Source organism: Rattus rattus, chromosome 17 (genome assembly GCF_011064425.1).
Source record: "Rattus rattus isolate New Zealand chromosome 17, Rrattus_CSIRO_v1, whole genome shotgun sequence".
Classification (NCBI taxonomy): Eukaryota; Metazoa; Chordata; class Mammalia; order Rodentia; family Muridae; genus Rattus; species Rattus rattus.
Genome location: NC_046170.1, coordinates 11,523,748 through 11,595,836, shown reverse-complemented (window position 1 = coordinate 11,595,836; position 72,089 = coordinate 11,523,748).

The following is a 72,089-nucleotide window of genomic DNA, read 5'->3' as shown; positions in this document are numbered from 1 at the left end:
GAATCAAGCACAGAAAAGGGAGGAGGATGGAAAACAGAGACAGTCAATTATGAACCTTATTTATGTCTTTAGCTCTGTTTCCCAGGCCCTTTCCTGGTCCCCATTGTGATTATCATACCATTATTGAAGGAAACATCACCATTCCTGACAGAACACCGTATTCTTCCTTAAACTAGCTTAAATTAGGTGTAGCCTAAATCATTTTTAAAAGTCCTAACTAATTCACTCCCTTATTTTTTTCTGCTCAACTCCCATTAGCACATATGTCAGGTCATCAATGAAACTCATAGTTAAGTGATGAGACTCTAAATCACCCAACCTAAAGAGGGAATGAGGAATATCCCTACATCAAGGTAGCTCCCCCACAACCCCCACCCCCTCCATGAAATTGAAGACTGCAAAAACAAAAAGTGCCTATGACTGAAGCTCTGAGCTACACTTTTTCTTAAATGCTTAAGTTTAATTCTCTCAATATTATGGAAACGATTTTATGTTTCAAATGTTATGGAAATAGAAACTGGGGCTCAGATTGGCTGACTGTATTCCCCTGGTTATATAGCTAGAAAATGGCCACTTTGGGACTCAAGTAACACTCCCTCTTGAATATTTTTATTGTATGTGTATTGATGTTTTGCCATGCCTGTAAATCTCTATACCCTGTGAATGCCTGGTGCCTTGGAGGTTATAATAGTGCTTAGGATCTTATGGAACTAGAATTACAGGTGGTCCTGAGACAGCATGTGGGTGCTGGGAATCAAACCTGGCTCCTCTGGAAGAACATCCAGTGCTTTTAACTGCTCAGCTGTTTCTGCAGTCTTACATAGATTTCTATTGAAATACAGATGCAGGCAGTAGCAAGGTTAATGGGTAGGAGGTGTAGTAGGCATTGAAGCTGAGGAGGTGAGCAAGGAGGATGGGTGGAAGATCTCAGCATCAGTTACATGCCTGATTGTGGAACACATTAGCCAAAACATCTTTAAAGATGCACTTTCCCAGATCTCTTCGTAGGACATATTGACTTTTGAAGATCTACAGGATAACTTGAGTAGATACAATACTTTTGTTCTGTGGCAGCGGGCCAAGTTGCTGTTCCATTTGCACTTTAGGCCTGAAGTTTGTCTGAGACCATTTGCAGAGTACAGCAGCAATTGTGATGCTTGCTTTTCAAGGCATCCCTTTGGGATATTTATTTCCTAAAAAATATTTAAATTGATATCTACCTTAGAATATACTCTTTCCCTTGAAGTAGCCAGTGACAAACTTCCCCTAGTTCAGATTAATTTCCCATGTTTTTTTACTATTTGAGCAAAAAGCTTTTGAAATCCCAGCATTGTACCTAAATGGGCTTTCCATGTCTCCATTGTTTCATTCAGTTGATGGGTCCCTGCTGTCTTGCTGGGCAGGCAGAGGTAGCTTAAGTAATGTTCACTGACCATGCATCCAGGAACAAAATCTTGGTAGAATACCATGGCCATGAGACTTCTGCTTCCTTGGACCTGGAGTCTGAACAGAGGATGCGGACTACACAGGTAAGGCTAGTATCCATGAAAAGCTAATACAGTATTTATATTCCAATTAGGTAATTATAAAGAGAACAGATCTTGTATTGGTTGTGTCAATTTGGGAATTTGCTATTCATGAACCTAAATCTTTTGCTTCCTCTGGAAGCATTTTCTGAGGCCTGACTCCCTGACTCTGACTTTGTTCAGGTTTTGCTCTACATGTGTTAGTGTACTCCTGAGCATTTCAGCCTGTGCTGCCAGGCATCTGCTCTAGCAGGTTTTACCCTGCAGGACAAGGATCCTTGAGTAACAAATGCTGGCTTTGAACCTTGATCCTCATCTTGTTATTTGCGCTCTCAGTAGTTCATAGTCAATTGCATCATGATTCAGTGCATGCATATTGCTGGCTCCCTTGCTTGCTCACTGTCAGTCTGTACCAGACATTGTCTCTGTGGTAAGAGCCCGAGAACAGTGGAAGGAAGGAAAGCTTGGTTTTTCTCACAGTTTCAGAGGTTCCTGCTCATTGTGGTGGGGAGGGAGGCTGATCTCATGGCATCAGGAAAGAATGCATTTGTGTGCAAGCATTGGACACTGAAAACACTCACACACACACACACACACACACACACACACACAGAGAGAGAGAGAGAGAGAGAGAGAGAGAGAGAGAGAGCTGTCAGGGAGGGAGAATATGAATAAGTTACTGCACTAGCAGGCTTCCTTTCCTTTTGTTCTACCAAGGCCACCTCCTTATAGGACAATGCTCTCCAAAGTCATAATGGGACCTTACTCCCTTACTTAGTTAATGCTCTCCAGTAATGTCATCACAGACTTATCCAGAAGGGTGCTTTGTGAATCTCCTAGGTATGTTTCACTCCAAACAAGTTAGCAAGATCACCATTGCAAAACTCATGGAAAAAAATACCACTTACCTTTAGTCCAGGCAGTTTATTTACACTAACTTACTTTTGGTTTTTCTAGATGTGGTTTCTTTGTGTAGCCCTGGCTGTCTTGGAACTCACTTCATGAATCAGGCTGGCCTCGAACTCACAAAGAAGATCCTCCTACCTCTGCCTCCTGAGTGCTGGTATTAAAGGCATGCACCACAGCTCCCCGCCCCTTCAGGATTTTTGATAAACAGGGCATAAGAACACATGCAGCCTTCTCAACAATGTGTATATATACATTTAAATTTTCTAACTATGAATTGGCTGACGAGTATCTAGGCAGAGAAGGATCTCTCTCCCTCAGCTGCACAGATTACCTATTCCTTGTGAAGGAAACCAACCAGAAGTTCATAGGCCCTCAAGAGAATCAGTGTCTCCATTGGCATGCAAATCTATAACATGATTTTTTGTTAAACACAACTCATAAAGATTGTCTATATGTCTACTTATATTAAAATATATGAAAGGTGAAAGCCATTGTTTTATCTAACTACATGCTGAAAAAAGTATATTCTGAAAAATAATATATATCTTTTTGGTTAATATACAAAATCGTAGCTAATAGATACATTTCCAGACTGGGATACTCACAATAGTAGCAAAATTCTACATTATTAATATTGAGTGTATTTTTAATGTTTTAATTTATTGAATGCTATTAAATTCTAGTAATTAGATCCATTTTACACAAGGAGACAAACAAGGCAAAGAAAGATTACAAGACTAAGTTGTTCAGAAATCCAATTATACATAGGAAAGCCGGAGTTCAGCACTACAGGGAAAGTGAAAAGTGTGGGTGTCAGGGATCATCTTACCAGCCACAGAATCTGTGGGTCACAGGTCTGCAGCGCGTGAGTGAGCAAATGCAACACCTGCTCAGGTTTAAGGACCCGTGCTTTTAGCAACTCCCTCCGCGTACACTGTTCCTAAAGAAACCGCAGGATCCTGCTCAAGGTGCAGAGAAGGAGCTTGGAAAGGGATGTAGAAAATATTCTTGAGTTGTCAGACCCACTTGGACTGTAACACTTTCATTTCGATTGGCTTTAAAGGTTAACAGGAGTCATCAGGTCAAAGAATTATGGGCCATTTTTATGCTTAGATTTTATTTTTCTGTATTTTTTGTTTGTATTCAGACAATAATAAAATAAGGTTAATCAATATATGCTCTTTTAGAAAACCTCATTCCTAAATATAGCTGTTACAAAAGAATACCAGGAAAAACCTCCCCAGCAGAGAGCTGTACATCGTGTCTGCTGTGAACGATCCTAAACAAATGATTCTTTCATCACCCAAGGAACTGCCCCTCCTCTCCTTAAATTGCTAGCATCCATCACCGTCTGCGCAGACATGGTAGCTTTTCAATTCAGAGCCCCGGTGCGATAATTGGTATAATTTCCCTGAGATAATGCAGAGGTTAATGAGGTGCACGGAGCTCTAGGCCATCTACTTTCATTTGCAACTCAGGACAGGAAGCGAGGAAGGCCTGGATTCAGAGGAGAGTCGGGAGATCAACAGAAGGAAACATGTTGCAGGTGCACCGAACTCGGTGCAAGCCTGGAATCAGAGAGAGAGAGAGAGAGAGAGAGAGAGAGAGAGAGAGAGAGAGAGAGAGAGAGAGAGAGAAAGAGAGAGACATCCTAGTTGGTCAGTGATGGCCTATCCACTCCACCGGGGATGCCCCTGCTTCTGTGAACCTAGAAAAGCATTCATGGTTTATCTCAGGACAGTCTGACTCTGTCTCATGTCTGGTGTCTGACATTCTTGAAGATTAAAATCAAATATGCAATTTTTTAAAATACCCTGGTTTCTAGGTCTGATCCCTGCATCTGATCCCTGCATCCAGAAAAATAACAAACTAAATACCTAGCTAGATAGATAGCTATATAGATAGATATCAATAAAGATAAATTAATAATGAGCTTTATTTTAAAAGTTTTGGATGTCTACCTTTTAGATGTTCTAGAAAGCAGTTAGGATACATAAGTCTCTTGCAATCCACTGAGTAGAAACATGCTGACTGTTGCTTAAACCAATCATGTGAACTAATATACCTTTAGGAAGCCTTTTTGTTTTGCTTTTCTTCTTCTTGAAAAATTTGATGCACTTTCCCATCACTTCTAATAGAACCACTGTACTGTATTATATTTATTGTAATGTTATCTGAGAAATTTCAGCATAAACAAAAGTTTCTCTAAACTACACTGTGGAGTTCATGAATGCATTCATTTGTCCAGGTAACAGAAATTGGTTCTGTATGCTGTGCCTTGGGGTGGAGGTTGGAGTTGGGTACAGGAGGAGATCTACAACACATTGTATCCATGAGAGACTTCATAGAATGGGAAAGAGAAGTGTAAGCAACCAGTAAGGGAACAGAAAGAAAGTTACAAGTTAGAGGCAAGCCTCAGTCATTCTGAGAGCACAGACCGGTGTTGCTGTTACAGACACAAACCTGAGGACTTTAGTCTCAGGAAGAGGAGTCTCCTGAGAAGTGGGAGATGACCTTTGGATCATGAGGCAGGGGTCTGAGAGTCCAGGGCTCTGCATTCACTCCTCTGATTGGATTTGTGAGTGGAGGCCAGTAGTGACACCTAGTTTGCAGAGTTTGCAGGATAAGTGTAGTTGTATGCCATGCTATAAGAGGCTGCTGAGGTAGAGGAGAGGACGTGGTTCTCAGAGGCTTAAGGAGGTGCAGGTGACTGAGAGCTTCAATGAGGAATTGGGGCATAGGCAAGCTAAGGAGCCACCCAGGATGAATGACAGCATGTCGTGTACATGTGAGAGGAGGAGCAAGGATGGGTTTGTTCACTGAACATTGCTCATTGTTTCTGAGTGAGGGCAGTGGTAGGTAAGTTCTTATAGTATAATTCTTTATGCTATAAGAATTAGACATTTTCATCTGCATCTTTAAAAACTGTGTGTTATACCTTGAACTTGAATATCTATGACAACCATTGTGCAAGAAAAGGGTTCTTTAGGTGTAATTTAGTTAAGACGGGGGTCATTAGGATAGGCCCTGAATCCAGTGATAGACAGCTTCCTAAAAAAAACTAAACAAAAAAAACAAAAACAAAAACAAAAAAAGCCCAAAAAACAAAACAAAACAAAACAACAACAACAACAACAACAACAACAACAACAACAACAACAACAAAACCAGAAACACATAGAGACCAGGGAAGGCACAGGCAGGGACTGGAGTGAGATGTTGAGTGCCAAGGAGCAAGACAACCGCCAAGAAATATGGAGAGAGAGACATGGCACCAACTCCTCTACAGAGCTTCCAGGAGGGAAAACCTTGCCAACTCCATGGTAATGACATAACCAGTATAGGGTGCCTTTATATGCAGGCCTACAAAGTGTTTCCCAGGGGTTTCAGACTGCTGGGAACAGGTATGATTATCCAATGCACTGAAAGATTGTTTGTTTGGTTTTGTTTTGTATACAGTGGCCTCCGAACCCCTAGATTCCAATAGTGCCACCAGGCATCCTAGTTGTGCCAAACAAAAATGTCCTAAAACATTGACAGATATTCCCTGGGGACAAACTCTTCCTTGTTTATTACCACCAGATAGAGAGATTACTTATTCAGTCAGTTACTCCTGCACTCAGGTATTCACTCATACAAACATTTACTTAGCCCCTAACTGTTTATACTAGTTTTAAGTTCTGTTAATGCCGAATAGAGACAGCTTTTAAACTGTCTTTATACATATATACATATACATATGTATATATCTCCTGTGTGTGTGTTTGTTTGTTTCTCTCTGTTCTTCTCTCTCTCTCTCTCTCTCTCTCTCTCTCTCTCTCTCTCTCTCTCTGTGTGTGTGTGTGTGTGTGTGTGTGTGTGTGTGTGTGTGTGTGTGTTTTTGTCTAGGTGGGTGGGTGGGTAGGTGTGAGAGTAGATGTATTTACTATAGTGTATGTCTGGCAGTCAGAAGACAACTTGTGGGGATCATTTCTGTCTGTCCACCATATGGATTCTAAGAATGGAACTTAGGCCTCAGGCTTGGTGGCAAGCACTCTTTTTTTTTTTTTTTTTTTTTTTTTTTTTTTTTTATTAACTTGAGTATTTCTTATGTACATTTGGCAAACATCCCTTCCTCCCCCCCCTTATGGGTGTTCCCTCCCCACCCTCCCCCCATTGCCGCCCTCCCCCCATCAGTCTAGTTCACTGGGGGTTCAGTCTTAGCAGGACCCAGGGCTTCTCCTTCCACTGGTGCTCTTACTAGGATATTCATTGCTACCTATGAGGTCAGAGTCCAGGGTCAGTCCATGTATAGTCTTTAGGTAGTGGCTTAGTCCCTGGAAGCTCTGGTTGCTTGGCATTGTTGTACATATGGAGTCTCAAGCCCCTTCAAGCTCTTCCAGTTCATTCTCTGATTCCTTCAACGGGGGTCCCGTTCTTAGTTCAGTGGTTGGTGGCAAGCACTCTTATCCAGTGAGCTATTTTGTCTGCCAAATGGAGGCAGTCCTTAGTTCATAATGAAGTAATCGTGTATACCTAAGTGTTTACAGGGAATGAAGAGAGTTCTAGGAATACATATAGCCTACCCAGATATCCAGATAATAGGAAAGAGCTTTGACAGGAACCCTAAGAACATTAGGGGTGACTTGGCACAGATGGCAGGCGGAGAAGTAGAATGTTCAAAGAGCCTGTGATGAAGAGGATCCCAGAGAGCCCAGAGAAGATTAAAAGGAAGATAAAGGAAGTTGTGGGCATGCCCAGCAAGATAGAAAGAGTGAGATCACAACAGAAGGGGAAAGAGGTCCCTGGTGAAGAGTTTATTCACTCCTAAGACTGCACTTAAAAAACATAAGAAAAAAAAATCACAGCGAGGCCTAATCTTCCACAGGCTGTAGGTTCCTGGTTCTTTCTGTGACATGGGTGCATATACAGTTTCTGGAAGAGCCTGTCTGATTTGTTTGTCTTTTTGGTTTTTTGTTTGTTTGTTTTAGTTTATTGAACGAGTATTTAGAGGCCATCATGTTGGCTCATAAAAAAAATGTTTAGACTCTTTATTTATGCCTGGTAGCTTTCTGAAGAAAACAGCACATTGACCTACAAGATAGAAACAGTGACACCTTCCAAGGTACATGATTTTCCCTAGAAGGTCCTTGTGGAGATGGATATCCTGTGTTTCTGCTACTTTCGAGAGGGGGGGGGGAGACAGAGACAGAGACAGAGACAGACAAAGGCAGACAGGGAAAGAGACAGAGAGAAAGGGAAAGAGACACAGAGATGAGTTAGACACACAGAGAGGGAAAGAGACACAAAGAAATAGATACACAGAGATCAGAGAGACAGAGAGACAAGAGAGAGGAGGAGGGGAAGGGATAGACAGTTAAAGAGATAGATATATATGATAGAGAGACAGAGAGACACATAGAAATCAGAGTGACGGAGAGAGACACAGATGAGAGAGAGGAAGGAGCAGGAAGGAGAAAGAAGTAGATAGAGACAGACAGAGACAGATAGAATTAGACATAGAGAGAAACAGAGATGAGAGAGATACAGAGATACAGGGAGACATAAAGATTAGAGAGATGGGGAGACATAGATTAGAGAGAAGGGGAAGGGAGAGGTGGAGAAACAGAGATACAGATACAGACACAGATATATAACAGAGAAGCACACAGAGATGAGAGAAACAGAAAGACATAGAAAGACATGGAGATAAGAAAGGGAAAGGCAGAGGGAGAAACAGAAATAGAGATAAATATACACACCTACACATGCAGAGAGGGGGGGTGGTGGGAAAGGGAGGGAGTGAGAAAGCGCTTTGTTCAGGGGATATCAGGATTGGAGTATTTTGTGTCCCAGTTCCTACTGTCCAACTCTGCAAAGACCACTCAAGCTCTCAAGCAAGGGTTTTCCTCTAAACACTGATGATCTTTATCTTTGCTAGGAAGCACCTACCTGTTCGATGCAGCTCTTTGTGGATTGACCCCATGGTGTCTTAGCTTCTCAACTTTAAAACAGGGTGAAATTCCTCTGGCTTAGAGGCTTCATAGTTCTGTTCTCAGGTCAACTGAGAGTCCCACTTGCAAACTATTCTAGAAAACAACACTCTTTGCAATACACGGGTAATTCAGAGCCTGATGCGAGCAGACTTCCAACAGTAGTAGTTGTGTTATATTTTAAAGGTGCTTTACCATTATGAGCATCAATTTTGTCACCTGCAAAAAGAAAATATTCCTTGTTCCTATAGGGATTTACTGAGAGGCTTTAAAATGTGTACATGTAAGATCCTTAGCAGCACATCTGATTGGATGCATAGCTGTAATTACCAGCTATGAGATTTGGGAAGACAAACAAGAGAAAATGGAAAGCCAGTGGCTTTGGACGCTGAATGGCCTGCTTTTCAGGAATGAGTACATGTTGGTCCTCTGACTCCTGCCTGGGCAGAATTTTCCCTTAAAACCTCTGTATACCTAGAGCATATACTACCATCCCTGGCTCCAGCCCTCTGGGGATTCTTAGCAGTGTTTCTTTGGGCTAATGTTCCCTAGGTATCACAATGGAGAGAGACCATTTTTTTTTATGTCTCTGGTGCCTTGGGATTTTACCCAACCCATCCTCACACTTTTTTAAAACCACTTCTTGCCATTTCACACATGTGTTGTTGTTTGCTTACTTAGACCAGGAGGTGGACCAGGCAAGGACCAAGAGAGGACCAATTACATCCTTCTCATGGCCTTGTAGAGCATTCATCCCAGAGCATTCCTGGTTGTCTTCTTGTTCCAAAGTTCACTGTTGTGCTGTCACTTGTTAAGAATGGTTTAAAGAGCTGAAGTCAGAAGCATTCAGGATGGTGCATGGCCTCATAGGAGCCAATATCCTACAATATAAGATCAAATACACAGGATGATAATAAGTCTTGACAGACTACCATTTACAAAGATAAAGTAGAATAGTCCCCTAGATACTGTTAAGATGAAATATTTTAGACTAAGGAGGATGGGATCCATAAGGTATGGTAGGGAACTGGACATAATGATTATGAATGGGTAGCCTAGGTATGGCCTGAAAGCCCTTTTCCTTTTCTTACATCTTGAAGACTTTTTCTTCCCTAGAAATCCAAGTCAAGGCCACCTGGCCTCTTCTACAAGGAACATCTTCCTTGGGCTGTTCTATGCAGTGACTGAAACCTGGAAACATCAGATAGAGAACCATAGGAATTTGTTCCCTTACAGTTGTAAAAAACAGCATTTTGAATTCAAAATGTCACCCGTGCAGAGCTCCCCATGAAGACTCACATGAAAAGTCCTCCCGTTCTCCTGTCTTCCAGTAGTATCAGAAATTCTTTGGTGTGACAGCTCCCCCTAAATCTCTGCCTGTGCTGTCATACAATTTTCTATGTCTATCAGTTCTCTCTTGCTTTCTAACATGTTTGATAGTAACACTTGTCTTTGGGTGTAAGCATTATTTAGATATCCAGGGTGACCTCACATGGAAATTCTTAACTACATCCACTAAGACATATTCTATTCTTGCAGACAGGAACCTAGCATAAGTGTCTTCTGAGAGACTTCACCTAGCAGCTGATGGAAAGAGATGGAGAGACCTGCAGCCAAACATTAGGCCGAGTTTTAGGAATTCTGTGGAAGACAGACATGAAGGACTGAGGAAACTAGAGGGGTGAAGAACACCACAAGAAATCCTACAGTATCAACTAACTTGAACCCATAGGGAGTCACAGAAACTGAATCACCAACCAAAGAGCATGCTTGGGACAGATCTAGGTCCCCTACAAATATGGAATAGATATGCAGCTTGGCCTTCAAGTGGGACCCTTAACAACTGGAGTAGGGGAGGTCTCTGACTCTGCTGCCTGCCCTTTGACTTATTTCCCCTAACTGGACAGCCTGGTCTAAGCTCAATAGGAGAAGATGTGCCTACTCCTGCTGCAATTTGATGTATCAAAGCTGTTTGATATACATGGGAGGCCTCCCTTTCTCTGAAAAGAAAGGGAGTGGGGATAGAGGGAGTGTATGTGAAAGGGAGGGACTGAGAGGAGAGGAGGGAGGAAAGGCAGAGTCCAGGACTCATCTAGATAGATAGATAGACAGACAGACAGACAGACAGACAGACAGACAGATGATAGATAGATGATAGATAGATAGATAGATAGATAGATAGATAGATAGATAGATAGATAGATAGGGACTCTTTCCAAATGAGATCAGAGTCTCTGATTCTGGAGGGGGTTGTGATATTCAATCTTGATTGTCAATTTGGCTAGGTTTAGAATTATGTAAAGAATTTCTTAAATTCACTTGTAAGACCATTCCCAGGGAGATCTAACTAAGTGAGGAGATCTATCCTGGATGTGGGTGGAAACATTCCAAGGTCTTGGAGATCTCAAGTTGACTATAAAAGAGAGAGTGGGTGGAACCCTATCATTCATCTCACTCCAATTTTGACTCTAGATGCAACATGAGCAGACACAATGTGTTCTTGCTACCATGCCTTCCTTGCCAGGACAGACAGGAAACAAAAATTCCTTAAGTTGTAAGTTGCTTTTGTAACCTTTTCTTTTTACGACAAAAAGAAAAATAACAGAAAATCGATGCCAAAAAGTAAGGCCATGGTTATTATACATCTATACACCATGGTTAGAATACACCATGTGATTCTTAAGCTTTTGTAGCTATTGTTTTTGGGGAAAAGGCTGGGGGTGCTATTGGACCTTGAGCTAGAGAAATCCAAATGTTTTTAACTAGAGCTCAATGGGCCATTCTAATGAACTTTGGAAAACTGTAATATTGAGAACAATGCTGATAGTAGGAACACAGTTCATGAGGTTTCAAAAGGGGAATACAAATTTTATTAAGAACTAGGCTAAAACTATTCACATTGCATTTTAGCAAAAACATCTGGCTGTGTTCTTCACATTCTCTAAAATTCTGAGTGAAGCAGAATTAAAAGATAATAGACCAAGTGGTTGACTAAGAAAATTTCAAGGTATCATTTAGATCCAGACTGTGGAATAGACACTGTACACTGCTCTTAGTCAGATCCACAGTGGACAGGAGCAGAAATATGTGAACATCATGTAGTTTCCAGGAGGAAGAAAAGAGTGTGAGCAAGTTGCATAGGAAGCAGCTCTAATTATTTAAGAGTATCTTTAAAACAATACCTCATGCTGGGCACTGGGGTCATAAGAAACATACAGAGAGAGTTTGATAAAAGGAGCCTTCAACTGATAACTCTGGCACATGGAAGTGGCAACTCATTAAAGGATCTGGACTGCACTGAGAGTACCACTATAAGACTTACCTGCTCCCAAAGCTGCCATGGAGGGAAATGGTTCCCTACACTTAACTTTGAAGCCTTGTTGGTACTGCTGCAACTGTGGTCCAAAAGAGGGCCAGGCCGCATCTTAAGCTGGCAACAGAACTTGACAGAGGCATTCATATGGCACTGGTTTGGGGGGAATGTAAAATGCATGAGTGAGTTAATCTTGGTTCCAGAAAGCCCCTGAAATCTGAGATCAGGCAATACATGGTAGAGTCAGATTTCCTGAAAGGAGGCCACGAGAGGCCCTGAAGCTGTCGAGTAACAAAGTTGAGAAAGATACTCGAGGATGTCGGAGATGCCAAAATACGAGATATCTCAAAAAGAAATCTTCAGGCACAGACTGGACCTGACTCAAGGAAGAGATCGTGTGTGCTGTGGGCAGCAAAGCAAAGGGTGGGACTACCCAAGGCTATTAGAGCCAAGATGATTCTATTATGAATCCCAGATGTCAAACACTGAAATGCAGAACTTCGAGTTTTCCCTGCTGGGTGTTAATCTTTTTTTGGCATATTTGTTTTCTTTTTGCCATGCATCCATTCTTTTCTTTTGGAATGGAAATGCTTATTATGTGCCATTGAATACTGCAAATACATAATATATTTTTAAACATTTTAAAATATATCCTTATTACTTGATAATTTTAAAATGTGCAATGTATTTCGTTCATATTCATCACCCACTTTCCCCTTTATTCAGATACACTCTCAACCATCCCCCAACTTCACATTCTCTTTTTCCTTTACCACCTACCCACAAAATCCATTCTGTATTGCCCACGTTCAAATGGGTGTGGGCCATTCATTGAGACATAACTGGTCTATCAGAGGCTGTCACCAGGAAGAAAACTAACTCCTCTTCGCCAGTGGTCGTCAGTTACCAATTGGTCACCGCCTAGAGGTGGAGGCTTACGAGTCCCTCTCCTTTCCATGCTGGATATCAATTGGCTTGATCTTATGAAGACAGCTACAGCGGCTCTCAGGAAAGCAGCAATCTTGTGTCTAGAGACTGTGTTTTGCTCTGTTTTGTAGTAACCTCTGGCTTTTACGGTCTTTCCGCCTCCTATTTCATGATGTTTCCTAAGTCTTGGAGGGAAGGGCTATAATTTAGTTGTTCATTTATGGCTGAGAGCTCCACAGATATTCTTCTGTGTGCATTGATGTTCTAGGTTAAATATTGTTCACTGATAAGGTCTGAAAGTTGCACCAATCTAAAGATATAAAAAAAAATGAATTTAGAGGGTAGTTTCATACTGTGTAAATTTAGCAAAATAATAGCTGTTGGTGCATCCATAAGCCCTATAGAATGCTCAATATTTGGGTCTTGTCCAGATTTACAGTACTATTTCTTCTTTTGGAACAGACCTCAATTAGAAAAAAAAAAAAACCAAACAGTTATTTACTCCCATGACATTTGTGCCACTATTATACCTACGGGTATTTCTCACCATGATTATTATTCTTGTAGTTCACAAGGTTCACAGTTGAGTAAGATTGTTGATGACTTTTCTCCCCTAGGAGTCTGTATAATATTTTCCTGTACCATGAAAGCTAGTCAGCAAGTAGGGAATTTCCTGGTCAGCATCAACTTGATTTCTTTCATGCCCTGTTATCCAGTGTGCGGTGTATTCAGGAATAGTGACTTACCATCAAGTGCTAGTAGGTGACCAAGAGAAATATCAATAGCCTGTATGGTGGTTAGGGTTTGTATGATATCTCTGACCAACAGCTCTGGAGGAGGTACCTCATTCCTGGCCCTGGGCTTTTATTTGGCATCTGGGAGAAGTATTGTTCTTGTAGAGCGTCTCCAACGAAAACTTATTTCTATGAAAATAATATGAAACGTATAAAATACTTTTCTCTATGGCTTTAACAAACATCCTTTGTGTTAGTTACTCTTCTCCCTACTTCTGTGCTTTGCTCTATACTCTCATTCCTCTTCTTGTTGACTTCCTTCCTCACTCTTCCAACCCCTTCTTGCAAATGGAGGTTGATAGTAGAGAGTTTGTTGAGCCTCAGAAGAAAGACAATTTGGACTTTTGAATACCATTGAAACTGTTAAGAATTATGGGGGTATTTTAAATGAACTTAATGCATTTTGCATTAAGTGATGAACATGAACCTTTGGGAGAATCGGGATTTGAATATTATAATTCAAGAGTGACTTGTTTGGGTGTAAAGTTGACAAGAGGTAGATATTTATGATGGATGACCTTGTTTGTCCACTTGACCGGATTTAGAGTTACATAGGAAACAAACCTCTGCCTGTGTTGTGAGTGTTTCTAGAGAGGTTTAACCAAAGTTGGAAGACATACCCTGAATACGGGTGTCAATATTGCATATACTGGGCATTCTACAAAGAATTAAAATGAGGAATCAAATGGAGTACCATTGCCGATTTCTCTTTGCTTCCTGACTTAGATGCAATGTGACCAGCTGCCTCATACTGCTTCTCCTGACTAGAACAGACTACACTGCAGTAGCCAAAATAAAACTTTCTTTCCCTAAGGGGTTTCCCTGCCAACTGTCTTGTCATAACAACAAGAAAATTAAGTAATATACCTATAAATCTATCTTTGGGACTGTAATTACTCTCCAATACATTACAGCCAATCAGGGCAGCATGTTTCTCCTTCCCCCAAGTCAATATCTGTATACCCAGAGGAGTCCCCCTCATATGACTTACCAACATTTTGTTTGTATTTTATATATTTCTGTTTCTATTTGAAAGTATGCAACATTGGCATTATAACACATCTGTTTCCTTATCAGGCACTGACGGTTTCTCTCAACTGTCTTAAGACTTCCTTACCTCCCAGAAAAGACGCTGGCCCCATGTTCATTTTGAATCAGCATCCCTTCTTTAAGGAACATCCAGCTTCTGGCTGGTATGAGCTCTGACCAGAGTTTGGGGCAAGAAAATAAAATGATTCCCAGCTGGAACAGCAGCTCTACTGCCAAGCTGCCTCAGAACTGCAAGAGGGGCTCAAGTATCAGAGTCTGATCTGCCTTTGCTTTCGTTCCTGGTTTAACTAAAGTTCTTTTTATGTCTGCAACACACACACACACACACACACACACACACACACACACTTATCAGTGTGGGAAACTATCAGAGCTCATACTTTATCAGAGCATTCACATTTCATTTCTTCAGTGATGGGCAAAATGAAAAGATTCTTTATTCGAATGTGCACCTATGCCTCATTTTAAACAGTTACAAGGAACTTCATCCAGGGGACATTTTGGAGTCTGTGCAATGCTCTCTAACAGCTTTTGATGGTGTCAGTACATACAAGGCATAAGCTTCTGATTCCCTCCTCTGTAATCTTTCACATAGCAAATAACGTAATTGGAATGCTATAAGCATGTATGGTATTATTTATACAGGTGACAATGATATAAATTATTTAATAACATATGTTATATATAATAATTTACATATATCATCATGTACTTACTGTATTTCAAGGTTACTGTAATCTTTACTTTATTCACAAGTAACAAAATTCTTAGTGTTTGATTTTAATAAAAGAGAACAAAATTCCTGGCTCTGAGAAACCTTATTAAAAATTAAGGTCAGACCCATTCCCTTACATGTAATATTGTGCCCAACTTCATTGGTTAATCTTTTTCTTGGACAATTTGGTGCAGAAGTATATACTCTTTTTGTCTCCCCCTGTAGCTTCTTCTCTGGCCACATTTTTCTTTTCCAAATCAGTTCTCAATCCTTAAGGACCAGCAGGAATGTAAACATCCTATGGCTGAGTGAGTGCAGAGGGATGACGTGTCAAGCTTGGCTAGCTTCTCTGTGGACTGTGACCCCCACACGCTTGGGGCCTGTGTGTGTCTGCAGCACTTCCGCTTCACAGTCTTCTCCTCCCACCCTCATACTCAGAGGGAAAAGGAAAATAAACTTGGTCCAAATTTAGCCCGTGTTGACTCCTGGGTGGGCCTGATAGTTGTGTGGCTGAAACCAGTCCACTCCTGGCACCAGTTTACAATCTCTTGCTCTTTAGAATGGGCATTTGAGAGGAGCCACCCACAAGGTTCCCACTGTGACATAAAGTACGATTTTGTAGCATTTTGAGAGCTGATGTGGTATAAAACTCTGAATCCTGTGTTCTGCATGTCCCTATCTTTGTAACTTTGTAAAGACTCTTGGTCAATGCGAGCCTCTGTATCCTAGGGGTCAACTGAGTGGCCAGTAACACAGGTGGGATTATCCTAGACTTTTAAGAAGTTTGCTGAATACGGTTCATTTGGAAGCAGAAAATAAAGACTAGGAAAAGAAACTCTGTTTCTGTGGGACTGTGCTTCAGGTCCCTTCTATATGTTTAAGTCTTTGTGTGTCCCTTAAAGCCTGGAGTGACCCCTGCTCCTAAGCCAAAGGCACAAAAGAGACCTTCATGGACACATGAGAGCAACACAGGTTTGTCCTAGAACGGTTAAGAGAAAGGATTTCAGAGCTGGTTGGTGTGGTACCTGCTTATAATCTTGGCATTAAGAAGTCAGAAGCAGATTGGAGAGGATCATAAGTTTCAGGCCACCTTGGAATACACAGGTAGAAACCATTTCATATGGAGAAATCAATGCCTATTTATGATGATCTTGAATTCTTCCATTCTGTTTAAGATCTTTGCAAACAAAGGCCCAATGTCCAGGTTTACCTTTTTTACTTTCTGTCTACCTATGTACATATGTACCTGTCTGTCTGTCTGTCTGTCTGCCTGCCTGCCTGTAACTTTCTATCTATCTATCATCTATCTATCTATCTATCTATCTATCTATCTATCTATCTATCTATCATCTATCTACTTTTTTTGTCCCTGTGAATGTTCTTTCCTCAAAGTATAGATATTAGTGTATTGTTTTGGTGTAGAGGGAATGAATGCATCATGATTCAGAATATTATGCTAATTATAAGGTACCGTGTTTATCTTTGTGTATTATAAGGCATATTGGCCTTTCAAAGATACTGAGAAATTCTGCAATGGAAACTGCTTTTTATTTAATCAAAGGACTTTCTAAAATTATTTGACAGAGGAATATTATCTTCTTTTTAGCAGCCTCCTTTCCCACTGTAAGTTGTAAGAATTCCCAAGAAACCTCGAATAAACAGTTCTTTGTTCAATGAATAAATTAAATGTTGAGCTCACAGTATTCCCCTCTCCAACACACAGGCATACGGAGGCAGCTGCATAGACATGCCCACCCATACATGCCTTTCTATGTACTTTTGGAAACTTTAACCTCCTTGGGTGCTTAAGATGAGCAGAAAGAAGAGCTTCCCATGACCGGCATCAGTATTTTCCAGTAAATGATTTTATATAAGCCTAGAGAATCCAACTGATTATTTTCTTCATGCATGGTGAACTCAGTGCTAATGGGCTTAGCACTGAGATGGAATAACTGTGTTGTAAGGGGGTACTATGTGCATGGTGTTTTAAAGTCCTGGGAAACTGAGACTCTTAGATTGAGAGCACCAGTAAAGAGATGACAGATACTTGTTTAAGTTAGTAGTAAAGAACTCATTAGTAGTCAAACACAAAGACTACATCCAGGAGGTTGTCAGTCAGAGCAGGGATACATCTGAGGTGCCAAGGATGCAGAGGACTATCCTCTACTGTCCTCTGGAGATCTTCCTCCCTAGCAGACCTTGAGTGAAGGACCATGCAAATCTCCTACCCACACACCCATTTCCATTGCTAGGAAAACCTGGCTGTGGGGGTCACATGTTCCACAAACGTGAGGAAAACAGCAATCTGAACACATAGGTATGTGAGAGTGAATGAATGCATGCACCTGAACCTGTAGGCATCAACAAATATTTGCAGATACTGAATACACATGTGGCAGGAATTGCAGACATAGAGGGGGCAGGAAAATATTCCTTGTACAGAAGGAGTAACATCATAATATCATGATAAAAATTATACTACACGCGAAGGTGCTTGTCCTTCATCAGCATCCCAGCCTCTCTGTCTTCGATGAAAGACATTAATCATTTACTCTCAGTGTACTCGTTTTTAAAGAGAATGAGCATACAATTGAGGGTCAAGGTAAAGATTGCAAGAGATAAAAGAAAGTTCTTAGTGTCATAAGTACTAATTTAATGTCATTTTTAAAAGTCGTTATTACACCAACTATTAAGTACTATTCATAGACTGATAACCTCATAAGAGCCTTCTTTCTAGCAAGCAGCAAGATTTCCTTTCAAAAGTGTTGATAGATGAATGGGACTGGGATGTATTCCATATATGTAGGAAATTATTGACAAATAAATCACTAAAGACCTAGCAAGAGTTGGATTAGAAAAAAAAACTGGATTTTTGACAGTGCCATCCAGGGAGGGAAGAATTTGAAAGCAAGTACAAATAGTCATGCTGTGTTTTATTAAGAGAAGAAAAAAAGTTGCCAGTAGTGCTCCCATGTGACTTTACCCAAAAATGGACAGAAGGATGTGTGGAACCAAACAAGAAACCACCTGGTTGCTATTAACACAGTCTTCCATGTGACATTAACTGCCTTAACTGAAAAAACTCTAGTGGGAGAGAAGAGAAGAAAACAAAACAAAAGGTTCTTTTGGGAAAAAGATTGAAAGAAATTTACAACTTCTTTAAATACCATGAACAGATCATGAAACTGTAGTAGCTATCCAGTAGTGTAAGCACACTGGCATAAACATCAGTGTAGCATTCATGTATGCACTTGGCCACTCACTAGTCACTCAGGGTCAGTCAACAGTTGGACACCAGGCAGTTCTCAAAGCTTAGGTATCCCAAGGAACCCTCATATTCCCATGATATCCTATCCAGACCTCTAGTGCACAGATGAAGAAAACTAGGATTTATTGAGGTCACGTAACTTAGTCAAGGTACTGATAGTTAATCTGAATTTATAGCCCCTGAGTCCATTGCTTCAGAGCACACTGACAAAATTTCAAAGTCATGAATCAAGCAGAGTGGACATTGGCAAAAAGGTGTCATAGGTCCCAACATGTGTGAGTTCCATGTTAGGAGACTCCCATAAAGTCCAGTGTCTCTCTCATCAAGGGGCTAGCATGAATTGCAGAGCTAATTTGAAGCAGGGGACTGGGGCTTCACAAAATGCACACAGAGGAACAGTTTCCTTTCCTTCCTCCTTTTTCTTCTCTCTGACTCAAGCTCCCCACCCTTTGCATGGTAGCTTAGTTTTACTTTCTTTGGCGTGAGAGCAACTTCTGGAAGACCTCAACAGTCCGGAGACATGGAAGACAGTCAGCCAGAGGAAGACAAACAAAACTGACACCGAGCAAAAACTGCAAAGGCATTGAAAATGTGAGCTCTAATTTTCACTCCCCTGCATGAAGCCTGCCAGACACAGGGCTCTGAGAGAGAAAAGAGAAAATAAATCTGATTTGCTCTAAAAAGGGGCCAAAAATAACCTTGCTTTATCTTGCAGAAAAAAAAAAAAACAGAAAATCTTTCCTTTCTTTCCATGAGGTTGTCCTTTCTCCTTGGCTGGGACAGACAGTGGGAGCCACAGGCTCAGGCCTGGAAGAAGACAATGGACCCAAACAGACTATGGGACAAGAAGATGCTGGGTTGTGAGCAAAGCTGATGACTAAAACGCTGAGTTTGGCTAGGGACTGCATGCTTGAGGAGCAGACAGCTGCTGGGCTAAGAGGATCTCATTTGCATATGCTAATTACAAATAATTTCTGATCAGTAATAGGCCCTCCCCCTGCCCCCCAAAGTATTCTTGTTCCCCGTTCTCACCAACTCTCAGAGTTTCTGACTATTTTACCAAGTTCTCTTTTCTGGACTCTGATTCCAGGCTATTTCCATCTTCCTCACGTTTTCTAAACTACAACTCCGATGTCCCTGTCTTCTGGTGATGTGTCATCATGTACAGAAAACAGTCTTTATTAAATCCAGGACAGAATTCTGTTTGTCTCCCTCTGACCTCAGCCATCTTTCTCAATTTACCACCTTGGGTTTTGTTCGTTTGTTTTGGGTTGGTCCACAAACCTACTCTGCACTCTGCATCCCAGCCCCTCGTTTTATCTCTCCAATCTCCAGGACGTCTTTTCTGCTCCAGCGGTAGTTTTGCTCTGAGGGATGGATTCTTTCTGCAAATGATATCTCAGTGACTTATCATTTCATTCCTGAGAAAAGTACAGTTTTCAGAAACCTACCGATAAGGAACCCAAGGTCAGAGAGGAGACAGACCATATTCAAAGTCACAGGCTCATCAGAGACAGAATAGTTGCATGAACCCCATGAAACTGGGATGCCACCTCCTGTGATTGGCAGCTGCCAAAACCACATGTCTGAGATCCCCTCCGTTCCTGAACACTCTAAGTGGCATTTTGCTGCCTCTGGAATAACAATGCCATCAGAGCGTCCAGGTGTGGCTGCTTCTGGGGAGAGAGCTGATGATGTTGCCCCGTACTGTTTTGGGCCTCTTAAATTTCTCCCCAATACAGATTCTATTTTTAGCTCAGAAATCAAACTCAGTATTATGGTTCTTGCCAAACTCCTTTTTTTGCCAAAAACAAACATAATATCCCACTATTGTGCAGAGGGAAAAAAAGTTCTGACCGAGCCAAAGAGCGTCCTTATGACGACCCGGGAGTACAGGAAAGAGGAGGAAACTCCACAGTGTGTTCATTTGTGTAGAAAACAGGGCTGGGATGTGCGGTGAGAACGCGTTGAGGAAGACCCTGTCAAGTGACTGTGAGTTCCTGACCTGAAAGAATCATGGCAAAATGAGTGAGTCTCACTTACTCAGTGCCAAGACCTGCCTGGGGCCATGGTTTGTGTCACTTGCAAACCTGAATACACAGCTTAGCAGCCAAGCCTTCTGACTTTTTCAGCCATGTGGACATATAGCCATATATATTGTGTAATATCTGTGGCATTGAAAATGAAAATTCTGAAGCCCTACATTGGACGTGCCTAGTCAAAATGCCTAATGCTGAAAGGAATGCTCTCTATGTTCTCAATAAGATTTTTCATGGACCCGGATACTGTTGTGTTTCATTGTTTATTTAGGGTTTTGTTTTATTTTTGAGAATGGCTGCTAGAAATGGTGGGAAAGGCACAGAGAAAGTGGGCATCCTACTGTGTCTGCCTGCTCCCTCACACAATCCTCTCCCTCCCATCTGATCTTCACAGAACCCCATTTTCACGGAGTTTGTACAACCGTGGGGGAGGTTTTTTATGTTTCAACTTTGACAGCAGTTTGCCTGTCCTCAGGGAACTTCAGAAAGACAACTCAGTCTGTCTTTGCAAATTGGACATGAAGTGCCTTGCATGCACTGTATTTGCTCAGGAGAAGTTGCATCCAGCAAGAAAAGCAATGATGTCTCCTTTCGAGGAAAGGAGTGTCTTGCAGAAGGGGCAAATGACAAAGAAACTGTGTCATAAGATATGCACAAGGTTACAGAAGCAAATGGGGGCACTGCACTGTTATAGCAAAAGGACTTTACCCAGCTGACAGACTGAGTAGGGGAGGGAGAGAGCAGATAAAGGAGAGAGAGGGTGAAAGCAGGGAAGGTGAGGGGAGACAACAGTGAGATGAATGGAGTGAAGGAAGGAAGCATGGGCATAACATAAATAAGGACAGAGAAAAGAGGGGAAGGAGGGAAGATTACAGCGGAATAGAGGAAAGAGGAGAGAAGGAAGAATTGGCTTTAACTTTATTTCCCAGAAGTCCAACATTCTTTTATACAAGTAAATAAGGAACCTTCAAATAAGTACCTTAGAAAGGATTTTGAGACAGAGACTATAGCCAAAAGAAAATCCTCAGTGTTCCCTGAATGCAATGTCCTCCAGATTAATACACTCTATGGTTCCTCCCCATTCCCCACTGTGTTAGGCTGAGGTGAAGAGAGCAGCCCATCCCCTTATTCCTTCTCAACACTGTTTCCCATTTCTGACCAATGGTTGTCTAGCCAGACTGCATGTGAAAATCATCCACAGAACTCATGAAATATGTTCTCACAGGAATAATTTGTTTGGGATCAATTTCTGTTCAGCGAGACAGAAAAGCAGATATTCTATGGTTTTCTCATTCTTGATGAGAGAAAGAATATCTTTTTTGTTTCAAGACATAGTTATCTTCTTGGGCTTTTAGCAAATACTATTGGGCAAGTTGTCTCACTGTGATGGTGGAGTGAGATGATGGGAGAGTTTAGGCCAGTGAAGACGTCAGCAGACTCCTGTCACCTCTGAACTCCATCTTCTGGATTTACCAGTCATGTGTCCTTTGAACATGTTGATTCTACCTCATTTTCTTTATTTACAAACTCACAATAAAAGTACTCATCCTCGGGGGGTGGAGAGAGGACTTGTTGTTCTTACATAGGACCTGGGTTTGTTTCCCAGCATCCTCATAGTGACCCACAGTCATCTCTAACTCCAGGTCCAGGGACTTAAACACCCACTTCTGACCTCCATGAACATCGGGAACTCACATCTTACCAGAGACCTTATGCATACACTCAGGAAAACATTATTACACAGAAAATAAATGAATCAGTCTGGAAAAGACACCCATCTTATGGTGCGGTAAAGACTGAGTGGGTGAACTGCCAATCAGTGCATCTGAAATCTTTTTTTTTTTTTTTTTTTTTTTTTTTTTTTTATTTTTTTTATTAACTTGAGTATTTCTTATGTACATTTGGCAAACATCCCCTTCCCTCACCCCCCTTCCTTATGGGTGTTCCCCTCTCCACCCTCCCCCCATTGCCGCACTCCCACCGACAGTCTAGTTCAATGGGGGGTTCAGTCTTAGCAGGACCCAGGGCTTCTCCTTCCACTGGTGCTCTTACTAGGATATTCATTGCTACCTATGAGGTCAGAGTCCAGGGTCAGTCCATGTATAGTCTTTAGGTAGTGGCTTAGTCCCTGGAAGCTCTGGTTGCTTGGCATTGTTGTACATATGGAGTCTCAAGCCCCTTCAAGCTCTTCCAGTTCATTCTCTGATTCCTTCAACGGGGGTCCCGTTCTCAGTTCAGTGGTTTGCTGCTGGCATTCGCCTCTGTATTTGCTGTATTCTGGCTGTGTCTCTCAGGTTCGATCTACATCCGGCTCCTGTCGGTCTGCACTTCTTTGCTTCATCCATCTTGTCTAATTGGGTGGCTCTATATGTATGGGCCACATGTGGGGCAGGCTCTGAATGGGTGTTCCTTCAGTCTCTGTTTTAATCTTTGCCTCTCTCTTCCCTGCCAAGGGTATTCTTGTTCCCCTTTTAAAGAAGGAGTGAAGCCTTCATATTTTGATCATCCGTCTTGAGTTTCATTTGTTCTAGGCCACTAGGGTAATTCAAGCATTTGGGCTAATAGCCACTTATCAGTGAGTGCATACCATGTATGTCTTTCTGTGATTGGGTTAGCTCACTCAGAATGATATTTTCCAGTTCCAACCATTTGCCTACTTAATTTCATAAAGTCGTTGTTTTTGATAGCTGAGTAATATTCCATTGTGTAGATGTACCACATTTTCTGTATCCATTCCTCTGTTGAAGGGCATCTGGGTTCTTTCCAGCTTCTGGCTATTATAAATAAGGCTGCGATGAACATAGTGGAGCACGTGTCTTTTTTATATGTTGGGGCATCTTTTGGGTATATGCCCAAGAGAGGTATAGCTGGATCCTCAGGCAGTTCAATGTCCAATTTTCTGAGAAACCTCCAGACTGATTTCCAGAATGGTTGTACCAGTCTGCAACCCCACCAACAATGGAGGAGTGTTCCTCTTTCTCCGCATCCTTGCCAGCATTTGCTGTCACCTGAGTTTTTGATCTTAGCCATTCTCACTGGTGTGAGGTGAAATCTCAGGGTTGTTTTGATTTGCATTTCCCTTATGACTAAAGATGTTGAACATTTCTTTAGGTGTTTCTCAGCCATTCGGAATTCCTCAGCTGTGAATTCTTTGTTTAGCTCTGAACCCCATTTTTTTTTTAATAGGGTTATTTGTCTCCCTGCGGTCTAACTTTTTGAGTTCTTTGTATATTTTGGATATAAGGCCTCTATCTGTTGTAGGATTGGTAAAGATCTTTTCCCAATCTGTTGGTTGCCGTTTTGTCCTGACCACAGTGTCCTTTGCCTTACAGAAGCTTTGTAGTTTTATGAGATCCCATTTGTCGATTCTTGATCTTAGAGCATAAGCCATTGGTGTTTTGTTCAGGAAATTTTTCCAGTGCCCATGTGTTCCAGATGCTTCCCTAGTTTTTTTCTTCTATTAGTTTGAGTGTGTCTGGTTTGATGTGGAGGTCCTTGATCCACTTGGACTTAAGCTTTGTACAGGGTGATAAGCATGGATCGATCTGCATTCTTCTACATGTTGACCTCCAGTTGAACCAGCACCATTTGCTGAAAATGCTATCTTTTTCCATTGGATGGATTTGGCTCCTTTGTCAAAAAATCAAGTGACCATAGGTGTGTGGGTTCATTTCTGGGTCTTCAATTCTATTCCATTGGTCTATCTGTCTGTCTCTGTACCAATACCATGCAGTTTTTATCACAATTGCTCTGTAATACTGCTTGAGTTCAGGGATAGCGATTCCCCCAGAAGTCCTTTTATTGTTGAGCATAGTTTTAGCTATCCTGGGTTTTTTGTTATTCCAGATGAATTTGCAAATTGTTCTGTCTAACTCTTTGAAGAATTGGATTGGTATTTTGATGGGGATTGCATTGAATCTGTAGATCGCTTTTGGCAGAATGGCCATTTTTACTATATTAATCCTGCCAATCCATGAGCATGGGAGATCTTTCCATCTTCTGAGGTCTTCTTCAATTTCTTTCTTCAGAGTCTTGAAGTTCTTGTTGTACAAATCTTTTACTTGCTTGGTTAAAGTCACACCGAGGTACTTTATATTATTTGGGTCTATTATGAAGGGTGTCGTTTCCCTAATTTCTTTCTCGGCTTGTTTCTCTTTTTGTGTAGAGGAAGGCTACTGATTTATTTGAGTTAATTTTATACCCAGCCACTTTGCTGAAGTTGTTTATCAGCTTTAGTAGTTCTCTGGTGGAACTTTTGGGATCACTTAAATATACTATCATATCATCTGCAAATAGTGATATTTTGACTTCTTCTTTTCCGATCTGTATCCCTTGACCTCCTTTTGTTGTCTGATTGCTCTGGCTAGAACTTCAAGAACTATATTGAATAAGTAGGGAGAGAGTGGGCAGCCTTGTCTAGTCCCTGATTTTAGTGGGATTGCTTCAAGTTTCTCTCCATTTAGTTTAATGTTAGCCACTGGTTTGCTGTATATGGCTTTTACTATGTTTAGGTATGGGCCTTGGATTCCTATTCTTTCCAGGACTTTTATCATGAAGGGGTGTTGAATTTTGTCAAATGCTTTCTCAGCATCTAATGAAATGATCATGTGGTTTTGTTCTTTCAGTTTGTTTATATAATGGATCACGTTGATGGTTTTCCGATATTAAACCATCCCTGCATGCCTGGGATGAAGCCTACTTGATCATGGTGGATGATTGTTTTGATGTGCTCTTGGATTCGGTTTGCCAGAATTTTGTTGAGTATTTTTAAATGCGATGTTCATAAGGGAAATTGGTCTGAAGTTCTCTTTCTTTGTTGGGTCTTTGTGTGGTTTAGGTATAAGAGTAATTGTGGCTTCATAGAAGGAGTTCGGTAGTGCTCCATCTGTTTCAATTTTGTGGAATAGTTTGGATAATATTGGTATGAGGTCTTCTATGAAGGTCTGATAGAATTCTGCACTAAACCCGTCTGGACCTGGGCTCTTTTTTGGTTGGGAGACCTTTAATGACTGCTTCTATTTCCTTAGGAGTTATGGGGTTGTTTAACTGGTTTATCTGTTCCTGATTTAACTTCGGTACCTGGTATCTGTCTAGGAAATTGTCCACTTCCTGCAGATTTTCAAGTTTTGTTGAGTATAGGCTTTTATAGTAAGATCTGATGATATTTTTGAATTTCCTCTGAATCTGTAGTTATGTCTCCCTTTTCATTTCTGATTTTGTTAATTTGGACACACTCTCTGTGTCCTCTCGTTAGTCTGGCTAAGGGTTTATCTATCTTGTTGATTTTCTCAAAGAACCAACTTTTGGTTCTGTTGATTCTTTCTATGGTCCTTTTTGTTTCTACTTGGTTGATTTCAGCTCTGAGTTTGATTATTTCCTGCCTTCTACTCCTCCTGGGTGTATTTGCTTCTTTTTGTTCTAGAGCTTTTAGGTGTGCTGTCAAGCTGCTGACATATGCTCTTTCCTGTTTCTTTCTGCAGGCACTCAGCGCTATGAGTTTTCCTCTTAGCACAGCTTTCATCGTGTCCCATAAGTTTGGGTATGTTGTACCTTCATTTTCATTAAATTCTAAAAAGTTTTTAATTTCTTTCTTTATTTCTTCCTTGACCAGGTTATCATTGAGTAGAGCATTGTTCAATTTCCACGTATATGTGGGCATTCTTCCCTTATTGTTATTGAAGACCAGCTTTAGGCCGTGGTGGTCCGATAGCACGCATGGGATTATTTCTATCTTTCTGTACCTGTTGAGGCCCGTTTTTTGACCAATTATATGGTCAATTTTGGAGAAAGTACCATGAGGAACTGAGAAGAAGGTATATCCTTTTGCATTAGGGTAGAACGTTCTATAAATATCCGTTAAGTCCATTTGGCTCATGACTTCTCTTAGTCTGTCTACGTCTCTGTTTAATTTCTGTTTCCATGATCTGTCCATTGATGAGGTGGGGTGTTGAAGTCTCCTACTATTATTGTGTGAGGTGCAATGTGTGTTTTGAGCTTTAGTAAGGTTTCTTTTACGTATGTAGGTGCCCTTGTATTTGGGGCATAGATATTTAGGATTGAGAGTTCATCTTGGTGGATTTTTCCTTTGATAAATATAAAGTGTCCTTCCTTATCTTTTTTGATGACTTTTAGTTGAAAATTGACTTTATTTGATATTAGAATGGCTACTCCAGCTTGCTTCTTCCGACCATTTGCCTGGAAAGTTGTTTTCCAGCCTTTCACTCTGAGGTAGTGTCTGTCTTTGTCTCTGAGGTGTGTTTCCTGTAGGCAGCAGAATGCAGGGTCCTCGTTATGTATCCAGTTTGTTAATCTATGTCTTTTTATTGGGGAGTTGAGGCCATTGATGTTGAGAGATATTAAGGAATAGTGATTATTGCTTCCTGTTATATTCATCGTGGATGTGTTATGTTTGTGTGCTTTTCTTCTCTTTGTTTTGTTGCCAAAACGATTAGTTTCTTGCCTCTTCTTGGGTATAGCTTGCCTCCTTATGTTGGGCTTTATCATTTATTATCCTTTGTAGTGCTGGATTTGTAGAAAGATATTGTGTAAATTTGGTTTTGTCATGGAATATCTTGGTTTCTCCATCTATGTTAATTGAGAGTTTTGCAGGATACAGTAGCCTGGGCTGGCATTTGTGTTCTCTTAGGGTCTGTATGACATCAGTCCAGGATCTTCTGGCCTTCATAGTTTCTGGCGAAAAGTCTGGTGTGATTCTGATAGGTCTGCCTTTTATATGTTACTTGACCTTTTTCTCTTTGTGCTTTTAATATTCTTTCTTTTTTTTGGGCGTTTAGTGTTTTGACTATTATGTGACGGGAGGTGTTTCTTTTCTGGTCCAATCTATTTGGAGTTCTGTAGGCTTCTTGTATGCCTATGGGTATCTCTTTTTTTAGGTTAGGGAAGTTTTCTTCTATGATTTTGTTGAAGATATGTACTGGTCCTTTGAGCTGGGAGTCTTCACTCTCTTCTATACCTATTATCCTTAGGTTTGATCTTCTCATTGAGTCCTGGATTTCCTGTATGTTTTGGACCAGTAGCTTTTTCCGCTTTACATTATCTTTGACAGTTGAGTCAATGATTTCTATGGAATCTTCTGCTCCTGAGATTCTCTCTTCCATCTCTTGTATTCTGTTGGTAAAGCTTGTATCTACAGCTCCTTGTCTCTTCTTTTGGTTTTCTATATCCAGGGTTGTTTCCATGTGTTCTTTCTTGATTGCTTCTATTTCCATTTTTAATTCCTTCCACTGTTTGATTGTGTTTTCCTTTAATTCTTTCACGGATTTTTGTGTCTCCTCTCTATGGGCTTCTACTTGTTTATTTATGTTTTCCTGGAATTCTTTCATGCATTTTTGCGATTCCTCTCTGTAGGCTTCTACTTGTTCTCTAAGGGAGTTCATCATGTCTTTCTTGAAGTTCTCCAGCATCATGATCAAATACGATTTTGAATCTAGATCTTGCTTTTCTGGTGTGTTTGGATATTCCATGTTTGTTTTGATGGGAGAATTGGGCTCCGATGGTGCCATGTAGTCTTGGTTTCTGTTGCTTGGGTTCCTGCGCTTGCCTCTCGCCATCAAATTATCTCTAGTGTTACTTTGTTCTGCTAATTCTGACAGTGGCTAAACTGTCCTATAAGCCTGTGTGTCAGGAGTGCTGTAGACCTGTTTTCCTCTCTTTCAGTCAGTTATGGGGACAGAGTGTTCTGCTTTCGGGCGTGTAGTTTTTCCTTTCTACAGGTCTTCAGCTGTTCCTGTGGACCTGTGCCTTGAGTTCACCAGGCAGGTCACTTGCAGCAGAAAAGTTGGTCTTACCTGTGGCCCCGAGGCTCAAGTTCGCTCGCGGGGTTCTGCCCACGGGCTCTCCGCGGTGGCAGCGACCAGGAAGATCTGCGCAGCCTCTTCCGGGAGCCTCCGTGCACCAGGGTTCCAGATGGCCTCCGGTGTTTTCCTCTGGAATCAGTAATGTGTGCAGAGAGCAGTCTCTTCTGGTTTCGCAGGCGTGTCTGCCTCTCTGAAGATTTAGCTCTCCCTCCCACGGGATTTGGGTGTAGAGAACTGTTTACCCGGTCTGTTTCCTTCAGGTTCCGGTGGTGTCTCAGGCAGGGCTCCTGCTGCTCCTGGGCCCTCCCCCACAGGAACCCAGAGGCCTTGTACAGTTTCCTCTTGGGTCAGGGATGTGGGCAGGGGTGGGCAGTGTTGGTGGTCTCTTCTGCTCTGCAGCCTCAGGAGTGCCCACCCGACCAGGCAGTGGAGTATCTCTCCCACGGGTTCTGGGAGCAGAGAGCTGCTGGGGCCGGGATCCGGGTGTGGGACTTCCGGTAAACACAGGGCGTGCCTGGTCCTAGAGGGATTCTGCCTCTGTTGTCCCGATTCCACCAGGCAAGTCACTTGCAGCAGATAAGTTAGTCTTACCTGTGGCCCCGAGGCTCGAGTTCGGCTCATGGGGTTCTGCCCCACCCAGGCTCTCCAGCAGTGGCAGCGACCGGGAAGATCTCGCCGCCTCTTCCGGGAGCCTCCGTGCACCAGGGTTCCAGATGGCCTCAGGTGTTTTCCTCTGGAATCAGCAATGTGTGTAGAGAGCAGTCTCTTCTGGTTTCGCAGGCGTGTCTGCCTCTCTGAAGGTTTAGCTCTCCCTCCCACGGGATTTGGGTGCAGAGAACTGTTTACCCGGTCTGTTTCCTTCAGGATCCGGCGGTGTCTCAGGCAGGGCTCCTGCTGCTCCTGGGCCCTCCCCCACAGGAACCCCGCATCTGAAATCTTAACAACATGGCCAGAACTGAAAGGCCTGAAATGATATGAATAGCAATGATGGCTGCTTAATCTATGCAGAGTGGGGTACAGTCACCATCCCCCAAATCCACAACCTAACTATGTGACTTCTTATCATCTAACATTGAGATTGTATGAGATTTGGCTTGTTTTGGGGCTTTGGATTCATTCTTTGGGGTTTGTAGATTTTTACCCCTTTCCTACTTCATCAGTTTTTTTATCTTGGTTAGAATCAGAATAAGATTTTAGCACATGAACTTTTCTGAAGGCAGCCCTCATCTCTCCTGCACTCCCATGTATGTATAACTAGTCCCAAGTCTGATAGTGTGCTGGTGGTCCAGGCTGAGATGGATTCTGTCCTCTCATCCACTTCCCATGTCCTGTTAATGAGACTCTTATTCGTAAGAATGGTGATTGTATATGAATCCTAAGAGATATTAGGCAGACAAGCTTCCACTAGAATTATCTTCAAATCCCCATTCTTTTCTCTACAGCCCATGAAGCTGCAATTCTTGTGGCCCTTCTTTTTTGCAGATATCTGGGGTATCTCATAGATATCTCCTCATGAACTGGAAGGAGCAGGAATCCTAGTGGAATTGCCAGATTCAAGTTCCATGGCTGCTGAGTTTATCCCTTTGTGTTTGTTCACTTCTATTCTGGGGGAGTTCATCAATTTTTGGATGTTTATAAAGAGGTCATAGGACTTTTAATCTGCAAGTTTCTTAGATTCAAAATTTACAGAAAAATTTGTTTCTCAAGATGGCAAATCCTAATTTATTTATTTTTACTTAAAGAGGTTTCTCCCAGGGTGAAGGTTCTTAATGTTTGAATAAAATAAGTTCTCTTCAACTGTGCCACATTTTTTGTAACATTCAATTGTCTTCTGGGCTGGATGAAAAGACTTCAAATTTTACATAGCAAAGTTTGCATCAATCTTTTATTTCCACAAGATAGCTCAAGGTTATGATGTTCTCTTGTCTTTGAAAGAAAACAAGGCCAGGCTGAGCAGAATATATGAATCAGGCTCAGCTTTTCCCTGGGAGGAGCAGCCTTTTTTTGTTGTTGTTCATAATTCATTATTAGAAAGATTTATAAAGCCCTTTTGTAAGTGCTTCAGGAAGCAGGTTGGGACAGAAACATAATCTAGTTAAACCCACTAAACTGCTGACATAGGAGAAAAGCCGGGTTGGGTTTAAGGAACCAAATGTGATCAATAACGTCTTCAGAAGCTGTGTCTAGAACCCTGCTCTTTGGGACCCTAATCTCTTCTGCTCCGAGTACCAGAGCACTGACTGGGTGTGACAAAAGTCTATATGGCTCTCAGATCCTGTTCAGTGACTGCCTCTTTCAAGGTTCTTCGAATCAAAACGGTCTCAACTCTCACCTCTATTCCCTTGTAAAATCTTTTAAAGATTTGTTTTTCTGTGTATGTATGTACATGCCTGTGTGTATATGCAATGCACATACATGTGTCAACGGAGAGCACCAGATGCCCTGGAGCTGGATTTACAGGCAGGTGTGATGGGTGAAGGGGGCAAAACTTGGGACTTTGGGAGAGCAGCAATTATTCTTAACCAGTGAGCTATCTCTCCAACCCCTTTGATTAACGTTCGAGAGCATTCTCCTTAACTCTCAGTTTAGATTCTTTCAATTCTTTTCTTGTTACATGGATCTGAGAAAGCTTTCTTTGCCTAGATCCATGCCTATGTTTAGAAGAACCCTGTATATGGCTTAGCAGTGTGCTCAATGTATCTGTTGACTCATCTGTGGATGAGTCTGTCCTTCCATAGAACAGCATGTGGGGAGAATATTAGGATGGCTTAGTCTCTCCTGTTCACTTCTTGATGGTGAACTTGGCCTGATATGCAGTGCCAGATGTTAAAATAAACATGTCTCTGATGAGCAGAGAAGTTTCTACATTCATACTTTCAATCTCAAAGTGACAATGATGGCTTTTCTTCTCCACTGTAGGGATCAACTCTAGTCTAACCTTTGTTTGAAGCATCATCTCTGTCCACCCACCTCTTTCAACTCACCTCCTACTCCTCATTCCCTCTTTGGACATCATACTTTCACATACTATAGTTACAGGCTCAGAAAGCATAATTTGGGCCAGGCTTAATGGCCAAATAATAATGAATGCTAACACCGATTGGGTTGACATCAAATTGTACCTACCATGTCTCCGCAGAGACACATTTTAAAGTTCCCCGGATTTGGAATTAGAGAATATTAGCTTCCTTGTTCTTCTTCCCTGTATCTGGCAGGCAACATTCATCCCACAATGGACCCTGAAGGTCTTTCACCACATTGTAGAAAATAAATCCAAATAGCATGTCAATGTTTCCCAAATTCTCTGCATACAAACCCTGACTATATACTACACTAAAATATTCTTTAAAGTAAACTTTCTAGATTGAGATAGCCTTCATTTCCCATGATCACCTAAAATAGCATCCTCGTCATTCAAACAGCACAATGTGATAACTGTAGCCTCCCGCTCATCCAGGAAAAGAATATGCTCCAACTGGTTATAAATTTTGCACTCATTTCCTTTATATTTACGAACATTCATGAAAAATTGAGAAATCTCATGAGCTATATGGATGGGTCACTGTATAATTGCCTACAAAGAGTGAAAAGCATTGAGGATATAGAAGTGTAAGAATGATATATAATTCATAGTACGGAGATGAAAGGTGGGTGAATATGAAGCAGCTCTTCCCTGGAAATGTTTAATCATTTTTTAATATCAACACACCTTATTATAAAGACAACATGGCTTATCCAAATACAATCAGTAAAAGTACTCCTGTCTTTAATTCAATGATTAGAGAATTCTCAAATAGTCCCTGGGATAAAGTGTTTTATGAATATTGTGTGAATATCAGTTAAACACAGATTTCTTAATAGTCGAGCCATTATGTAATTAAATAATATTTGTATAATGACAATTGTGTATTCCATAAGTGAAAGTCGGATTTAATGAGACATTTATTGGCACAAATGATTAATAATGAACCTCTCTGTGCTGAAGGTAATTTATACACGTACGATGTGGCCAAGAAGAAAAGCTCATTTTAATGCTTACCTTGTGTCCCATGCTGCCTGCCTTATATCCAATTCAAATCAGTTCATGGTTAAAAAACCTTACTCTTAAGACTTAATTCATTAGGAGGGAGACAATGGACAAAGGTACCTTTGAAAACACACTGCTGAGGTTATGGAAGATTTGTGGCAAGGTTTACAACTGGCATTACATTTTGCTAGTAAATTGGACCTTAACCCCAATAATTTAAGTAAAAGTGTCCCATTCTGTCTATTTCTCATTTTCTTTTCTTTCTGCTTCTCCTCCTCTTCTTGCCACCCCAACATCTCTCTCTGTCTGTCACATGCACACATTGTCCTTTGAAAATTAGATAATTTGATCAGGAATCATGATGTCATACATGATGAATATATGAAGATATGATATGCACTGAGCCTTTGTAAAACCCAAAACATATTGCTGGGTACTGTAATGTGCCTTTTCAGAGGCAGAGAAAATCTAGGATTATTTTAATTTTATAAATGAAAGTGTGTCCTTACTAGACAACTGTCAATTAAGTGATGGCAGCCTTATACTAGGTAAGCCATATTGAGTACAATGAATCTTGGGATATTCTAATGCGTATGTAAATAATTTATGTGTAACTTTTCAGTGTCCTGGTTTACATTACAAATCACCAAGATGGGCTTAAGTCTTGGATTGTTCTTTATTGTTGCTTCATTCAGTAGTAACAAAATACCTGAAACAAGGTTATTTTTAAATAATTTAAATTGAATTCTCAATTTCCAGAGTTTGAGAAGTCCAAAGTCAATGTGCTGGTGTGGTTTTGTTTGTCTGCTAGGCTGACATCTCATTGGTGGCAAAGGTTCCATAGAAGAGAAACATTTGTGCTTTTGTGTGGTAGAAAGTGGGAGAGAAAGAGAGTCAAACAGTATATGTACTCCTTTCAAAAAAGACATTAATCCAATTCACAAGTAAAGAGCTCTCCTTACCTAGTCAAATTTACCAAGACTAGCCTTTACTACTGTTGCCTTAACCACTAAATTTCAACACCTGAAGTTTAAATAGATCCCATTCAAACTAGCACAGCTGTAATTTATCTTTAGCAAGTCTCTACATGCCTAACAGGATTGGTTACTCTTTAGCAAAGTGAGAGTTGCTGGTATTCCATTCCTCTCTCTCTCTCTCTCTCTCTCTCTCTCTCTCTCTCTCTCTCTCTCTCTCTCTAACATTAAGAAGAAATAAATATATCAATGACCCCATTCCCATTGCCCATTTCTTGGCTCTAAATGGAAAGCAGTCAGCAGGACATACTTTATCCATATCTTATCCCTCATGTAGTACAGTATTTCCACAAAGAAGACACAAGTTAATATAGGCGGAATTATTAAATATATTAGTTGAACTCTATCAAAAGTATTATGTAATCTCTGCAATTCTATGGCAAGATAGAAAGGAGAGTCAGTGTTCTCAGACACTGTTCTCTCTGTGACTCTGTCCCTTTTCATAGAAAACATACCTAGGACATGTGTCTTGACCATATCCCCTTTCCTGAAGTGATACTAATAGGAATAACATCAGCTCTGAGTTCAGAATTGCCAAAATAGCTATTTTGACATAGCAAGCAGAATCATCAGTGAAAGCAAAGGTTAAACATATCCTAAGATTGATTTAGTTTCTCCAAAGTTCAAGACTAAGGAGCTCTTGTATAGCATTCTGAAAGGGAAAGAAGGATTGTCCATTTAATAATATAGCAAAGGAAATTTATGAGAAGGGAGCACTTGGATGGGTGAGTTAATAATTATTCATTTGCAGTTTTCTAAAATTCTAATTGTAGTATTAGTTGAACAGAGGGACTAAAGATTTGTATATACTCTATCTCATTCCAGAATTTTCAGGCAGGCATATGCAGTATTTTCAAATAAATTATGTACATTTTAGAAATCAGCATGTTTTCTGTAATGCCAAATGCTGTGTAGAGTTTGGGGACAGTTTATTTTGGAGCAAGGCTTCTACACTGGGTTTCATTGAATCTCAGGTTTTTTTTTTCGTCCACAGAGGAAATATGTGACCTTAGAAAGAGTCCTTACTGCTTCCCAGGCTTAGTTTGCTCACCTAAAACATAACAACCAAATGTTGCTGAACTTAGAGCTTCAAGTCTGTTCTAAATAAAGTGAATATGGATTCAGTATTTCTAACTCAAATAACTATTGTAAAACAAGTGTTAGGAATGAGTTTTATTTTGTTATATCCTAATCTTTATCAACACACACACAACACAAACACACACACACACACACACACACACACACACACACACACTCACACTCATACTCACATTTATAAACTAAACTAACCGGCCTCCTTCTGGGAGTCGAAAGCCATCTTATAGTAGAGTCAAAGGAGATTAATTTCTATTTATGATTAAATCTCTGTTTCTCAAGGACGGACTGTGTTCCTGAAACCCTAACTACAATTAGTTCTGTACTGCCTATTTCTTGTGTCCAGCTGATATAACCCCCTGTACAACTAAGAAACCCTCTAGTTTTCTATCAGGGTACCCACCAACATGCCCTGAGACCTAAGGGTAGGAGAGCCACCAGCTTTTCCTGGTTTAAATCTCTGACGCAGAGGACCAGTACTAAACACCTGTTTTCACTTTATACCTATGCAAGAAATAGCCCACTTTAATACACTCATCCACTGGAGTTCTGAGCTTGTCAAAAGACAAACCCAAATCTTGCCCAGTGATAATAAGAGAAAGACATTTTGGCAAATTCCTTCCAGAGTTAAGTACATTTAAACATGAAAACAGAGTTCATTGTCAATTGCAGGTCTGGGTCTTGAAACAAAGAGATGGAGTTCGGAACAAGAGCAAGACTTCCAGGGTCTCCTGGGGGCTGTCAAAGCTTTGGCAAACAGGAAACATTCCAATCCAAACCCACACCTCTGACACCACCCACCCCTCCACTGCTGTCCTAATCATTACTTCCAATACTCCACTGAATATTTTTTAGATCAGCTTAATTTCTAGAGCAAGCTACATCTACGTTCCCACACTCCGATATGCTCACTGCTATTGCTGCCTCTGCTTCTTAATTTCCATTATTAATATTTACCACAATATGATTAGCATAGTTCTGGGCTCTGAATTAGAGCTTATTATTAACTTTTCCACATATGATGCTCATGAAGAAAATGTTTTTCATTTGCCTCTTTTAAAAAAACTATGGGATTTGGCTATGGAAGACTTCTGCCTCAGAGGATACATACTAGACAGGGTGCTGTGGAATCTCTTCCCATGGAAGCCTTCATTCACCACCCTAGGGCTGAGATTTACCATTTCACAGTATCTGATGCTAATAAATAACATTTATTTCAGTGAGAGTGAATTATAATTGTTTCATTCTCCCACTCTAAGGCTATGTGCCTCTTAAGGGCAAGGACTTGATATGTTTTGTTGTTGTTTGGTTGGTTGGTTTTGGTTTTCTGTTTGTTTACCCAGTGCCAGAGATCCAGCTTGATGTGTCTTTTTAAACATGTTCAAGACATATTGAACTCTGTGTGCCCAGTATTGTGCTTCGTACCAGGAAGTGAATAGGTAGTCAAGAATCTTGCTTTCATGGAGCTAACAGGGTGAAAGTTATCAAAGATCTGTTCAGGCAGCCAAAAAATTACAGTAGAGTTCAGTGATCTGGGAGAAAAGAGTGTTTCAGTGAAGGTATCTTACTGAAGTGGTTTTTGCTTAAGGCTTCTTATGTTATATTGCCAATTTTGGTCCCCAAAACTACTTACACAAGTGTCTTCGGGTAAGACACTGAGGAACCCTGACAAGTTGTCTCCAATTGGTAAACAAAGTTACCAGCAGCCAATGGCTGAGCAGGATAGACAGAGACTGGACTTTCAGGATTCCTGGGCTTGGGAGAGAAAAGGGAGAGGATTATAAGACAGACCACTTCCCCTAAGTGGGCACTTCCCTTATTGGATCTCAGGTAGTAGAGATAAAATATAGATTTTAAAGATGCTAACTCCAGAATTCTGGAGGGGAGTGTTTGCTAGACACAGGAAGGACTAGAAGTGCACAATCATTAAGCTAGCCAAGGTATATTAAAACAAAACTCTCCCTGTATGTGTGTGTGTGTGTGTGTGTGTGTATCTTTCCAGGTAGATCTTGGACAAGTGTGCATGTACGACTGGAGCAGAGTCAGGTAACTAATTACTTCTACCTATTGCATTATCATCTCCAGAATACAGTTTCAGAAAAGGCTTTGAGTGCAACAATACTTGGCCAGTGATTTCAGGAAGTCCAATGAGAAACCAGAGAATTGCGGCAGGAAATTGAAGAAAGCCAATAAAGGTGATAGTAAAGAACAGATAGATGCCATGGGTGACTGAAGTTCAGCCCTACTGGGGCGGAAGAGAATATCTGCAGTATGCCAGAGAACTGCTCTATTGTTGGGCTTGACCCAAATGTGGTGTCTTATTCATTGAAGAATAATTCCTTTGTTGACTTCCTCACATCCCAGCTTCTCCTGTGTTGGCCAAGCATGTTCTTCCAACCACAGAGACATCAGCGAGAAAATAGTGATGCAGAGGGTTTCCGAGGGAGAATTCTGAGATAATCCATGGGCAAGGAAGATCATCTTCTGTGGTGGATATGACCACATCTCCTTCTGGGCCTGTCACATGCCTAGAGGAAGCACATAATATTCATGATGATGAATGCAGCCAATGGCTGAAGATGGTCTGAGTGTGGTGGGAATAGTATAGTTGAGAAGAGATTTGAAGGCGCTTGTGGAGAGCCCAATCTTGTAGCCCTCACTAAAAGCAAGGGAGGGAAAGGAAAACACTGAAGGTCCTAAAGCACAAATTGGGTCACAAGGCATGGTTTGTATTTGAAAACAGTACTGTTGAGACCATTTGGGAGACAAGTTAGTGTTGTACAGTTTGAGTGAGAGATTAGGGAAAGTAGAACTAGGGTAACATGTCAGAGATGAATGCAGAGGAAGAACAGTTCTAAAGACAAACTATATCTGCACGAGATAGTAAAAGATAGTACAGGTCCATAGTATTTGGAAAATCAAAAAACCCTGGAAGAAACTAAACTGGACTGGCAATCCGGGCTTTGATCTTAGTCATCCTGAAAATACAAGTTTTCAATTAGCCAATAGGAACTATTTCAGGTAGACATTTTAAAAGGCTTGCATGGTATATGACAAACAGAATTAATGGTGAGAAATGCATGTGTGACACCTTGGGCCCAGGTGACAGTAATGTGGTAAGGAGCCCTCACCAAGCCATGGGGGGATCCTGAGATTTAATAAGTGAGAAGAGGTCCTTTTTCTCATTCTCCTTGAATAGCTATTTTATCTCTAATTTGTTCTGATTCCTTGGTGACAGGTTATAAGGGTTCTCAGTGTCCATTCCTACAGTTCTCATAGTAACTAGTGTGGGTCTTAGGGGAAAAAGTCAGATCTGAGAAATGCAAATGGATGGAGAGGAGGGGACATGGTTGAATTGCTAGATCCTGAATGCTAGGGCCTAAAGGTTGGTAAACTCAGTGCAAGAAAGCAAGGAGTGGAGATGAAGGCAAGATAAGTGGAGACACTAAAGAATGTTACCATTGCATTAAAAGAATGGATACATTAAACTATGTAAGGATTTTTACTCTTGCCCCAGCTATGTTCCTACATTAAAAGCTTCATCAGATACAAATTTCCTAATTGTCATGGAGTAAGATATAAAACTTTGATGGAATGTTCCTCTGCTACAGGTGGACTGTTGAAGAAATCTCAAATTATCCAAAAGTACCTTATTGCCTGCTCTGTAAACAAAGTCAGTGTTTCAAGCTCACCCATCCTGAAAGTTCTTTATCCTTCCCAGAGTTGCTAGCATGGCCCAGCTAAGCCACTGGGAAATGAACAAAGGAGTATCCTGAATCTGCCCTGGTTGTCTGGAGAAGAGGGTGAACTATAGACTCAGATGTAAATATTTAAATATGCACAGCTTCTATATTCTAGAATTATTTACCTCCAAATATTAAATAACCATACATTAACTTTAATCATTTAATATGTTTTTATTGAGCACACACTAGGAACTTAGTATGAAGAATTTCATAGAGATCATTCCATAATAGACAATGCAGATGTCCTGAATCTACATAAAATCATGATACCACAGGGGACAATAGTTGAAAGACCTTTGACATGATTCATCTGAATACTTACTGTACATGAGGGAGAGAGGAGAGAAGAGAGAGAGAGAGAGAAGAGGTTGAGAGAGAGAGAGAGAGAGAGAGAGAGAGAGAGAGAGAAAGAGAGAGACAGATATATATAATACTTTCTGTACAGTGTTTTATTACACATTTAAAATCTTACTCATTGGCTGAAGATAAACAGATTTTATGAATTAAAATCTGGAGGGTAGGAGAATTCTTCTACAGAAAACTTGAAGGCACTGAAGGAATTTCCTGATTGTGCATTCAACTGTTTTGGCGATGCATACAACTGACTGAGTGTGCTGTGCATTGTAGTTCATGGACAGGCGCTGAGGAAAGCAGATGGATTGGAAAACAGGGCACACATGGAAGCAATCCAGTCAACACTGGATTCTGGAGGCAATACATGGAATCCAGTCTAGATTTTTCTGGTGATGTAACTGGCCAAAGATGCCCCATGTGTTTTCTCCTGTCTCCTTCATCTGTTTATGGTGGGCATGAGTAGAATTTAGATCTGATGATTCTCTCCTGATCAATGTGGCCTCTTGTTTTCATCCATTGGGCATCACTTCCACAAAGGGAATCCTGGTAATCGTCATACTATGCCATTTCAGGAAACCACTTACTAAATGTAAATGGATTTTTAGTAAATGCTAATTAATATTAACATAGATGATGGAAGTTTTTCATGGGAATATGAAGCACATAGACAGGGCTAGAGGCTGACAGGTACAGAAAGGCATCTTTTGTGATAGAAAGATTATTTGCAAGAGTCACAGCAGCTAGACAAGGTAGCACATGGCTATAATCCCAATGCTTGTGAGGATGAGGCAGGAGGATTACAAGTTTGATGCCAAGTTGGGCCACATAGCAAGAATTTGTATACGAATTTATAATTATAAATATATGTATATATTATGTGAGTCATAAATTTATAAATAAGAAAACACAATATCATGATATAAAAAAGCAAAAAGCACAGCTCTACTGTATATCTTGGAGGAGGGGATGATATTTAACCATTTAATCTATTCTGTATCTACCTCTTTCCCTAATGGCACTTCTCTGCCTCGTCACTACAGCCATTAGGGGAAAGGCAGAAAAACCTTCGGCCCCATGATCAGTTGCTTTTCCTGTGCAAGCTTTAGATCTAAGTGTCAAGTAGAAGAGGACTGGAAAGTCATGCTGGGGCTGGGCTGGAAATGGTTTCTCTTAGTGGTCTACTTACACTTCTGGCCAGTAGCTTCATTCAAACAAGTTCTTCTTGCTCTGTGTTGACCTTGAAAGTTCGGTTCCTTTTTCCTCTGTTGTGGTTTGCCCTGAAGTTACTGTATTTTGATGCTAATTCCACTGCCCCAAGGACGGCTGCCTAGTCAAGGACTCAGAACTCAGGTGACTTCACCAGAACCACCTCTCCATTGAATTTGTAAAGTACTGGTGAGGGGCAGGTACAGGATAGAAGGAGGCCTGTCATTGGAGGAGAAGGAAGGATGGGCGGGAGAGAAGTTGGTAGGAAGAGGAGGAGACTAAGGGAGAGAGGAAGAGACAGGAGAGATGGAGAGAGGGGAGAAGCCATGGCAGGTGATGTTAAGATTCTGCTCTGTGTATTTACAGGTTGTTATCAAGGTTCTTAAGGGATGGACGGTACTGGGCTTTGTATGTTTAAGTGGGCAATTATATCTAACCAATTGGGTCAAAGATTACTGTGTTGTGTGTTCTTTTATGTGAGTGTTTGAGTGTAGGAAAGTGTGCGGCTGGGATGTGTTTCCACCAAGATATCTAGCAGATACCTTGGGCACCGTGGTGCGGACCTAACAGATAAAAGACAATACTTTTTTATTTTTATATTTTTACAACAACATTCATCCTTCATCTTGGCCCTGCTCCCAAAGCTATGAACGTTGGGTATAGACACCTTCCTCCACCCAAGGTAGCTCAGCTGAGCAGACCTAAAAACTGCTCTGCATATTAGCCTGGCATTCTAAAGAGTAGCCATAGATCTCGGGATATTTACATTTTTCTTGCTGAGAAATTCTGTCTTTGGGATTCTTTTCAGATTTGTCTCTAAGGATCGAGGTGATGGAATGATATCCCGACTTTCTCTCCTCTCTCCCAATAGGAGATCACCCACCCTCATAGTTTAGAAGCCTAATGCTCTCTGAGAGTGCTGTATCTGTCCCAGCAGGATGCACCTAAGCAGCATTGTCTCATTAGGATAAAGCACTGCTAGGCAATGTTCTGCAGGCAGGACAGAAATAAGGAGCACAAGTACTAGTTTTGGGACATGGACTTTGGAAGGACTGAGTGCGAGGGTCCAACCTAGAAGCTGCTACTGTATACCTCCCTTTCCATAATCTATTCTATATCCAATACTATTCTGGTAAGGGATTATGGCAGCATGACTATATTTGTGTTGGTTGTGTTTAGATTAAAATATTAGCTCAGATATTGACTCAGATAACAAAAATTTGTGGTTCTCCCTCCTTTCTTCCTTTCCTGTAAAAATAATGTTTAAATTTCAAGTTCTTTTCCTCAGAACATTGACTCCAAGACTAATTAATTATAATTAAATACCTAGGCCATAAACTGTGGCTCATTCTCCAACCAGCTCTTGACATATTTAAACATTTAATCTGTTCTATGTCTACCACTTAGTTACCACTCCTTCAGTCCTAACCACGTTTCTTCCTTCTGCTCTTCTCACCAGATCCCTCAGGTCTCCCTCAGAGTCTCTCTGAGTTCCTTTACCTGCTGGTTTAGTCCATCTGCGCAGTCCATTTTCCATCTAGTCTCTCATCTCATCCCCCATAACTCCCTTTTCTTTTATCTCTCACTATTTCCCAGAATCCTCTCTCTTCTTGCCAATGTTCCACCTCCTATTTCTTGTCTCAGCTTATGGGCCATCAGTTTCTTTATTGACAGGTGATGCTTATAAGGCATTCTCTCTACACTTACTTCCCCTTCCTTCCTTCCTTCCTTCCTTCCTTCCTTCCTTCCTTCCTTCCTTCCTTCCTTCCTTCCTTCCTTCCTTCCTGTGACAGAGTCTAGCAATATAAACCAAGCCTGACTTAGTTACTGCTGCTTCAAGTCTCCTACATGCTGGGATGATATGCACAAACCACCCTGGCCAGCTTTGTTATTCCGTTTCTTTACCTGTAAAACAGGACTAATATTTTGGCTACTAGCATAAAAGGCTATTAGAAGAAACAAATAACACTTCAATCAAAACATTCAAAACATTTAGGTAGGCGCTGCATAAATGTGTAATTTCCTTTCTATTCTTCAGTGTTTTGCATGAATTTAAAAAGTGTGCAGATCTCTTTTGATTGTTCATTTGTCATTCGTTCAGCAGCCATTGTCTTGCGTCGCCAGTATCTGAAGCCTCAAGCTGAGGAAAAGAGATGAAGCCAGCCTCCCTGACCCTGCAGATGATTTCAGCCTTGGGCTTGTGGTTATGAAGAAATGAGTCAGGTGTCAGAGATCTCGTTTGCTCATGTAGTTTTATGACTTTCAGACTGTTCCCTCAAAATTGCACTTAATTTTAACTTCATTAACTTCCTGTTCTGTCACAACAGTTGAACAAGGATTTCTCCATGAGCAGTATTCAAATCAGCTTTTAATGAGCTATTTAATTAAAGGCTAATTGAGGTGAATTCATTAAAGATTTCTAAATTATGCTTATCAGGGTAGCTATGTTTTAAGATAAGTTTTAAATATTTGTTTTATATTGCATTGTTTGATCATAAAAGTATGTATAAAATTACTTTTAAAAATTGCTAATTAGAATGTGGGTACATTTTTTTCTCCCTTCACACTTAAGTGGGACACTTAACTAATCAATTTAATATATGTTCATTGCTGGGATCAGATGAGAAAAGATTACTTATGACTGTGGCTGGGATTATTTATGACTAAGTTTGGCTCATGAAACATTCCCAGGTCCCCTAAAATGAAGCATTGCTGGGCTGTTTTTGGTGTAATGTTCCAGCTGCTGTACAGATTGGGGCTGCTTAGAAACAGTTTTCACCAAGCTCTGGTGGATTCTGAGTTTTAGTTCCGTTTGTGGGGAAAAGACTTGCATCATTCTAATGAGCAATGTCACTCAGGAAATCAATAGGTAAGATAGAATATGACCTATAGATAGATAAGTAGGCACATAGATAGATAGATAGATAGATAGATAGATAGATAGATAGACAGATAGAAAGAAAGATATATATGCCAGCATAGTACTAATCTATAGGGTTCTTTGGTTGTTTGCTTAACAAACATTCATTGGAACTTGCCAGCTTTCTAGGTGCTTGGTACTGAGAATCCCATAGAGACCCCTTACTAGTACAAGCTACAGATGTCCTGAATCTACATAGATTTATGATACTACAGAGGAAAATAGTTGAGAGTCCCTTGAGATGACACATCTGAATTCTTACTGTACCCTGGAAACACACACATAGACACACACGAATGTGCATAAACACACAGACACACATACACAGACACGAATGTACATAAACACACACATACGCACATACACACACATACACACACATACACACACACAGACACATGAATGTGCATACACACATAGACACATTAGCAGGCACACAGGCACACACACACACAGATACAGACAGAGACAGAGTTGGAGACAGAGACAGAGACAGAGGTAAAAGTATAGATCTGGATCCTCAGGACACAGAGTAAGTAAGGCCCATGATTTAATTGGAGTTATATTGGCCATTACCTAGTAGCCTCTTCTCTAGGCATATTGGTCCATGTTTAACCAGAGTTAAATGTTTAGTGGAAAATTATACAAATTATTGGTTTTAAGCTGTGGACCATTCTGAGTGCTATGATAGACACTTGTGCTGTCCCATACTGTCTGTTCACTACTGTCCTGGAAGGAGAAAGGGCATCTCTTTTTCCAAGTAGCCACACTATATAACACCTTGTCTATTAGCTAGTGTGTTCTCTGGCTAACTAGATCTGTACCTGGATTATTCACTGTCTGTGTTCAGGGAACCTTTGATTGTAACACTAGGTCACTGCAGCTCATCATGTGGACATTATATTATTTCACACTGGTATAAGAAAAGTGAGGGGAATGTCAAAAGTCATTCTAAGGAAAGAAGAGAATGGATACATATTTACATAACTTTTAGTATAGGAAACTACTATAATGCTAATTATAATACTTTATTACCTTTTATAGTTAATATTTTACTATACCTAAGTCATAAAGATTGATAATGGGCATATAGGAAAAATATAATATATGTATATCATATACAGGTTTCAGTGCCACTTGTGGTTTTTGACAGCCACAAGAAGTCTTGGAATGTTATCCTGTGGATAGTGGAAGACCACAAACAACATCCTGCACTCTAATGAGTTTGTCCTTTAAGACGAGTTCTAGATCTTATGGGGGATTCTGGTAGAGACTCCGTGCAGTCTGAACGTCAAAACCAGTCCTTTGAGAAATATGACTGTCGACATTGCTGGGATAAGTACATACCATCCAGCAGAAAGGTGGGGAGGATATACTTCATAGGAAAATTAAGTCCTGTTAGAAGGGAAACTGATCACGTATAGGTTTGCTTAAAATTCACAAAGTGAAGAACAAAGGGAGAGAAAGTAGATGGATCTAAGGAGGAAATTTAAAAAAGAAAAAAACGAGGAGAAACCCTCAGAGACAGGAAAGGGAATAAATAGAATCAAGGGGAGGAGATGGGTAAAATAACAATAAGGATGTCTGGAAAAGCACAAGGAATCAGGTTACTATGACAAAGAACGTACCATAGATCCAGCTTCATACATAAATATACGTATATAGTTTTAATGAACATTCTCATCTTAACTGATGGTGATCTCTCCAAGAGCCATAGGCTATCTAAAAAAACAAATCCCAATAAAAGTCAGGAGAAGCTATCTTTTGGGTTATCAACCAGAGTTGGTCAGTACACTCACACAGCATAAAGATTATTGCGGTTGTCCTTGGTTTCCACCTCCCAAGGTAGAATCTCAGTCCTTATTGCTTAAGACACCATGGACTTCAGAAACAGTGTTCAGCGATACCTGAGACTTGGCTCAGGTACCGGAGGACTAGTTTCATGGTAACAGAAGGTGCCATCAAGCTTCCAAATGAGGGAGACTACCAACAGTTCTATCCAGCTGTGAAGCCTATGAACCATATCAATGATCAGTATGGCACTATACCCCTAGGGTACCATGGTGACACAAATACATTGGTAGTAAACAACTGCTTTCTAATTGGTTTTGCAATCTGCTTAATGATAATAAACACATTTTGCCTAGAACACCAAACCTTGAACTCATGGTTACTGGAGAATGTCTTGGTCACTGTTAAGAGACACCATTACCAAAACAATTCTAATTAAAGAAAGCATTTAATTGTGGACTTGTCTACAATTTGAGAAGTTAGACTATTATCATCATGGTGGAGAGCATGGGAGCAGGCAGGTAGATATGGTGCTAGAGAAGTAGTTGAGAGTTCTACATCTGATCTTCAAGCAGAGACAGACTCTGGAGTTGTTAGCCTGGCCATTGTAATCTCAAAGCTCAACCTCAGTGACACACTTCCTCTCTCAAGGCCTTACCAACCAACCCTTTTAGTCCTTTCAAATAATGCTAATCCTGATGACCAAGCATTCAAATACAGGAGCCTATTGGGGTTGTTATTATTATTCAAATCACCATGAGGATAATCTATAGCCACTAATTTACTAAACCAATATAATCCTTGTGGTGATTAGAATAAGAATGGCCCCCATAGACATATATTTGACTGCTTAGTCACCAGAAAGTGAAACTCTTCCCAAGAATTAGAAGGATTAGGAGGTATAGCTCTGTTGTATAGTATTGAGGGTGGTCTTGGAAGTCTCAAAAGCCCATGCCAAGTTCAGGTGTTTTCTCTGTTTGTAGATAGGATGTAGCTCCCAGCTACTCCTTTAACACCACTACTGCTCCCTTCTATGACAATTGACTAGGCCTCTGAAAATGAAAGTCGGATCCTAATTAAATGCTTTCTCTCATGAGTTGCCTTGGTCAGTGTCTCTTCACAGCAATGAGCAATGTCAAAGCCAATCCTTAACAACAATCTACAGACATTTGTTATTATACAGAATAGTGTGTGTAGTCTTTACTTCTCATCAAGAAAACGTTTGTTTGCAACAGACAGTAACCATTACAGAAGAATCACAACTAATCAAAATGAGGAGTTGTGGAGCCCAGTCCCAGTGAATACGTCTACAAATCACTCCTAAGGCTCAGGGAACACTGAAGAAGCTGGGACAGGGGAGGAGAGCAGAAACATGGAAAGATCCAGGGGATGGAGTTTGCTGTGTGATTATGTCTCCTATATTAGAAATTTCATCCATAAAGTCTCAACAACATTACTGCTTAAAGGTAAGCCAAATGAGGATGACATTAGTGGAAAAAAAAAAAAAGGCCTCAGCCTAATAGAAAGTACCATATGCAACTGAGGAAAGCTAGGAATGAGAAAGGGGGCTTTCCTGAGATGGGTCAGTAGTGGGATAGAGGAGAATGTTGTGGTATGGTGAGCAACTCCTCTGAGTAAGGATACAAGAGAGGTTGGGGAATGACTTTTTAAAAGGAGACTGTTGATATAAATGATAGAGAGCAATTGGTGGACTTGCATGTCACAAGACACATCCAGTGCTGTAATTGAACAGTTCCATGGATCCCTAATTATACCACTTAATCTGTAATTTGTGCCTCTCTCATAGGAAGTGGATCTATTGTCTTATGCAGCCATAAATGAAATGAATGAAAAACATGTATAATATAATTACTATAGTTAATGTCACAAGCCCAATTAAGTAAAATTATTTTGTTAAAAAAAATCAATGTTGAATTTACATACTGAGATACTCAAAGACAGGAATGTTTGTATAGGGAGTAGAAAAATTGACTATTAGATGATCTAGGCCATTGGTTGTTCTTAGTAAGACATACTACATAGTTATCTCAGGTCTCTGGCCTTGTCACTTTCTTATGTGATGTATGTATAGTAACCAGGGTCTGATGAGTGAACCACAAAATCTGCATGCTTGTTCCCTTACATAAGAGGCTCTTCAAGGTTACTATGCCCACATTTTATGCTGGGAATGCTCTTCTTTAGGGAACACACAATTAAAAAAATGGATGGTCTGCATCATGTCAGCACCTTGAGAGCAAAGCCATGGTTCTTACAGTGAACCAGGCCAACCCATTTAATTCTGTGCATTTTACTTATACACTTACACATTTATTGAGTCAGCCCTACCTAATTTTAATGCATTAATGGGCTTTTTGTCCCCAATCCCATCCTAGCCCTATGCCTATAACACTGTTCATTTCTTTTGTCACCTTTCCCTCCCTCCCTCCCTCTCTCTCTCTCTCTCTCTCCTCCCCCTCTCTCTTTCTCTCTCCCTACTCCTATCCCTCTCTTTTCCTCTCCCTCTCTCTTCCTCTATCCCTATCCCTATTCCTTTTCCTTTCTGTATATATGTGATCCTGACTTGTCTCTAAGTTGGAATTTTCCTGTATCTATCTCTCATCTTCATGTGAAAGAACACACAGAGGTCATTGTACTCAGGTAATTCTATGCCAGCCCGTAGCCTGGTGTGAGGAAAAGGAAGGTGGGTAAGTTAGACTTGACCTGCTGTGATTTTGTAGGTAGACAGGCATAAATAAGTAAATATGATAAAATACAGTGGGGATTGGCTTGGAGGAAATATTCTGGATTTCACCAAGGAGGACACCTTGGCCTGTTTTGCCTTTATGTACCAGGTAGCTTTTGCAGTGGATTGGGGACCCACTGAGTTATTCCTGATGAGTACGGATTGATGAAATAGTGTGGTTCTTGATAAGCTGCCTTCTCATAAAGAAACATTTTGATTCAAAATTGGTGGGAATGCGTTTGTATAACACACACTCCTTTTGTGGTCCATGTGTGAGAATCTAATTCCCAGAGGAATTGGCAAATGGAAGTGACACAAACCAGAGAATTTGGCTTGTTGTAGCCAGAAGTGTGTGAGGGAAAAAAGGAGGCCAGGGGGCAATTTAGCTCCCCTAGAAGCAGATTTACTTGAAAGAAGTGACAGGTGATTTCATTTGCATTTTTGTGGGCGTGGATAGAGGAGAAGAGCTGGCTCTAAATGAGATTGGCCTTATCATTTTCTCCTACACCTTGTACCAATTTGTCTCCTCACTTTCAGAAGTAACTACCTTGCATAATCCAGGAGGAGAAATAATAAGCTCCTTTGTTACATTGGTTTTGCTTGTTCCCTGGGTAAAAATGGTAAAACCCACGTATGAAATCCTACAGTTCATTACAGTGTCATTTCCTTTTTCCTTAAATCAAAGCCACTTTATCTCCTTCAATCTAACCAGGTTTTAAGAAATGCTGTCCTTTTCTTCCTCTTGCTTTCATCTACTCCCAGCCCTTTGCTGAGAAACTCCCAGGCACTATGTTCTTTCAGAGTTTTACCCACCCTCTGCCAACTGCTCACCAGAGATGGACTTGAATTAGCATCAGTCACCATCAGATGGAAAACTGCCACCCAAGGGAGAGCCATGGCACCGTGAAAATGAAAGTTTCGTGGGGATGCATATGGACACAAACATTCCTGCACATGTAGGCCTTAATTGAATAGTAACACAATTAGCTTTTAATACTTTTGAAGTAACAGAGGGAAGCACTTTTATTGGATGACTGGGAAGAAACAGCCATATGCAGCTTCATTTTTAATAACACTGAGTTGTGTTCATGCTTAAGTTTATTAAAACATGAAAGTAGAACATAGCAGACACTAAAATGCCATTCCACTGATTATTTGTGAGCCACTTTTGCTCCTTATTTCTACATTCAGAAGCAAAACACAAACTAGAAATGTGTAGGGAGGGAGGGAGGGAGGGAGGTACACTGGTGCATTTTAAGCTATTCCAGTTGTTGGCCTCACAAGACTGTACACCCAGGGGCTTGAAATTGCCAATGTAATCATGTTTTTAACACAGTCTGTGAATTGACCAATCTGTCTGTTAAGTAGTTTACAGATATGGGTGATGTTTTGATTCTCTCTTAGGAGAATATGTATCCAAAATGATTGCAAACAGATACTTGAACCTCCAGTTAGCCAACTTCTTTACAATTTACATTTAATTTTCCTCCACATGCACGAGAAAGGTCTTTGCATTCATCATCTCAGAATCTATCCAGGAATTCTTAAACTTCTCAACACTGCTGATTGATAAATCTCTCCAAGAAATGGGTTCAGTTCTTATCTCTCTCTTCATTCTTAGCCCACTTACTCCCAAGTCATAGCCAACTTTGCTCATTGGCTTGTGCTGATTTTATGACCTCATGTTTTCCACTATTTCCTTCCTCTTCTGCATAGTCCTTGATTATTCTCACAGGTTCTGTTAAAGATATAACCTCTTTTTAGAAGTCCCACTGAAGACCATTTGCTCCCTTCTTGAACCTCATTTGATTTTATTCTACATTTCTGATTACTTTTGTGTGAGGTCTATTTTGGACTCCCTTGGACTATCTTGGAAGCACAGAAGGCCTGAGCTTAGTTATCTAGCATGCCATAGCTATTCACCAGGATCGATGAGTAAAAATGCAAGTCAGTGATCTTCTAGTTCACACAACTCTGTGGAAGTACCAAACACTGTACAAGCAAGGAGATGCTGGGCAGAGGCCGGGTCCCTGTGGGGAGTTTCATAATTATCCATAGCATCATGATATGGTCAAAGGACAACATGAAGAAGCCCATTTTATTAGTATTTATTTTATGTGACATGGATGAAAAAAGAGTAATGAAATGAATTGTGGAGATGCTCAGAAGACATTGAGATAACATTTCTAATGCTTCTCATGGAAATATTTTCACATACATGTGGTTAGTGGCCACACAAATTAGAGCACTTAGGTCTTAATTTTAAAATATTTTTGTTGTTTTTCTTTCAAATTTTATTTAAAGTAAACCTTAAATTATATTTATCCCAATCATAAAACTAGAGGTCAGTGTACATACGGAATCAGAATAAAAGTTACCTCAGATTTTGACCAGTTGGCAATGTTGCCTAAGGATTTGTCGGATGATGAAGGCTGTAAAGTTGTGACATTAGGCTGAAGATTGTTCTTGGGTCAGTAAAATAGAGACTTACACATATAGACTTGTAGTCAATGATGGACAAATCCTGGCCCATCTGGACCTTGTTTTTCTTTTTGTTGTTTTTGGTATGGTGATAGTGGCATAGGCTATGGTGGTGGAGGTAGTGTATGTGTGCATGTATGTATATGAATGTTCATGCTTATGTGTGCATCAATAGAGGCCAATGGCCAATTTAAGTGTCTTCCCCAATTGATCTTAATCTTATTTTTTTGAGAAGAGGCTTTTCATTGAATCTGGAGCATACTCATTCTGCTAGACTCTATGGTCATCAAGCTTGATGTTTTTTTGTTTGTTTGTATGTTTGTTTGTTTTTTGTCTTTGCCTCTACAGATCTTGGATTACAGGAATGCTCTGTCATACATTTGTTGTTGTTTCTAATGTGAGTGTGGCTATCTAAACTCATATATTCTTATTTACCTGGCAAGCATATTACCAACTGAGTCATCTCTACAACCCAGGATCTGGGTTTGCCTATCTGAACACCTTCATGGTGAATGTGATGGTGTGCAGACTCAATTTCAAATCTCAGGTCGATTTATTTCTCCTCAAATCTATTCTTAGTGCGTATATAGATTTTTAGCAAAGATATATTTTCCCTTTGACTGCCCCTCCTACCTTATGTAGGTTGTTAATAGAAAACATTTGTTGAAGTGGTGATCATAAAATCATTTGATGCTTTACTCTGTTTCCACAGTGAAGAAATGAGTAGTTGTATTTAAAAGTATGAACCAGTTTAAGAAATATATGTTTACATCCTCCAAATTTTCTGCTGGCACTATGGTGACTTGAATTATTCTAAAGATATGTAAAGTGTTTCATAAAGGACTAGACTGGATAATTCAGGAAGACATTTTTGCAACTATATAGTTTAGGAAAACAAGGCTCCTTCCTCACCATGGACAGATGTGCCACGTGAGGAATTGCAACAATTATATTTTAATTACACTTGGACTACTCCACTTTTACCTCCCACAAAGCTAAAGCAGAGACTTGAGAGCACAGACACTATTGACTTGTTTCTTTGCAAAAAAAAAAAAAAAAAAATACAGGGCATGCAATGTCATAGATCGAGTGCATATATTGGCCTTTCAGTCTGCCACTCTTTGGGATTTATGCACCAGCCACCTGCCATGTAGACAACAGTGGCCCATTATGGTGCTAAAGTTCAGCCGCTGTCAGAGCCAAAGTAAAGAAAAGCAACTGTGTTTATTTTAAATACATGATCAATCATAACCCTGTGAATAGCTACTTTTCTATTAATGCCTTCATATATCATCTAAAGCCCTCTGGCTTCTATATAACTCTTTTTCTGTCAGGTTTCTTGTCTTTTAGTTTTCAGTTTCATTCAGGGATAATGTAGGAGTGCTTCTCCAAACAAGCCTTTGCTCTGTATTCTGTCTTTAAGACTGGCATTAGCAAGAGAACCCTTTTCTATAAATAATGCAGAAGGAGAGCTAGCTTGTAAGCACTCAAGTTGCAAAGGATTTGTGAGCAGGGGAAATAGTAGATGGTTTTTGAGGAAGGAGCCCAGGATCTGCGTGATAGTCAAGTTGCCATTTAGTATCTCTGTGAGCACAGGTCATTCATTTCCTTTCTGGATATCAGCTTCCTCACCTGTAAACTGGAAATATGGAAGACTGCAGGTGATCCAAGGAATTGAACATAGAGTGGTTTGTTAGTCCAGTGCCTATAGAAAACTCCGTTGACATTCTGAGTGGACTCTATGCAAATGTTTTCTAAGTTTTTATAAGTGCATCATTGACTGATGTCCTCAGGTAAGTGCACAGCTAGAAGAGGTGAAAACATGCGTCAAGACCCTATGACAGCAGTTTAAGTGGTTTGGTTTGAGGCGGTTGCTTAGAAGAGGAATGGTGTAGTTGGCTTAGCTGTGATGTCACTGTGTGGTATGAGAGCTCATTTTCCAGGCAGATTTCCAGGCTCCATGCCCACACCACAAGCAAAATAAAACCAACAGCTGCCTTAAGGTACAAATAATTTCAACAGCTTGCTTTTCCTATTTTTGGGATTAGTCCAAGAAAGGGCAGTCCATTGTCTTAAGGGTTATTAATAGGATCCAACTATGTATCCATTTACAGTCTGGTTGCCTTGAAGTTTCTAAGATTTGGCTGAAGGTCTATAAGCATGAAACTGTGGTTGGACATTCCAGAGACATCCACAGAACTAAAAGTAGTTTCTATCATGCAAAATCCACATCTCTTCTCGTAAGGCATGATAACTTCTTCGTTATCATCCTAACCGAGATAAAAGTATCTCATTATCCATTCTACCTAGATTCAGGAGGAAAAAAGGAAAGGGCTCCACCACTGACTAACATTGCAACAGACATAGAATATTGTTATTTTACCTTCCTGACTTCTAAAGTAGGATCAAGCACAGAGGAGGCAGTCAGCAAATATCTGTCAGAAGTATTCATGAGTGGCTACCCCTGACCCAATTGCACCTCATCATTCATTTTTCAAACAAAGCAGAGTGTGTTATAGTGACAGCCAGCCATTTTGTTTTCTCCTTTAAAAGCCCATGGCTTTAGAATATCTTTAAAGAATTTTTGGTCAATAACATTCAGCTGTCAAACATCTTTTCTTCTGACAGAAGTATTTTAAGCTGCAAAATCAGTAGACTGGGGAAGATCCTATTGTTTGTCCTAAGTTAGAATGTCAGCCATCAGCAAATAGGACAACATTCCTAAAAGGAGTGCATGTTTTTATCGTGAGGAAGCTGGTTTGCCCAGTGCATTTGAAGCTAAGTTGCAACAACTACACATCTGAGCCAAGTTTCCGGAGTTTAGTGGTTATCACGTTCACCTGACAACTCCACATCTGTTTAAAACACTGGGATGATTTTAATGCTGTCATTGATAATGAATTTTCAACATTTTGTGTTTATAAATAGATTGAAGAAAAAGGAAGCTTTCCAGAAGGTATAATGTTAATATCCTTGTATCAGTAAGTTTTTGTAAGGCAGCAAGGCAGATGCTAAATTGACTGAAATCTGTGAGTTGATTTTCCATTTCCCACAACTGGGAGGCAGTTTATTGGACCCATGCTGATCTTCTCCATCATGTGGAAAAGCAGGGCTCCCAGACTGATCCAGATGCTGCTTTTAGAATCTCTATCCTGTGGTGTCTACTTCAGTGAGGAATCTAGAAATAACCATCAAATAACTTCAGATTAGACCTCCCTAGACCCATAGCCAACTTAGAAACAGATGCAGAACCTGTGGAATACGTCATGCTTTCTTTGCCACAAGCTTAGCAGAAAGAGAAGTGGGCATATCCTCGGCCATGATGGGCTTGCAACAGGAGCCTTCTCACACATCCTGAAGCCATTTAGAGGAGAAGCAGACGGTTGCTCATGATGGAAAAGGGAGTTGTGTTGTTTTTCTAGTGACAGGGTACCCACTGATCCAGCCAGACACTAGCTTGTAGAGAAGCAACAGTGAACTGGAGTAAAGGAATTTTGGAGGACCATATGTTACTTACTGAATTTCATAAATGTGTAATTTTTAATTGGTATGTTGTGTGCCTTTCAGAGTTCACTGGTAAATCCAAGAGTAATTTTCTGTCTTATTAGGTCCCATCGGCCTGAAAAATTCTCCAAAAAAAGCTTGAATGTTTTTTCTTGGCTACCTCCAAAAGAAAATTTGGACACTCCATTGCTGGCCTCACTGACCCAGGAATTCTTAGCAGGAAATTAGGCAGGATTAAGGAAGGCTAGTTTTCTTGGGAGAGAAGGGGAAGGTGGAGGAAAGCCCCATTTGTTTGCACTTAATAGAAAATTAAAAGGTATTAAGGGATTTTGTGTCCTCTTTTTCTCCCTACCTCCGAGTGTGTGTGAGTGTGTGTGTGTGTGTGTGTGTGTGTGTACAGATATATGTATGCCTATGGGTTGAGATGGAAGTATCATAGGCCAGGAGACAAAGCACTAGCAAATATTTGTGAATGCACTTTATAGGCCCCATATGCTGGAATCAAACACTGAAAATGCAGACCCAACCAAGAAAAGTATCTTTTTTTGGTGGGGGGGGGGAAATAACTTAGATTCTATTTAGGAATGCATGCCGTCCAATCAGCATGAATCTAGAACAATTATGATGTCTTGAACTATAGAGTATTTGGAATTTCCAGACAAGTTATTTTTTTTTCTATTAACAAGTACTTGGTATTTACCAAAGTACATGTGAGATGACCCTGAGTGGTAAAACTGAGAGAATGAGACACATGTAGCATTCAAGGACAAAGTGTATTAAAAAAGTAAAAAAGCCAGGAATATTATAGAATTATTGGGGAAGGCATGTTGGTTTTGCTGAGGGCACTCCCTAGAGGAGCTAGCATTCAATTGAGTCCTGAAAGATGGCAGACTTGTATTAAAAGAATGAGAATGTCTAGAGACAATTTTGGGAAGAACGTTGGCACAGGCAGATGCATACTATCAGAAAAGGAACATGGGATATTAGGACATCAGGGGAAACTTGGTATAATGATGTAAGTGTCAGATTGTATAAAAGTGAAGGCAATAGATTAGTTGAACTTGTGTTGCTGGGTTTGAGCAACTTAATGAAAGACACAGGAATGTGAAATTTCAATGATGGGCAAATGGGCGGCATGTCAAAACATCCATACCTAACTAACACCTCACTTTGCAGAAGTAAGCAGAGATGGCTCATTTAGAGATGTAGAGCTGGAATTCACAAAGAATATGAATACAATCTGACACCAGAAACCTTAGTGGTTATTCCCTGCTCATCTTGATAGCTTGAAACCCAATGTTATGCTGTTTCAACTTCAAATCGACACTAATTCCCTTCACTGCATCATCAGGGACTGTTACATGTCTGACGTGTGTGGGTGAAGCACTGTTTCCTCTCTACATCTGATTTTCGTTCATGTTTTTGGCTTGGATCCTGATGTTCCTGCACTGTGTTGTTTTATTCAGCACGTGCAACTTAGGATCCCTCACCTGGGCTCTTTCAGTCCTTCGTCCTTCTCTGCTGAGGTCATGTGTCACACTATAAGACACTGCTTGGATACTTGTCTGTAGTCTCCCTGCTCCCTTCCTCTCGTCATCTAATTATATAAACTGGCTGTGAGCCCAGAAGGATAAAGACCTGGTGATTAAATAAGGAGGTCATTTCAGTTGACCTATGTTCTAAGATTCATGGAGTTTGGTTAAAAAATGGACTATGTTTTTTAAAAAGTTAACTCTGGAATTGGAGATGTAAGTCAAGGGTAGAGAGCTTGCCTACCATGTGGTAGGACTTGGGTTGCTTTTCCAGTAGTGTGCACATCCCCACCCCCCAATGCACACACAGAAGGGGGGAGGGAGGGAGAGTCAGCAGTCAGGTAAGTATTTATTAGGATGAATGCATGAATGGCTTGTTAAGACAGACTGTTAAAATGTACATAAGATATATATGTTAGACAGATGGCAGTGTGGCTTTCTTTTTTAAAATGTCGCCAGCTTCTGATCCTAAATGGTAACAGCTGTAGGACCATGTGCTGTCCAATCCCTGTCTACCCTAACAGTTTCTTACATTCTTGCCATTATGATAGGATTTATAAGGATCCTTTTCAAAAGAGGGGAATCAGGGAGAGATTTGGGGGAGATATAAAAATAGTCTCAGAGTTAAGTGAACAGAAACTTCCAAACTGAACTGCTGTTGAAATACAATGTGCGGAAGGGAACTAAGCTGGTAAGAGCAGTGAGGCAATTCTCAAAGGCCTTTGCACCTCAGCAGAGTAACTCCCAGCTTGATTGCAGCTACTGGGGGTCTCAAGGCAGAGAGAGATTTAGCTGGAGCCCTTGAACACTTCGGGGGAATTCAGTAGAATTGTTAAAATGCCCATCCAAATTTCAGAAGCCACATCAAGGTAATGTAGAAAGGTCTGAACTCCACAGGCCAAGGTGGCAACTGAAACAGAAATGCAAGGTAGATTGGGGCTTCAGGTTGCAGGGCTCTGAAGCAACTAGAGTGGAGGTGCTATTTCATCAAAAATGCTGTAGGGAAACTTTTGTTGTTGTCTGCCTGACTTTGGTTTTGTTTTTCCTTAGTAACACTGACCAGCCAGAGGCCTGAATTGTTTCACTTTCATGCCCTATTTATATTCACACCAGTGCCACTGCCCTCAGCACCTTCCCCCTCTCCCTCTCTGTGTCTAACTAAATTTGTGTGTGTGTGCTTGTGTGTGTGTGTGTGTGTGTATGTATGTGTGTGTATGTATGTGTGTGTGCACTCTCATGCTTGATACATGCACACATACAAACAGACTCACACACACATAGGCATGAAGGCATGCATGCACCTACAGACTCAAACATACACAGACACAGGCAGACAGATAGACAGAGACAGACAGACAAAAACAGAAACAGACACACACAGAGAAAGACAGACAAATGCAGAGACAGACACACAGACAGATACAAACACATACACACCTATGCATGCACACATGAAGGCACACACATATTCAGTACATACACAGATGCAGACAGACAGACAGACACATGTATACACACACACACACACACACACACACACACACACACACACACACTGTTAACTCTTATACCTCTTCTTTAACTGAAGTCCTGGGTCACTAAGAGTTCAAGGTTGGTCACCATCAAGCCTGATTATTATGGAACGGGAAACATTCCCAACTCACATTTTGCTGCAATCATTACTGAGGTCCCCAGGAAAAGCAATCTATGGTGACAGTAATCAGAAGAAGTCTGCAGGAGGTCGAGTGGCTAGGAAAACTGAGTGAGAAGTCCTGCCTATGTGAATCAGAGGTTTTCTCAGATTGCTTGATGTGATTTCCACACCAGATATAAGGATGTGGGATGGTTGAGTAGTATACAGCCCTAAAGCCAAGAGAATAAAGCGCCTTCTTGGCAGATGAAACATTGTATTAGATAATGTCCCCTCAGAACTAAAAGGATCTCTGGACAATTAACGAGCTTAGAAATAGTAGGATTGGAAGGGTCTACCTACCATACTTATTTTCTTTCTGAATCTTTTATCACATTTTGTGCTAAAACTTCTTTCTGTAGACATGTAGTTATATAGAAAGCTCTTGGGTCATAACTAAATGATAAGTGACATGTTTGTGTCTTACCCTCCTTCAAGTGTAGTTGTGTGTTCTTTCAGTCATTTCTTGATCTTTTCCTCCTAATCCTATGAAAGAAGGAATGTAGACAGCAGAATATACCCCCTCAACTAAAGAGTAAATGGTGTAGTGTTTTAACTTTATGAAAATCAAACAGTTTAAGAGTTGAAATGCCTTATTAACTTATCCTTTGCTGTTAGCACATAAATGAGAAGAATTTTGCCAAGCAGAAACTTACACCAAATGTCTTTCTGATGGTTCTGAGAATCCTTCATGTAGTCTAAATATCTCGCTTTTACAGGATGGGGCTTAGAGATCTTGATTGAAGAATTACAGAAGATCACGTTTCCTGGCATGGAGTTGTGGTGGCTGGAAGAGGTTGAACAAGGAGTGATGCTGGGAATGAAGGTGAGAATTGAGGTGAATGATGGTGGGAATTCCCTTTTGAGAAACGGGAGACCTCCATGATGGAGGAAGAAGAGCCCAGAATCATAAAGTAGGAAGAATATTTAACCTGGCATTAGGAATGGAGGCAAGGGGAAAAGGAGATTGAAGTGCCATTTCTCAACGCCAAGTGTCTTCAACAGAAGCCTGCTATCAGATATTAATTAAACACATGCACTGGACTAAGCTCTGCTCAGTAGTGAAGGCCCTGATGACAGCAATGATCAGAAACATCTCTGACCTTCCCGCCTGGCAGCATTTTATTTTCTGCTAGCACAGCATGGGAGGTTAAAGTGAAATTAATATTTTGTCAACCAGCTGTGGAGTGACTAGAACTAAGTTCAAGTCTTAATTTTTGCCACTCACTGTTTATACATCTCTCTCTCTCTCTCTCTCTCTCTCTCTCTCTCTCTCTCTCTCTGTGTGTGTGTGTGTGTGTGTGTGTGTGTGTGTGTGTGTGTGTGAAGGTAGTAGAGAGAGAAAAAGAGAGAGAAAGGGAAAGAGAAGGGGAGCTAGGAAGCAGGCATATGCTACTGCATGCATAAAAGAGTAGAAGACAACATGTAACATATCTAGGGTTTGGTTCTCTTCCACTTTGCTTTGAGCCAGTGTCTCTCTCTTTCTATACCTGTGCTACATGCTCTAGACTAGTTCATACCCAAGCTTCCAACATCCTTTCCCATTTCAGCCTCCTAGCAGTAAAAAATAAGTTAACCTCAGGTCACAAGGGACCTGAAGACATGGATAAATCTCTTTAATGCTTCCATTTCAAAACAGCTAAACTTTATTAGAGAAGAAAAGCTCTTTAGTCACTGCATACAATTTGCTGGTGGTAGCAGCCAAGTATCTCATCCTCCTTCCAGGAAGTGGGTTTTCAAGCTCTGGAAGTCAGAGAGAGGCTTGTGGTTCTGTCAGTTACAGATCAACAAGAGTCAGTCCTTCTTGATCAGTTTATTAAGGAAATATGAACGACCACCTTTATTTTGCCACTTGCTTTTCTAGTGATGATCAGTCCATTCCCTTGATGAACATGTTAAGGGATTTAAATGCACCAATTTGCCTATTAGCGTTATAGATGTTTGTTGACCTGGAGCTATTTATTTATTATTTTTTTAATTTTTTTTTGGTCTTTTTTTTCTCCGGAGCTGGGGATCGAACCCAGGGCCTTGTGCTTGCTAGGCAAGCGCTCTACCACTGAGCTAAATCCCCAACCTGGAGCTATTTATTTTAATTGTTTTAATTTTGGTTGCTTTTATGCAGAGGAAACATGTCACAAGCACATAATATCTAGCACTCTAGCATTAAGCCCATTGCTGGCAGTCAACCTTATCCTTTCTCGCCAGCCTTTTCTTTTTGGCATTTTGTTTTATTGATGGCATGACAGCAGAAGTGATTCACACCTCTGATTTAAGGAAAATTTTTCACTGATCCTGGAGTAGCAGTTATGAGTACATGAGTGGATATTATTATGTCAACTATCATATGAGTTGGTTATCAGTTATTAACTGTGTCATTTTGTGTGACTTCATAACCTTCATTTTGATGGAGTCTTTATAAGTGTTCTTCTTGAATTTGAAAATAGAAAAAATTAAATATTAGACCACAGCCTATACCTTAATTTTCCTTTAAATTTATTACCACTGTTTTGAAAATATATGTCTTAAATATTACTGTAGAGACTGAAAAACAGTATTTCAAAACCCAGGCTCATAGTACCCCTACCGGGGCAGGTGATAGTTCTTGTCTGGTGAGACGAAGAAGCCTGAGATATTGTTTAGCACACATATCCGGCAAATAGATCCATAGGAGGCAACCTTAAAGAACATCTGAGGCTATTTGCACAGGAGCCTCTTGTCTGTGTTTCTGTCTGCTTGCTGATGACTCTCACCTGCACAGGGGTTTTGTTAGTCTCTGCCACTGCCTTGGATTTTTAATCTGTTCTAAGCTAATGCTGTGACCATATCACTCTGTTGGAAGCTAAGGGCCTGAGACCAAGCTGGAGGCCTCATTGCTATGAGTGATGGGGCTAACCTTCCTACTTGCCATTAATAAACTGAGCTGTTCACATTTCTCTGTGGCATAGCTTGACATTTAAGCAGAGCGTTTGTAATTCCAATAAACAGCTCAGGAGGTGGTGTGTATGTGTGTGTGTGTGTGTGTGTGTGTGTGTGTGTGTGTTGTACAATTAAAAGCTAAGCCAGGAACGCTAAGGATTTTATTAAAATCCAGCGACTTTAACAGTGTCTCAGGACATGGAGAGAGAACCAATCAGGATTAGAGCCTCCAGGGAACAGCTTTTACATAGAGCTTGATGGGCACCCATCTGACCACCTGACCCTTGGTCTGTAGGCAGCAGGACTCAAGTTAGGAAAGAAAAAAGAAAAAAAAAATACCCCATGAATATGGTCATTTGAAGAAATCAGACGTGTGATTATTTTTCCCTCGCTACAAAAGTACCCGAGAGATCTCCCAGTCCCTTCTTTGATTAATATTGCTTGCGGTGGTTGCACACTGCTCAACTTGGCATTGCATTTATCAAAATTTGCCAGAGCAGACAGGCATTGCCATGTGAGAAGAATGACTGTAAAGGGTCCATGTGCCTTGCAGGGAATATCTGAGCACCAGGAGCACAGGAGGTGGGCATGCCAGGGGAGTGGGCTCACAGCCTGGACTCTCGTTCTCTTCTTTCCAAATAGCAAGTTCCAATTTCCAAGTCCCATAAGCGTCTCTTTGGCTTCACTCTTGTCTTTCACATTAGGTGGCCTGCACCACAGGTGGCCTTCAGGGGTCCCCTGTTCTCTCATTTGCCACATATTCAGGAGGTGCTTTCTCAACTATTGGTTTCTACTGCAGACCCAAATTCTCTGCTTTAGATTCACTGGAGGAGTGAATTTTAAACATAGCAACACAAAATAAGACAAATGGAACACAAGGGTACTATCTCCAGTGTTTCTGAGTTAGAATCCAGAAAGAGAAGTCACGTGGAATTTGGCCATTCAATTGGCTTTGTGAAGCACCTTTTGCTAATCCCCGTGTTGCCTTGCCTTGACCCGAGGGACCATTCCTTGGAAAGCAGCAGGAGATAGAGGCCCTCTTAGTGCTCTTGTTACAAACCTGAAACAAATCAATGTGGGCCTCATGTGGCTGTTGTTGCCGATCTGGATGGTGACCATTACTTCTAGTTGTAATTGAACTTTGTTCCAAAAGCTAAAAAAAAAAAAAAAAATGAGCATAGCTTCTGCATTTGTAGCAAATTCTGACCAGTTCTACTGACTTTCCTCCTATGAATATTCTCCTTTCACAGCGTCCAAAGAAGTTTCAGATAGAAATCGAGACTGCTTTGATGCACCTACGTAATTGGAATGACTTCTCCTCTTCTTTTCTTCATCTTGGATACAAGGTAGCTCAGAATGCTATTTTATATTTAACCTCAGAAAAATTTTAATTGTGGTGAAATTATTTTTATATTTTTCACTTTTATTATGTTTCTTGTATAATTCTCCATTCTATAGGCTGGTGGCATGGTCAAGAGCACTTACTTCTCTTGCAGAGGACTGTGACGTAAAAGTACCTTTTATTTGCCAGAGGTAATGGTCATCTCTGAAGCTAACTGCCTTGGTCTGCTAATCTAGGCCTAGTCCTGGAAGACTCCGTGTAATCTTCTTATCTAGGTCTAGAATGTTTTCAGACTCTGAAACTTGCTGCTAAATAAGCTCAGCCCTCCTCGTTCTTTCCGACCTCTGGCTGCTGGTTTATACCACTCTTCTGGCTCAAACTCTGCTCCAAGATGACTGAGCCAATCTGGCTTCTTTCTCTGGTTGACTACATTGCTCTGCTCGGTCTCGTACTAATGTTAGCAATATGTTCTAATTTTCTGTCTCCTTCTCATTCTCTGACCCCTTCTGTCTTCACCTGAGTGTAACTTGGTCTCTCGATAACGGTCCTGGTAAAAGTGCCTCCACTCTCCCTGCATGACTCTCAAGTAGCTTCCCATTTGCCTCTCTTTTCATGAGAGTTGGGCATGTCCTATTCTGTCAAATATTTCTCTGATTCATCACTTTGTGTGCCACTCAATTAGACATCACTTTTAAACATGCAAACTAACTCTACCTTCATTGTTTAGTATTAAAGGTATATATATATATATATATATATATATATATATATATATATTAAAGATGTATCTGTATCCCAGCCAGAGGAATTAAAGGTTTGTGCTTAGGTTGAGCCGTACCATAACTAGAAACAGATTTTTTCCAGAGTTGACAGTGTGATCAGATGTTCTGTAATACCCTGATTTTCTTTTTTTTTGCGGGGGGGATCTGCATGGTAGCACACTACTATCTCGAACTCCAATTCCAGGGAAACCAACACCCTCATCTGACCACCTTGGGGTGAGTGTGTGTGTGTGTGTATGTGTGTGTGTGTGTGTGTGTGTGTGTGTGTGTGTGTGTGTGTGTGTATTCATAGTCATAAAATAAAAATAAATCTTAAAAAGGAATGGGTGCAATGGTACATGCCTTTAATTGTGAGACTCAGTGAAGCCTACAATAGCAAGTTTCAAGTCAGCCAGAGCTACATAGATCTTGTCTTAAATCAATCATCAATCAATCAATCAATCAATCAATAACAAACAAATACAATCTCCAGACTCCCTGTGTAATTTAAATAGGCTGCTCAGAAATACAAAGTGGGGATTAAAATCTGAGGGTTTTCAGAGTACACTAAGACATTCATGAGAAGAGTGGTATAGACTTTTCAGGCATCCTGTTGGAGGTAAAAGGGGAGAAACTTGATGGCCCCACCCTTTTTCCCTTTGTTTTGTCAGTTTTCGTACACACCCTGCCTTTGGCTTCTTCTCATGTCCTTTGAATACATTGTTGAGCTCCCAGACCATCCAGCCCAGCACCCTAGCCAGATCATAGATTTTCTTACACCATGACTATTATGCACCACCGTGAACTACATTTCTAATATTTCCAGGTCCATGCACATAAAACTTTAAAGTTATATAGGTCTATAGATTTCTCTTATTACTTTTTATATTCCAGTCCATTAATATGAAAAATTTCAAAGCCACCTTAGATTGGATGTAATTCAGGCAGCTGTGATTCAACTATGAAGTCTGATTTCAGTTGGTTTAGAAATATGGAGGAGGCTGCTTGAAACTGGGGCCATTTCCTGAGCCAGACTAAACTCGTGACTGCCTTGTCTGTCTCCTGCAGAACCACACCACTGTGAACTTGGTCCAAGCTCAACCCTGAAGTCAATAGCTCTTCTGACCTTTGCCCAGATAACTTTGAAATGTAAATAAAAAATGAATAAGTGGAATAAAACAAGGAAAGAGAAAACTAGAACTAAACTGTCAGTGAAATTTAAATATTCTAAAAAATAAAAATTTAATAAGCACAATTTATAGGCCTTATATAGACCCAAACTGGTATATGTATTTAACTTTATTTATGGAAATTAATTCTAATAAATTATAATTACCAGGAATATCAAAAAAGAGACTAGAAGATAAAAGTACAAGAATGTTACATTGCACTGATATTTACAATCATAGTCTCAGTTCCGAGCAAACTAGGAGAGTTACCAGATGTGACCTACACCAATTGTTTGGTACCTAACAACAATTCTATTCAGTAAACAGTGTTGTCAAGATGAATAACCTTTTAGTCCATTATTTATCAGAATCATTTGTGAGGTACAGGGCATTTTGTTTTTAATCCTTTTCTCCAAGAAGCAAAAGTAAAGATGGGTTTGCATCCTAGAAGTCTCTACTGCTACTTAATTATATTAAAGTCTTGAAATTGTTCTATTGTGACCTATGACTTAAACCTGGCTGTTCTTAGGAGAATGACTGGTGCATCTACTTCAGGATGACATCTTTGCAACATGCTCTGAATCGCCATTAGGCGCTGTCACTAGACTCAGCATAAAAGCAGACTCCTGGTCACTTTCTAAAGCCGTGCTTTCTTCCTGTGTTATGGGCCTTATGTGCAGGAGGGTCAGTGTCTTCAAAATTATGCTAAGCGTTCCCCAGGAATTTTCAAAAGTAGTGTATTTATCCAGGTAGGATCCCCTGGCAGCTCATGCAGCTGGTACCCAGATTCTCTGAGAAGGATGCTGTTGTGTGCATTGTTTAAATAAAATCCCAGCAGAGTGGGACTGAGGGAGCCTATCCCTGACCTGGGTCCATGATTGTCTGTGTCTGCTGAAGCCATGGACCTTAAAAATGTCCATGCTTCCTGCATATTTGAACTCAGCAATTTCTTCTCCTGCTAATCTTCTTAGGCTCCCTCTTCATTCTCCCCTTCCTCGGCCTGTTTTCTTTTTATCCCATTGGTGGGAATGGAACAAAGACCTTCTAAATCCTATATCAATCACATTCCCAGCCTGCCTCTTTATTCTTGGAAAATGGCACATACATACAAAAGTAGATGAGACATACAAAGAAGCTTCACAAAACCAGAAACAAATACATGTGTAATCACAACTTGCATCAACAAATAGAGCAACTCATCTGCCTCTCATCTCCATGGCTATTTTGGTTTCTGTGTTGGTTAAACTCCATTGGAAACTAAACTGGATTTAAGATCACCTGGAAAATATACCCTGGGCAAATCTATGAAGCTATTTCAGAAAGGTTTATCTGTGGAGGGAAGACCTATCCTGAATGAAGACGGAACAAAATGTTGAATGCCAGAACTCATGTCTCTCTGCTGCCTGACTGTAGATGCTTTGTTGAAGTGAGAAAAACAACTTTGCTAAATCTTGACGCTACCTCAAGCTAAAACTGAGTTGAGCCCAACCCTCAGGTATGCACAGTACTTTCTGAGAACCATAACTCACTTGTATTGTTCTGCTTCTTTAACAGTAAGACTTTCTGCTTCCCTTTCTGATCAAAAAGTGATACCATGGTAACACATTTGTTTTACTTTGGGTTTTGCTGCTGTGAATAGACATCATGGCTCAAGGCAACTCTTATAAAGGACAACATTTAATTGAGGCTGGCTTACAGTTCAGAGGTTCATTCCATTATCATGAAGGTGGGCATTTCCATATTTCTAGTTCAGGTTTCTTATGATTCAAGTTGGCGTAGCCACTCTTCCACTCAACTGTTTTGCTTGCAGTGACTTTCCTGAGAAGCCTCTAATCACATAGCTCCCAATTTCCTTCTACCCTACTGCCTACTGTGAACCTGCCCAAATGCTCTTGTTCTAACTACAGTCATCCTGGATTTCTCTGACTGTAAATCCTAAAAGCAGGAAAGCATCTTGCTAAGCATGAACTCGGAGATAATCTCCTGGGAACTGCTCCTCCCTATTGGTTTCAGATGTGTGTGATTGCTCACAACTGAAGGAAGTCAGGCTGGGAGGGATCCAGAACAGGCTCTGAGCTTTTCCTCCAAAGCACCCGTCCTCATTCAAGAAACTGTTGTCCTCTTCAGGGGCTCAAAGAGGAATTTGAGTTTCTCATCGCAATGAAATCCTCAGCATGTGCAAGAAACGATTCTGATAGCAATCACGGTTATAGTTATTAACTAATATTTGCTGTCTTAAGCACCGTTAACCCCTGACATGCGGCTATCACACTTCTCCCAGGAGCTGCATGAAGGATACACCTAACATCCACTTCCCAGATAAAAAGCCTGAGGCTTTAGGAACTAGACAGCCTTCCCGAGGCCACTCCGCCAGGGTGTGGGGGGAGCCAGTATTTAATAATGGATTTGTGTAGCCTCGGTGATCATCAGTCTGCACTCCTTGCTGCATTGTTTCCTATTGAGAGATGCCTACTAAAATGACTCTTCTCATAATGAGATGTAATGATGCCAAGCACCGGGGTCTCTAAAACTGGCACGCAAGGCTGACTCTGAGAAGAGAGTGTAGTGAGTGATGTTTGCCCGGTTATGTTGATTTTTTTCCCCAAGCTTTCTTTTTGCACCTGCTCTGTGCTGTGCAGTGGATGACAGCTTACTTGTTTGTGCCAGGGTTGAAGGAGGCAGAGTCCATATTAATGGGATCAGAGCACCTTCTCTGCAAAGTCACTGCAACAGGCCTGGCCTGGGCTGACCCTGCAACACACAAAGTCACGCGGCTAACGGGGACACAGGGGGGTGATTGCTAACTTGCTTTCAAGTCCACTGTCATCCGGTGTCAGGAGTGGTCCTCATTACCATAGCAGGGACAGACCGATCAGCTTGCTCTTCTTCTTCCCTTCCACTGCTGCAGAAGGTAGGCCACAAGTCTTTCTTCTTGGGAACTGATGACAGCAATTTGTCTTTCTGGGGCTTCCACCCATGCTAGAGCAGTGGCAGCTGGGACTGGGAAGGCCTCCTGATGTTAGCGAGTCAGCAGATTGCTTCTGGGCTGGCCATGCTTCAGTACGTTCCTGTTAAATACCATATTGATTTTAGGGCCTTTTTGCATGTGGTCCAGGACCTAACTGGACGAGGATTGGAAAATGAGAAGGAACTGTGTAATGAGAAGAGCTACCCAGCAGGTTTGCACACACAGCCTTAAGCTCTCCGATGCTGCTGGTTTACTTTTATTTATTTAACAGATGTAATAAGACATCTATGCTTCTGGGATGACAGAGCAGACAGTGGGAAGAGAGACCTAGCGATGAGTCAGTGGAGATGAGGATTATATTGATGGCAGACAGCAAAAGAAGTTGGTCTAACTCTGAACAACAAGGGAATTAAATTTATGACAAAATAAAAGATGGTGTTACTTTAAAGATCAAGGAAGTATCAGCCTGGCCTAGTCATATTTCACTCCTAAGGCCACCTGCCCTTGCTTTTGGCTTTCACCCCTCTCACCTGGAAAGCTGAGGTCATTTCCTCACACTTCTTCTGTCCCTCTTAATTAACTTCCCATGCAACTGTCAGCTGTCTTTGTCTTCTACCATAGTAAAGAACATATGATATAATATTTAACAGCTCAACCATCTTAAGGTACATAATTCAACAGTATTGAATACATTGACAATATTTTGCAAAATCACTACTAATTTCATTACTTGGATTTTATTCTCTTATTTATCACCATAGAAGGATAATTAATCAGTCACCTTCCCAACCCCTTTCTTATAGCCTTAAGCAACCACTAATCTGTTTTCTGTCTCTGTGGATTTGCCTAGTTCAAATATTTCACATAAATTGAATATACATAATATGTGGTCCTGTGTCTGGCATTTTCACTTAGTGTAAACATGATCAAAATTTATTAATATTGAGTTATGTAGATAATTAGAAATTAGACACATCACATATTGGTCACTGGAATCTAAAATGGCATAGTCACTGAAATTTGGCTTTTCCTTAACAAGCTAAACATATAGTTAACATGAAACCCCAGAATTTCAGTGCATATGCCTGACAGATGAAGACACATAGGCAAACAAAAGCTTGTACATGAATTCTATTTCAGTACCACCCACAGTAGATAACATATAGAGCCGACATCAACATTTCCCATGTGATGACTGGGTAAGACAGGCCCCAGATCCATGGAATGGGACAACTTTTAACTTATCTATTCCTGTTCTAACCTTCAGCAGATTCCCGTTGAATTTCACATTAATTTGAGTGCATCATAAATTATCCGGGTATGTTGACTTGCCACTCATCCTATGATAAGGATCATCATGAGTAAGAGTCAGTGGTGGAACTGCTTCACAGCAGCTGAGAAGTGGCTTGGAGATTCTACATAACTTTAAAATCATGTCCCCACAACTCTAACAACTTCATTTCTTCCTCTAGGCCCCACCTTCTATGAACCACTTTCCAGTAATGTCATTATCTAAGACGAAGCTTCCAAGACAGGGGTCTTTGATAGGGGTACACTTCTAAACAATAGAACAGGGCATATGGTTTAGCATCTTCTTTTAACTTATTATTAAACTATTCATCCATCCTCTCACTATTTTCATCTATGCTTACTATTTTTGTTACTTTTTGGAACAGATACCAAAACATTCTGACTCAGGGACCCTTGGGACATAGTGTGCCTGGCTTTCTGATTTGTGAGACTGAGCTAAACCATTGCTTCTGTTATTCTCAGTTTCTTTGCCATGTTTGTTTCTCTCCAAAGTGCTTCATAATATTAATTCATTTTGAAGGAAATTATTCATTACTGTTTTGAATTCATTTACTCACTATGTAACCCAGGCTGACTTCAAACTCATGGAGATCTTCTCTATATCTCGCAAGTTCTCTTTCTGTCTTCCACACTCTCTGTCTCTCTGTCTCTCTTCTCTTCATGTTTGTCTTCCTAAGCTTGATATGAGTGAGTATAAAATGATGTAGGTTTTTCCATCATAAGTACACACTGTTTGACAGTGTGTTTGACAGTGCTATGCAAATAACTACATGCTCAACATATACAAATATAGTGTGAGTGCAAATTTTTATGTAAGTTTTAATGTGTGGATAGTTTGTCAGGTCCTAGCTTTTTTGTTTACGTGCAGACATCTACAAAGTTAAATTTAGGGCATGTTAGGAGTTGTGAATTATCTTGAAGAGAGGATCAACTTTAATGTACAGGAGCAAGGATAGTTCAATCTACAGGAAATATAAAAGGCCACCATCTTTTAACCACCTGTGTTTGCTTCAGATTCCAGTGTCAGGAGTGGGCATATCCAAGTAAATGGACATGGGCAGGAAGTGACCTCTCAAGTGGACAGAAATATCACATAAGCTGAAAAAAAAGGAGCTTTGCTAAATGAAATCTCAGGGATTGAATCCAGACTGCTCACATTATGGTCCCTGATGGTGAGTATCGAGTCTTGTCTTTGTTAAGTCACTTGTAGTTTTGAATCATCATCTACTCTTTATTTCAATTGTTTCTGTGGTTCCAGGAAAACACACATTGTTTTCCTCAATGCTCCTTGAGCAATTACTGCACTGAGGCAATAACTGCCCACATCCAGTAGCTAATGAATGTCTAATTGTTTATTTCCATGGAATTTTATATATGTAAAATTGTTTATTATTACCAATTGCTTGCACACTGGATCTCAGACAACTAGAAGTCAAGTTCTTGATGCAATCTAAACCACTATAAAAGACTCTTGATCAGTGTATTAACCTCGGTTTTTTCTATCAGTGCCTTGGAGGATTTTTCATTCAGAGCAGAATTTGGGGAGCATCATAGGCATTCTGTATATATGTCATAGGGTATCAACAGTGTTGGAAGGAGACTTGCTGTCCTGCTCTTCCTGCACTTTGTCATCTCCATGTAGTCTCCTCACCATATGCTTCCTATTGTGTATAGGAGTAGGATTTGTCTACAAATCCTCTTCACTAGAGGAAGCTCTAATACCCCTTCCTTATCTTTACATCCCTCCGTGAACTCAGCACCTCAAACTGGACTTGACTTGGAAGATATTTAGAACAGTCAGTCCACCAACCCATCAATAAACAAGAGAAAATCAAATAGAGAGGTTTAAGTGCAGCTGAAGTAACAGATGTCACACACCATGGAAAGGGATGTTAATTAGCAGAGGTAGTTCAGAACCTCAGCCAAGACAACACCTGAAGTGGACAGAGAAAAGAAAGAGAAGAAACCAGCATCACAGTTCTTAATCCCTTGTCCCCTTACAGAATAATATTCATGTCTAGAATCCAATTGATCACGAGTCCCACACTTAATCTTTGCCCCAACAACAAAGACCATTACCGTATGTGAAAGTTAAAGATTCAGAAGATCAGGACCAGACTTGGAATCCTGTCTGTTCTTTTGATGAACTGAGTGGTCTGGACAAGTTTTTATCACATAGACCAATGACTGAGTGAGAGCAGCACCATGATGTACACAGCTTGAGCGCTCATTCCTCCTTAGCCTGCAAGAACTGTTAGCTAGCATTGTTATTAGGGTGATTGTATTCAGAAACTTATAAGGAATCCCCAACCTTTGAATTCAGGCTCTCTTCTACTTCCCACATTTTGCCCAGCTTTTATTTCCGTGGTAAGAGGATCTTTTTGTGTTTCTTTTTACTTGCCACCACAGGCTGATTTGCTGATAATCATCCATTTATATTCATGCCTAAGGCTTCCTGCTTTAATTTGGTCTTTACCTTATTTCAAGTTCAGGTAGTTATGTTCTCAGCTCTGGGTTTTCTTTCCCCCAAATGTCTTGTGAACAGTATTTGTGGAGGGGAAATCATCCCATAGTCCCAGTCTCTGTGAACAATAGTAATTTGAACACAAGCCTGTTTAGATTTTTTTTTTTTGATGACCTATTCTTACTCCTTGACACTCTGAGATTTTTGTCCTTGTATAGGTCTGCCCTCACCATCAATTTTAAAACCTGGGTGATCGCCCATTTGAAAGAGCCCAACATTTGAAGAGCCTACCAGATGGTGGCTTTGTATGTTTTGCCCAAGTTTGTGCATTGGGAAAATGCCCTCAGCCATGAATCAAGAGGTGACAGAGAAAAGCCAGACAGACTATCTACCAGAAATGAGAAAAGATCCATCTAAAGGTCACAGAATGGCTTAGTAGCCAAAGCAGGCTTCAAGACTTGGAGTTCAATATTTTTGGTGTTGTATGACAACCTGATGTTTTCTAGGCTAGTTCATACAGAGAACCAAGGCAAAGAGAAAAGATGAAAGATGCATGCTCACCCAACAGCCTATTTACTGGCTTCCATTTAACTTTCTGACTCTTAGCACTTTTATCTGAAAGGGAAAAGTTATAATTTCTTCTGAATTGGATTGTGGTAAGAATTAATTACTGCTGAGGTTTAAATGAGATTATATTTTTGCCTTATCATAGTGTTGCCACAGACTTTCCTTTAGTGTTGATGATGACTACTAATATTAGTAACAATGCAAGTAGGTACTCACATAATTATGAGCATCTCCAGAGGCTTCTAAGGCTGTAGTTCATTACAAATTGTGTTCAGCTTGGTTGGAATTCCAATGCAGCCACTCAGCAATGGAAAGATGGTGAACAAGTTGTATGCCCATTCTTCCCAATTCCTCTCAGGTAGAAACTAGGATTCTTGTTTTGTTTCTAGAATTGTAGGAACATCCAAGAAAAAATGCAGTTATTAAATTACCCTCTGTTCTTCCAAGCTTTCCTTAAAAGCACATGCTAGTTAGGCACTGATATCCCTGAGTTCAGAATGAGCCTTCTCTGATAGTGGTACTAGATAAGGCTGTGTTAACGTGGGTGGTAAAGGGGAAAACTCTGCCCCTGTTATGTATGTTAAACCACCAGAATAGAACAGGTATTTTTCATTGTCAGAAACAGTGGCGAGGGAGAAAAAAAAAACAAAAAGAAATATGTTAGTACTCCTTGGATAATAGCATCTTCCAAAGGGTTGACAAAGGTGACTTGTTATTAACATTGGTCTTATTGCTTCTGCAGGGTTGCCTGCCCCATTTGAATCTCTTCAGGGGCGTACTGTGGGCTCAAGTTCATTCTAGCTCATGGCCCTCCATTATTACTAATGGGAAGAACTGACTGGGGGTGAGTAAGCCACCATTTGATTATTCCATTTTTTTAAAGTGTCTCCCACAGTCATATCAGGTGTTATACTCTCCCCCAGGGGCCCCTTCCATTTTTTCTTTTCTTAATAGAGTACCTAGACAGAAAAATTGCTTCCTTGAACACTCTTTTTTCTTCCTCCATAATGTCGAAATAAATGGCTCAGGGTCTGGAGGCATAATTTACTGACTTCATTTAAATTGGACTGGAAGTGATGCTGTTTACACAGCTGGCTCTGCACAGTACCTACTCGCCCACTCCATGCCATATCACATAAGGTGAACTCCAAGGTACCAAGTCCCAGGACCCTTATTAGGAACTGTATGTCTTTTCTAACCTTCTTCATCTAAACATTGTAAAGAGAATGAAAGCAAGAATGGTCAGTGAGATTGAGTCAGAAAAATGATCAATGAACCTAGACTCAGAATGATGGCATTCAGATTCTGAATATGATTACAGGACTGAGGATTAATCACCAAACCCTCTCAGTTCATTCCTTCTCATTCATTCATCTGTTCCAGAGATATTTGTCAAAGCAGGCATCCATTCAGACACTGGGGATCTGGCAGTAAATGAGAAGAGCAAGGCCTCTATTTTCTGGATTTTCCAATATATTGAGGCAAAACCAAAAGCATAGAAAAAAAATCAATCAATATATAATTAGGGTTGTAAAACATGCTCCCAAAGAGATAAAGCAGCTGGATGCAATAAAGATGAACATGTGAAATAGTCAACATGTGGTCTTAGACATAGGGCATTTAGTTTGGCTTCTGAAGGATGCTAATGACTGGACCACGGAAGAAATTGCTGAAGCAGCATCTTGATGAAGGAACAAGCAGCAGGTAGAAAGGCTTTGGAATGATGAAGACGTTGAGTGACAGAGAGGCAGGAAGAAGGCAGAACACAGATCTCTGGAAAGAAGTTTTGAGCTCATGAGCAAGGTTAGACATTTGTTGAACAATCTAAGGTGACTGGCATTTCTACAGAAGTTACTCTCAAACATGGCTGGGTTATATGACCAGCCAGAAACCATTGTATAAAAATTCTAGATTCCTCCCAGGGTTTGGTCATCAGTTTCTCATGCCTCCCTGGTTAACCAAAATTGAGAAGCACTGTTGCAAATGAAAAGCCACTTAAGTTGAAAAACAACTATGAGCATAATTGCAATAACATTAGAAACAAATATTACCTAATTTTCTTTTTTTGTGATGGTTTTTAGTAGGTGCTCATCAAAAAGTTGGTGATTATGATACTTTGAAGTTTAAAAAGTACT